A 70,246-nucleotide genomic window follows, 5' to 3' on the forward strand; every position below is an offset into this window, starting at 1 on the left:
GGACTTTTATTGTTATTTGGATAATTAATTTTTAGATGCAATATATGATTTTTTTCTATCCTAAAACATAATAAAAAGAGATAAATTTATATTTTTTTCATGATTTAAAAATTATTAAAAAATACTTTTTACTAGTATGGTTGGCCCATCAACCCACTCTGAATTTGCAGAAGAGTGAGACTTATATACTTAACCTTATATACTTAATATATTTATATTCAATTAAATTTTGTTAACATATAAAAAAATAAATCTTAATATATTAACAACATTAATAATAAAAATTTATTATAGAATAAATAATTTATAAAATACTCACATGTTGGATACAAACACGTAGAAGGTTAAGTATAGAAGCTTTTTCCTTTGCAGAATTACAACCCGCGCAGCGCCAACTCGCCCCACCAAACTCGCAATACACAGCGCTTGGCTACACAGCGCTTGGCCTATGTCACCAGCTCTACACGACACCCTCTCTTCTAATTAACCGTCATTTTATGCCACATAACCCTCCTCTGATGGTGGAGACTGATCATCTATCGCAGTTATAGTATAGGGGACCGCCAAGGCAAAGAAACAAACTCGTATTCAAGTTATGCCAAGAAGAGAATGATCGATTCACTTCCAAAGCTAGCTAACACCAAAATAACTCGTGAAATTAATGGAAAGAAAATGAAGATCACGGTGATCGACATCATTGATTGATGGTCTGATGACAAATTAACAAGCTAGCTAGCTGGCGGGCTTGCTTCTCAATGATCCATGCGCCTTGACAGCTGCCGCCCTCACTATGCATTGGTGGTACGCCGCAGCCGCCATTGCTCCCACAAACGGACCGACCCAGAAGATCCACTGCACACCACATCGTATGCCTCGTTATCAGTTATCTCGACATCTAATAACAGTATACGATATTATAATTGACAAGTACTGTATATGTTAGTAAAGCAAAATCATACATGGTCGTCCCAAACTTCGCGGTTGTTGTAAATAACAGCAGCACCGAAGCTCCTAGCTGGGTTTACGCCGGTTCCGGTGACGGGAATGGTGGCCAAATGAACCACGAAAACAGCAAACCCGATTGGCAGCGGAGCCAGAACCTGTATCAAGAATACTCGTTCAGCGATCAAGTATTATGAACAGAGCATGATTATTATGAATTACGTACGGGAACGTGGGAGTCACGGGAAGTTCTTTTGGGGTCAGTGGCGGAGAAGACGGTGTAGACAAGCACAAAGGTGCCGATAATCTCAGCACCCAGGGCAGTGCCCTCGCCGTAGCCCGCGGACACAGAGTTGGCTCCGCCACCGAGCGACTCGCACGAATGCTTCATGATCGCCTTCACTAACCCCACACCGCAAATGGCTCCCAGGCACTGCGCTGCCATGTAAGCTACAGCCCGAATCAGCGATACTTTCCGAGCCAAGAACAATCCGAACGTCACCGCAGGGCTGATGTGCCCACCTGTGAATGCATGTTCACCGAATCAAACCGAAATCCTCGAGAGTTGAATTGTATTATGATTCTTACCGGAGATGCCGGCGGTGCAGTAGACAAGGACGAAGATCATGCCTCCGAAGGCCCAAGCGACGCCAAGAATGCTGACGCCATCGCACGGGGAGGATTGTTTATTGTGACCAATGGCGGTGGCGACGGAGATGTAGAGGAAGAGGAGGGTGGCGACGAACTCGGCAACGAGATCTCTGTAAAAAGACCAGAGCTTGAGCTCGGCGAGGTCAAAGAGAGGAGCAGGAGGAGGGTCTGCGTAGTCTTTGCCATGCTGCTGGGTTCGGCCTTCTTCGGTTACTTGCTCGGACATCTCGATCGTGCTTTCTCTCTCGAGGTGGTGTTTCAGAGTGGTCGAGGCTGGACTACGGTTTATAGTCTTTTTATAAGACGCTCTCTACAGCCTCTACTTTCAACTTCATAAATGTAGAATCGCATATGGTGTGAGATGTAAACACCTTTTTGCAATTTACTACTTTTACTTTAAAATCTATTTGACCATAGATAAAAAAAAATGATAATAATTTTTTTTAAAATATATAAATAATAATTTAATCTTTCAGTTAATTTTTTTAAATCTTTAGAAATTTTTTTAATTATTAATAAATTTATATAAATTATCAAATTATTCTTATTAAAAATAAATGATTCATAACTTTTTTTCTTCCATTCACAATAATGCAACAGTAAATAAAAAATTTAAAATGTAAATTTATAATTTATTATTGTATTGTTACAAATATAAGAAAAAAATTATGAATAATTTGTTTTTAACAAAAATAATTTAATAATTTATATAAATTTATTAATAATAAAAAAAATTTTAAAAGTTTCAAGAAAATTATATCATTTTAAAAGATTAAATTATTATTTATATATTTTAAAAGAATTTTATTACCATCTTTCCTAGACAAAAAGTGAATTTGCAGCAACTTTTTATTGTAATCAAAGATCTGAGTTGTCGTGGAGACAGGCGTAGAGAGTTGAATTTCACTTGACAGAAAATTTACACAAAAAAATTGTAATTATTTATTTTTTTTGAAAAAAATAATCATTACTAAATTAAAATAGTTACAAATATTTACAACACATAAATTTAATGAATAAAAAATTTGCACATTCAGTTATTATTAAAATAAAAGTAATCATTATTTAAACTAAAGTAGTTATTGTATTTATATTTTTGAGATCAAAGCTGTTATCTTTTTATTTTAAAATGGGAATACTTTAGTCATTTTATAAAAATGATGAATGTCAAAAGGTATCAACGGAATTTTTCATTTACATATTTTAGGAAATTTTTCAATTATTTTTTCTTAAAAATAATGTACATTGAAACCCAGTATGAAAGTTTTTCCCTTTTTATTAAGACATGTTATCAGTAAAGGATTATCAATATTTCAACCAAAGAATAAGTATCAATGTATGATATTAAATTTAATAAATTATAATTAAAAAAATAATACAATTCAACTCAAATTTTAATGGAAATGCGTGAGCATGCGAGAGGGTGTTGGGTAGGGCAGCGGCTCGAACTGCTGGTCAGCTGGCAGCTGAGGCGGGAGCCGGCGGCCCATACAATACGTGTACATTTATTTATTCTTTTATTCGGAGCATGGATTGTAATTTGAATGAGATGCAGTAAACGGTAAGCAAAATTAAATAATAAATGGTTTGAAGTTATAATTCAAAATATTTCAATTCATTGACCTCTCTAACTAGAAATTGGAAAGCCGGGGGAATGATTTTCCTGCATCAAGGCAAGCACCACAACTTGTATTGAATTTTGATTGGATTTCGTATTGTTTGTGGAGGTTGGCTCACGAACATAAATATGCTCACTTGTACTTAAGCCGCTCACTTCAAAACAGGTCATTTGAACTTGCTGATAACAAAATGGAGCTAATTGCAATTTTGAAGGCCACAACCAGACGAGGCACTGACTTTTACTTGTGGAACTGCCCACCAACAACCAGATGAAGCAGGGATTCTCTCAGAAAGGTGAAAACACAACGGAAAAGGTGGTCAATCAAAGTCAAAGAGAGCTCAGGTGTCCGCCAACAGCAACAGGAGGAAACTGCACTTAGAATTAAGGGTATTTAAAATTGGTTTAAACTGAACGGACCAAACCAAATCAATCCAAACTGAAATGAACAAATCAAAATCAATCATAGATTAAGTTTGCTTTAATTTTTATGACACATAAACCGATTGATTTGATTTGGTTTCAATTTTGAGATATGAAAACCGAACCAAATTTAATTAAAAATACCATTTATTTATATAATATGTATCTAATTAAATGTATAAGTTCTTTTTTGGATAATAGGTAGTTGATATAATTTAAGTAGATATTATGATATTTAAAATATGGATATTAGATATTATGTTTTGAATATATATATATATATATATATGTATGTATGTATGTATGTATGTATGTATGTATGAAATTATAGGTGTAAGTATTAATATTAAATAACATGATATTTGAAATTTGGATATTTAATCTTGAGATATTTTTGTGTTTGCTACTTGCTATTAGGTGATGAATTTTTTTTTATAAAGATTCAAATAGTAAAACTTGATTCAAATCTTAGACAAACCAAATCAAACCAAACCAAACTGATTTCAATTGAAACTGATTAAGTTTTACTAACGCTGAAAAACCAGTTGATTCAATTCAATTTAATTTTTGTTCAAAACTAAATCAAGTGTGAACACCTTTACTTAGAGCCACCGGTTCTTCAAAAGCCAAAACCCAAACACTGAAAGCAACGTTTGGGAAGTGTCCCTCGAAAAACAGAGAACGTGGCACTGGTCCTTAAAGCGATGAATACTGTAAAAGCTGACGCCCACACGTCACTGATCTCCATTAACAGTCATGCAGCAGTAGCAGTGACACAGTTGGATACAGGACAACGAAAATCCAGAAAAAGAGCGGAAGCCAACATATATCACAAATTAATAATCTTCTCTTCTCATTGCTGTTACAATTTACAAATGCCTCGAAGCAGCGGAGCATCACTATGGCTAAGATTAAAGTATGTTTTACTTTCCCTGTCAGACTTGTCAGGATTGTTTCTCCTATAATCATTTTTTCAAGGTTCAAAACATACGCTTCTAAAAAGAACGCAGCCGCAGTAGAAGTGCTTCCTCCCTCCCTCCCTCCCTCTATTCCGTGTCTGGTTGGGGATGAAGAAGAGTAGAGGACTGATTTTAATGAGTTTAATTTTAAAAAAAAAATGATGACAAAAATTAATTAAAAATGTCCTTTTTCTTTTTAAAATTGAACTTATTAAGATCTCTCGTCCCCTCCATCCTCTATTCCCTCCAACCAAACAGATCAATCTCGTTGCATGAAGCTAAACGCCCGGAGTGAAAGCGTCTCCATGGTTAGATAGAATCAGAATCAGAATGAGATCATGTCAAGTGCGGACAAAGCGAGTCACTATCCAGTGGATCTGTGAGGTAGAAAAGTATTAACTTGACTGTGATAAGGTAGATAAATGGCAATCAACTTTGCAGTGTAAAGCATCAAGCATCCATCACTTGCCAAGTTATTTTCAGTCGTGGACCAGTAAAATCCTTCAACGGCGATGACAGCCAAGTTTGAGGATACAATTACAAATATACTCAACGAATGCTTTCCTATCCACTCCAACGCACGTGTCAAACGTCTGTAACCATGGACATCTACCTGCAAATACACTTGATTACCAATTATCAAACACTAATACGTATAGCGGGAATGGTTTAGGAAACACAAGAAAGGGAAATCCAGACAAATGTCAGCCTCACAAAGTTGTTGACAAACATTTTATCTAGAACTCTATGCTCAAACAAAAGGAATGCGTCGGTTATTTGCCTTTAATCTCTCTGAACTCATTAGGATCCCTGTAGAATTAAACAATAAGTCAGAGTTGTAAGCTTAGGTGCCTGTCTGGATTGGCCATGATACTCAATTACTTGTACGGAAACGGGGTTTCGGTGAAAAATATCCAAACACCTCCATTTTGCATAATTGATTATGTAACTCCAGACCATGCCTAGATCATTAGAAGAAAAAACGACAGGCCACCATCAGAAGATGTGTCGTTTGGAAACACAATGCCTAGTAGTATTACACTGTAGCTGAAACTTGTTTATCTGGAATGAAATGTCATGAGTCCACACCATGAAGCCTCACAAAGTGAAATTTATAAGTACGAGACTCTCCCATCCAATTAATTAATCTTTTAAGATGAGTTCTCCTTTTAAACTTATACTGATGACGTAAAAGTTGAGGCTACTGATTAGTCCAGGATGTAAAATATCAGAGAATTCATATCATCCTATCATTTGAGAACTCACCAAAAGATATAAAGCACTGAATGTGATTCCAGAAACTGCTGAAGTCGCCAGCATATAACTTACTGTGTACAATGATTTATTTAGAGGGATGCCTGAAAAGGAAGTCAAATAATTAATACAACATTTTCAGTGGCAACACTGAATATAGAGAAACTGATTGGCCAAAAGCCCAAACAAAATGAAGTTGTCTACCAACTGATAAAAGTGCCCACCTATTAGAGCCATAAGCAATCCAAGTGCCAAAAATGAAACCGAAAACCACATCCAGATCTTTAGGCGCCCTCTGTGGTCCTACAGTTCAAGCATGCAGAAAAGTAAAAGGTTAGATCCACCAAACAGTAACGACAGGGACACTGGGACTGTAGTGGGACAGGAATATTTCAAGTTACAATGTGCTGTTAAGAAAGCAGAGTTCGATGCCAAAACAAGGTCCAAATGCAAATAGATTATAAGAGCATAGAGTCTACGATAAGTTTTAAATTAATGAAAGCTTCATTAGAACTGCAAACATCTTTTATAAGCCAGTGAAGTTCAGTAAATTTAAACGTGATCTCACCTGTAGATATGCAAGAACATGACCATATTGAAGTCCAATAATACAAGATACTGCAGCCGTTAAGGAGCTGTGAGCAAGAAAATAATAAGGTGGCTTTCAAAAAATCAATATAAACATAGCAACATAATGGGCACAAAAAACGCACGTAGTCCTGTCGTATTGTGCCATTATGGCATTAAGTTAAACAAGTTTATCAAAGGCAAACTTTCCACGCAGAATCAATGAAGGATCTAAACATCAGTAGAAATTAGTAGATTCAATCAATATCAATAATCTACTCAATACTCCTAGAAAAGGCACTTCTCAAAATTTTCAATCAATCATAAGCAGTACGATACTAGGGAAGAAAAAAAATCCAAAAAAAATATCATATGATCATGTCATTATTTAAAATAGACAAGGCATATATCTTAACTTAAGTCAATTGGGTAAAACAGTTCCAAAAAATAAGGACCTCTAGGAGAATTTGGATCGCAAATGCATACATATAGGTCCTCTTCTCAATAGCAAATAACTAATATCGAAATTTTTTACTGAAAGAAATCATAAGCAACAACAGGAAGACTCAGCTTCAAGGGGAATTCTGGAAACTTCAATCTTAAGCAGTTATAAGGCTTTGTTTGAGCATGTATTGGGTTTATTTTTACTTCTCACGGAATTCAGAAGTGTATAAAAATAATTTCATTGGATCATCAACCGAAAAATGAGAGCACATCGATCAGCAAAAGCAGCACAATATAAGATCAGCATGACTTTCAGAATTTTAACAGGACAAAAAAATAAATATGCATGAAGTTCAATGCAGATATCCAAGGGGAAAACCAAAAGAATAGAATGGCCACCTTAAAATGCCTTCAGGATCAAAAGGAGCAAGACACCATGAGTGTGAACTGTCTGAAACTTGGTCACTAGCAGACATCTTACATTCCTGGAAGTTTAATAATCAACAAGGCATTAACGTGTTTGCATAGGGCTGTAGATAACCGCACGAAGAAGTAGAATCAGCTGCTAAAACCTTGAGATTTCTGTAAACAGGCTTTCTATACAGATGGTCAAGACCAAGAATGTAGCGGTCAATCATTCCAGCAGAATTACAGGCAGGTCCGAGATCCCCTCTCACAGAACAATTTACCTGTTATTAAAATTGAGAACAGTGCAGGCAATACTATAACTAAATGTATTTTGAATTAAAAAGACAGAATAGTTCACAATCTACTGTATATGGGTTGATGAACAAGCTTTCCTCCTCCTCCTCCTCCTCCTTTTTTTCCCCTTAAACATATAATGAGCATTGCACAACTATCTTCAGAGTTAAATTTGATGATAACTCAGTTAAGAAAAGTAACACTGATGTGGTCATCAACATTTGGTCATTCCTAGGAAGTAGCGTGAATTAAACTGTAAATGCATTTCCTTCATATAATTTAGACTGGCCCTATGAACAGCTTTTCTAACAATGTGATCCCCTGAGCTTGCAGCTAGGAAGCATGCAGGTCAAGTCCAAGATAAAATGCACAAAAGGCACACCTAAGTTGAGATAACAGGAAAGAAAAGGGAAGAAAGCTAGGTGCTGAGCTTACTCTCAAAGCGTAAGTGTCGCTGTCATTCATTGGGATTCGGTGCAGAGAAGAGGTCAAAACCGATACTTCAAATTGCCAATCTGGAACATATAGACCATAAAGTAATCCTGAGTAAATTGCCAACAGTAATGCCACCATAAACCTACATAAAAGAAACCATTAAGAATATCAAATGACAGAGGAACAAAAATCCACACAACAAGAATTTGAGCAACATTTATTTATTGTGTTAATTGATAAGCCTTATAGTTTATAAACAGTTAACAATATTTACAATGAGGTAATGTTATGAAATGTATCTCCAAGTTATGGCAACTAGCATGCGCGCGTGCTTTATTTTTAGTGATCATCAAGCTGCAAGTTGTCTTATCAATCCCAATCAACGATGATTCTGGTTTCGAGAGAATCTTAAATAATGTAGCCAATGCTTTTGGATTCCAATGTCCAAGAGGATAAGCAAGCAGACACAGAGGACCCTCAAACCTATAACACAGAAACAAACAGAAAGGGCATGAGAACTATACCAATGCCTGTAATAGCTCCTGAAGAAACCTATTTCTTTCCATCTTCTACCTGGAAGCCAAATCTCACATAGAGCTGCGACAATGTATCCAAAAGATATCCTCTGGATTGATCGATCGTAACATCAAATTTGTTAGTCCAATATAGCTATCATGCATCAATGAAATACAGGCATCTATAAATACGTCTTGCATTTATCATGTAATCAATCTAGTATTGAAAATAATGAAGAAATTCTCTACGATTGAATTTAAGGACTTAAGACCTGTAAAATCCCCATCCACCGTATTTTTTCCACGTCAACACCATAAGTCAAGGAAGTTATTCCGTGAAAATAACCACCTGAAACGAATAAGTGATCTGAATTAAATACTGGAGAAGAACGAGGCATCTGATAGTGATTTATACAGTAACGAAAATGGGTGAAATCGGCTTTAGTTCATCACCTTTACATATACAAGGAAAGAAGTAGATTGACTGACATAAGATATTCGTTTTTTGTCCCAATCTCATATGAATTTAATACGAATCATATATACGCGCGCGCGCGCGCTCAATGACACGCTTGGGTTCATCTTTGTGTATGGAAACCAAGGGATGACAACTTTCTCTCATTATGAATAGCGAAGGGCTGACAAAAGTATTACCTTGAAGAAGGACGCCAAGAAAAAAGAGTTTCACGGCTCTTAGTACAGCTTTCCATGTCGCTTCTCCTTTATGCGGCCCCCTCTGATGTTATAAAAAGAAAAAGGCAAAAAACAAAAATCACTTGTTTCATTCACTGTACATCCAATTAATGTTTTCCGAAATCCGTCGGCAAACAATAATAATAATGTTTTTCGAAATAAGCAGATGTCAGAAATAAATGCGAATGCAGAATTTAAAAGACTGGTATTGATACCTTGTAAACAAGCGCGAGAGAAACTCCAGCAATAAAGAGAAAGAAAGGCATGACAAAATCCGCCAAGTGAATACCATTCCAGGGGCAATGAGCGATGATGGGGAAGACTGAGCCACCATAATCGACCAGCACCATTAGCTGAAAAACAAAAGAAGCGAGCCAACGAGAAGTGAAAATGAAACGAATATATCAGCGAGAAGCTCATTCAAATTTCAATCTTGCTTTCATGCTTTTCATATTTTGTATTTCGTGGAGAAGCCAGACAAAGAACAGAGGGGATAGGCGTTGACCAAATACATACGAAAACAGAGAGGCCACGGAAGATGTCAAGGGAAGCGACTCTAGCAGCTCTGCGAGGAACAAATAACTGAGGCGGCTCAGAAGATTCTCCGGGCAGGCGGTGTGGGTCGTCCATACTGGGAACCAGGCTACAGGAATAGTGAAGCTCCGGCAACCTTCATCCGTCAAAAAAAAAAAAAAACAAATTAGGTGCCTAAGCATTCATTCAGGTAAAAACAAAAGGCTCCAAAAGTCGCTGTAATCTTTGTTTAAAAAAAAAAAAAAAATCGGATGGAGAAGTTCGAGAAAGAGCAGAAAAGGAAGCAAGAAGAAAACGCTGGGGTAACTGGTAAGCGTACAGTCAACTATGGATTGAGGGTCTGTGAGGTGAGGTTGGAGGTATGTTCTTTGCTCCTACCAAAATGCCAAATGGCCTGCAAGGAAGCAACACTACCGATCTTTCGCTCCTTCGGGGGGTCTACTTCTCCCATTTATTTGACATTGCTGTTGCCTTTTTTTTTCCCCCAAATTGAATCGTTTAAATAATAAAATGGTAAGGCTAGCTGGTTGGCTGCCTTGAATCGGTGACGGACAAGATAGAAACCAATTGGAGTAGAGATATTATGCTGTGGGCAAGAAAAAGATTCCTTGTTGCTGGACCCTTTGCTTATTTGACGTTTGAGCCAATCGCGTTTGTGTATCTTGTCGCTTACGAATCAATTTTGTTGGACAGTTTGACATGCTACCCATACCATCCGCTTAAGAGCTAAGCTACGACCTTTGGCTTCAAATTAAATTTGAACTCGATGCTCAACATCACGTAGGTCCCCCGCCTTTGTGAAAGGCTGCTGTACTTCTACGAGTTTTTCTTTTTATTTTTTCTTAATTTTTTCAAAGTTTTTATATAGTAAACAAACAAAACAGAATGTGAGGGTAGGACTTACCATGAAAAAATTGGTGTTGGATAAATCTGCCATAAAATTTTAGGAGAATGAGAGATAGATTCCAGAATATTTAATTAATAACACTGAAATGCTCGACAATTTTTTCTAAAAACATAAGTTAATAAGTTAAAAATATTGATCTAGATAATTATAAATTCAGGAATTTCACTTACAAATAAATATTTAAGTATTAAATGTAACGTTTATATTATAATAAGAATTTTTGTTTGTAACTATTTGATTGATATTTATAATTCACCTTGTAAAAAATTTTATCAAGAATTTTTTCATTAATTTAATCATTTGGGAATTAACTGTCATTCTCCCTAAATTTTTTGTGGGTTTAATGAAAAAATAGATGGGCGGGATATACAATGAATTTATCAATTTAATTTACACAAATTGTAAAAACAGAAAGTATGAACTCATCTAAATATAGAAAATATTTTTAAAACATTTACTTTCAATTAAAAATTTAAAATTTTTTAAAATATTTTTAAAATGTACAAAAATATTTTTAAAAAAATTATTTTCAATTAAATTTGAAAATACTTAAATTTAAAATATTCATATATTAAAAGAAGGCAAGCATTCAACTCATCGTAAGATTTTTATTGTTTAAAATTTTAATTTATCTGGAATAATACATAGATTATAAATCCGAGACAGATCCACGTATGATTTTTTGAAAGTATCATGTATTTACTGTGACATTCTTCCGAATCCGAAGTCTGTGATTGTGATCTTTGGCCAAAAAAAAGATAAAAGAAGTTTGTGATTGTAATCAAGATTCTAGTGTGGTAGAAGAGAAGTCTTATCTTTTGTCACCGGAAAGCATGTTTTGGAATACCGCAAACATAATAAAAAAAAAAAAAGTTAGAGAGCAAGTTTACATATAAAGTAATTGGTCAGGGACACTCAATGTCATAAAGTAAAAAAATAATATAAATACTCATAACATTATATGAGTAAGTGCAGAAATGATTAAAACATTAACTTTACCCTAATGTCATTAGTTTTCAATGTTGAATGCTGATTGTGAATGCCACATATTAGTTTTTGCTAACTTGAATTAAAACAAGGGCAGACATACCCACGAAGTGGTCATCCAAGGGCATTCAGTAGTCTAAAATGAGAAAAAGAGCAAAAATACTCATAATGTTACAAAACATCAAATTAAATCATTCCCTTCTTTGTAGCAGTAGCAAAAATCACTTGAGAATTTTAAACCTATCATGAATAAAATTATTTAAGGTTCTAACAATATTCTTAAGATAGGGTGGCGTATGAGGTGTGCTTAGTCTCCATCTTCAATTGTGTATAACATATCTCACTATGTTGAATCTCAAGTTTTGCAGACAAAAAAAATGACTGGAGAGGAAGGGAGGGAGGGAATGGGATGCATGATGATAGAAATAAACTACGTGGCATGTGTTGAAAATTATGTCTTACAACCAATCATTGTACTATGAGCATTTTTATTTAATGAAATTCTTTTTTGTTATCATATTAATTACATATTCATTATGAGAATTGTATCAGTGGATGAACTACAATAATTATCCTAAATGTCCCTGATTGGTCATCTATAAGGGATCATAGATGAAACAAGATTAGTGTAACTTTGCTTAAGTATAGAAATATAAATCAAAGTCATAAACACTTGAAAGGGTACGAGCTGTTAGATTGACCCGCTATGAGAAAGCTGCATAATACAAGTTATAAGCTTATCTCATATATAACCATATCACTAAATTCTTTGACCTAAGATAACCATAAATTCCTACACGATGACGAAATTTGACCTGGTCAAAAGTCACCTCTAACTGGGTGATCATAAAGGCTCTAATTGAGTTCAGTGACATTCACAAAGAGGAATATGAGTGGTCAAGATGAAATTTATCTCTCACATTAATTGAGAGATATTACTGGGCCCATCGATGAGTAAGATTGAAAAAATATATGGCCATACTATAATTGAAATGATTTTTTCATTATTATAGTCAATCCACTCAGAGATCGAGAAAGTAATGGTCAGGTAAAGGAAAATAATAATTTCATGTCTCACATTTAACCAAAATGTCATGTGAAAAAGGGATGTGATACAATTATATGATAGGTTACATCAAATTATTGATCCTTATATGAATTAGGTAGTCGTAATGTCTTACTAGAGACCACTTATGACTTGTGGGCTAGTAGTATATAAGCCTTTAGGATCGCATATAAGAACAACTAAACTTGAGTTATAATGTTTAAGTTCATTGAATCTAGAATGTGTTTAGATTTAATGAATATAATGCTTTATATAGGGTAAACGAATTGTGTGCGTGCGCACATTTAAATATTTATCTGATAAATATTTGTATATATATGCGTATGTGTATATAAAATATAAAATTCAAAATATAATATGTGTGTGTGTTTTCGAAATATATATATATATATATATATATTTGTATATATAATATAATATAATATTATATTATTGTATTAGTCTTAAATATATGATAAATTAAATTCAATGACTAACATGATATAAAAAGATATCATATCAATTTTATAACTTGAATTTATAAAATAAATTCAAATTAGATATGATATTATAGATTTAATTTATGAAATAAATTAAATTAAATTTCATTAGCTATAAAAACCCTAATTTATATAATATAGATAAGAGACAAGTTTTCACAAAGAGACTCTCTTGACGACAAAATTTTGAGAGTTATAAAAATACCCTAAAAAACAAAAGAAACATTTGATTGATGAACAGAAGTTAAAAGCACTAGCACGTTTTTCATGTTGAAAAGCAGTTCGTGTGGATACCGGTCGAAGGAATCGATATGTGTTGTTAGCTCCTGAGGTCTAAACACTGGAAGGAAGCTCAAAAGTTTGACTTCTAAAAGGTATTTTTTTTATCCACCTTAACTTAAACCAATTTGATCAGTTCACGATCACGTTTAAGATTTAAATCTTTGATTTTTCACTGCGCCTCTCGATCCAATAGCATGGTTTTTAGCAGGATTGATCATTATTACACTTACTAAGGTAACATTATGATTGCTCATATGGTGATCGATCAATATCAGCGACAAAATGATCAACTTCTACTTAAGTGTCAGCTAAACGGTCAACATTTAAGGGATTTAATGAAGTAATCACTTTTGCACCAACTTTAGTAATGTTATGGGTATTTTTTTTCTTTTTTTCTTACTTTAGGTTACTTTAACTAACTACTTCATGAGTATTTTTGCTACTTTTTTAATTCATCTTGTCAAAGCCTGACACATGACATGCACAGTCAATATTTAACACAGAAAACTAATGACTTTAAGGTAAAGTTAATGCTTTGGTCACTTCTGCACTCAATCATGTAATGTTGTGAATATTTATGCCTTTTTTTCTTACTTTATGATATCAGATGCCTCTGGTCGACTATTTTATTTATAGATCCTTTAATCCTTAAAAAAAAAATTCTTAAGAAGACTAGTTTCCAAAAAAAAAAAAAAAACCGTGCTACATTGATTTACTCATTTAGAAATTTAAGAACTATATTTTTTTGGCAAAAATATATTCTTTTGACCCTTTTTTGATATAAAACTTCATATTTTTTGTTGGAATTAAAAAATTTCAAATGGTTCGCATAAAGCTTCTTATTCTTTTATAGCATGGAACTTCATGTCATATCAATATCACACGCACACAAGCGAGAAAATAGTGAATTATCCCACATTTAATCTCCTTGAATCGTTATTCGGCCCAGCCACTTCCCGCCTGAGAAAAATCATAATAATTTCGTAAACGAATGCAATCCATGTTTAACTTTAATTAACAACAACAACAACAACAATAATAATTAATCATTCAATCTTTAAAATTCACTTATTTATAACCCAATCAACAAATTTTAATTAACTTATAATTTAATATTTAAATTTTAAACCTTACAAATTAATTCGTATAGTTTAATCAATTAAAATATTTTTTTATAATTTTAAAAATAAAAGTATAAAAATATAAAATTATGTTAAAATTTAAAATTAATATTTTAAATTATTAAACTCTTTTAATATTTATAAAAATTATAAAATTTTAAAATAATTTTAATATTTATAATTTTATTTTTTAAAATATTAAAATTAATATTTAAATGATTAAAATTATATAAATTAAATTATAAAAATTAAAATTTAAGAATTGAGTTGGATTAAATTAAAATTATAAAAATTGAATTAATTTTTTACCAATAATAATAATAATCGTTGTCGCGGTCGTCCTCCTCGTCGTCATCATAGTTTTAACCATCTGGACGGAAAATTCATCGGTTTTCCAATAGCCATATGTTCTCTTTCTCGTTTCATTTCTGTGCCTCTACCTTCTTCTGCAGATAGAAGCCATCGTCGTCTTCTCCAACTCTCAAGTTGAGTCTAAAGCCTTTAACTCTTCTCATGCGAACCTCTTGGTTAGACGGGTCAATTCCATTTCTTGTAAACACGAAAGCCCTCCCTCATTGTCGACTAGCACCCCCTCTTCTGCTTCATCCCAGCTACACAATAATTTACAGTCTCCTTCCTCCTCCCTGCTGGCTCTTCAGACAGTTCGACGTCCAAATCCCCTATTCTCTATCGGATTAGAATAGGGTTTATCAAAAACGGAAGGTATTTACTTCATGATGTTATTGTCATGGAAGGCTGAATTTCCTTTAATGGGTGTTTATGCAATGATCGCTTAAGTCTTGTGCGCATATATGGTCAGTCCATTGCTTTAGTTGTTTATGATTTATTGTTCTTCTGTTATCTCTGTTCGTTGCATTGCTGTTCGAGACGATTGATGGTTAAAGGAGATATTAAAATTGATTATAGAAGTTTATCCTGTTAGAATCTATTGCCTTTATGGAGCCATTTGTTCTCAAAGAGCGTGACTTTGGGCTACCTATGCTGTAAGATGACATCATTTTGGATTGTATGAGGTTTAACATTACGAACGTGTCAATAGAAAATTCCATTATATGATTTCAATCAATTTCTGAATCTGAACACTGAATTTTACCCTTCAGGTGTCTTGTTTCCTGTGACTTATATACATCAGCTTCTTTTATTGTTTATTGTTTGGGTCTACTCTACTCTGGACCAATGCATGTGTTAGGCTTGTAGCTGATTTTATACTATAAATTTTAACAGTCTTTCCAGTTTTGACATTGCTAAACTTTGATCAAAAATCACCTTACTGACGCCGCTAGATAATGATTATGGACAGATGTTGAATCATGCATAATTGAATTGGAAACATAGGTATATATCAAGCTTTGCTGGAATGTAGCTTTTTTGAATTGAATGGGTTTAACGTTTCGGTCTCGATCTTTCACTTCGGTGAAATTCATAACCTGTGACCATGAGGTTTGTATTGTATAGACTCTTCATACTTCGGTAACTATAACGTATCACGTAACAGTATGGTAAACCAATAGAAATTTACTGGAGTGATTGTGCTCCAGTCAAACCCCTTGCAACACACCCAAATGATATGCTGTTTACTATTAGATGTTTAGACTTGACAGGGCTTATTAAAAGTTGGTCTTTTACACTTTCTATCGCAGGCAATGACAGCTCAGACATTTGTAGTACTCTCTGCTCTTGTCATGATCTTACTTCAACCAGCTTTTCCACCATCAGCTTTGGCAACATTTCAAGCTACATCAAAGGCTGGTGGTCCTGCTGCTGCTGCGGTTGGTAGGAAACTAAGCCAAACTGAGCTGCTAAGTAGTAATTGGACCGGTTTCTTCACTTGTTGCTTGCACACGTTATCAAGGCCTGACCACCTTGCGGCTTTGGCTCCATTATTCATTGGTCGCAGCCGAATGGAGAGTGCTGCTATTGGAGCCCTGTGGGGTCGTGGCCATGATGCTGGTCAAGTCATATTTGGCTTAATATTTTTCCTTCTAAAAGATCGACCTCACATTGAGGTTATCCGAACCTGGGGGCACCCGGGTGGTTGGCCTCACCCTCCTTCTAATCGGTGCTATGGGAATTGGGGAAGCTTCAGAAGTGCCAATGCCATGCGTTGCTTTCGAAAATGGTGAATGTGATGTGATGTGAGTGCATATGAAGCACTTCAGAATCCAGCGGCAGGAAAGAAGATCGGGTTTGCTACAGTGATAGTTCATGGTCTGCAGCCAGATGCATTGATGATGGTATTGCCAGCCCTTGCTCTGTCTTCTCGCTTGGCAGGTGCTGCATTTCTTGTCATGTTCTTGCTCAGGACAATAGTTGCAATGGGAAGCTATACAGTTTTCTTAGGTTCATGTAGTGAGGCTCTGAAAGATTAAGTACCTAGAATAACTGAGAAGCTCACTTGGGTTTCTTCCCTTGTTGCAATAGCCTCGGATTTTCCATCCCCGTTAGCCAGTCTTTGGGGCATAGCTTTTATTAATGCCTCTTTTAAGACAAGTCTCTCTATTTTTGAAGCATATTAATGGACAGAAGAGAAAGCAGGGGCCTGAGAGATATTGGATTGTTTAGAGCAGGTCTATTGTTGTTCCCGCAGCATCTGAGATTGATCGCTGTCATTGTTTCTTGACTCGGGTGTGTATAACTTCATCTATGTATTCAAGGAACACTTCTGCATATGTGTCTTACGTTCTTCTTACTTGCACATACTTTTCTCGTTTTCTTCTATTTTCTGTCCTGCTATGTGCTCTGAGAAGAATCACGGCCCAACCTCAGGCCCTAGATAGCACAATACGGATGCTTAAAAATTTCCTAGCTTAATCGGAAGTGGGAAATGGTGAAGGAGAAGTTTGTGAATCAAATGGATAGAATTAGTGAAAGAAAAAAATGGGTAAATTTTGTTTTATAATTATGCAGCAAGTGTACGGAGATGGATAGCCAGGAATCAGTGTTTAACCACTTCTGCAAGTGCTGTTCTCTGTCGGATTCTTTCAACAAAAATCTCCTAATAACTCCTTAATTATGATTGGAACATTTTGCCCCTTGCGTCATGGTGCCCAAGAATCTATTCTCCATGAAACCTTTATAGAATAGGCAGGGTCATTTGTTTTCCGAAGCTGCAGATCTCCACTATAATGCTTCTTTGACCAATGCTCAATCATTGACACCAACAACTTTTCAATTCAATCAAATCTCGTTTTTGCCTGTTGGGAAATACGGACAGCTAGCAACCATCTCATTGTTCTGAAAGAATAGTTACTTGAGCCAGTTGGCAAATGAAGTTGTCACTTTTATTGTGGTGGCAAGATTAGGTGAATTTTATGTTACCCCATCGGTGAAAAATTTGCCAAAAAAGATTTTCTGGGTCCTTGAGATCACGTTGGAAATACCCCTTCAATAACAGCAAAACCCAGTTCGAGGTCGAAAATAATTGAAATAAGAGACAATTGTCTTATCTCATGTCACTGATTCGAATCGTTTTACTTTTGAATTAAGGGTTATTTTTGTATACAAAAAATCACAAAGGTCCTACAATTCAACTATAGATCAACTTTGTCCTTCAATGTTAAGAATTTCCTCTATCATCATTGTGATATTAAATACTTAATATTCATTGATCATCAGTGGGATTCATTATTTCTTAATATTTTTTTATTGTATTAAGGGTTATTTTTAACTTCTATTTAAAGGGTTATTTTTGCTTTGTAACTCAAATATTTTATAATAAAAATATTAAAAATATATACTATGAGGTCTACTAACGGTCAACTAAATGTGAAAAAATAACAGGGTGGTAAGAAAGAAAATCTTTAAAATTGAGGGACAAAATTAATTCATAATTGAGTTTAGAACATTTTGTGTATAGTTTAGGAATAAAAATGATTTTTAACTTTTTATTTTTTCCCCCAATTCAGTTGGAGTTAAAATTGTTAGATTTAACCAGACAAATCATTGCTCGTCAACTCAAATATTTGAAGGGTCATTTTTGCCCTTCAACTCAAATATTTTATAATAAAAAATTAAAAAATATAATGTGAAACTCACTAATAGCCAACTAAAAGTAAGAAAATGGCAGGATAATAAGGAAGAAAATTTTTAGAGTTGAAGAATAAAATTAACACGTAATTAAATTTAAGAATATTTATAAATTTTCATATATAATTTAAAGATAAAAATGACTTTTAGTTCTTTATTTTTTCCCCCAGTTCAATTGGAGTTAAAAGGAGACAAATCATTTTCATTCCGATAATCCTGCAGACTGGAATTTATTGGGCAAAAGTGATTTTTTTTTTCACAAGCATATCTCATGCCAAAAAAAAAACTATGAGATACATTTTGAAATCGAAGACGCAAACAAGACGGGGACCCCCCCCCCCCCGGCGAGGGCTTATTATGCCTTGCTTATCTTCATCCATTGATATATCAAGTTACTATTTATTTTCAACTTAGCAAGATGGGAGGAAAGTAAAATGGAAAAAGGCGATAAAGTTTCCGGGAATAAAAGATGTTCTATTGTTGTGCATGGTAAAATTCTCTCAGATCAGGGGGCCCTTGAGCATATATTGCTAGTGCGTCTAAATACTCGAAGCCACGAAATCCTTATGAAGTAAAATCTCTGAAAACAACCGAACAAAAGGAAATTTATGATCAAATGATTCATCCATATGATTCTCTGTTCTTTTCGGTGGTTGCCATCATGCCATGTACATGTATTTACTTTTCCCGGAAAATAAGCCTAGAAAATCAAAGCCTCTATGCTGGCCCTCTTTGGCATCGTGCAGACAGGGCAAGCCTGGAGAAAAGGCTCGCAAGCTTTGCACGAAGAAAGGTGTCTGCAAGGAAGGAACAAAAAGCTCGACACCCCACACTTACAACTTTTGCAAGCAGTCATCTCTCCCACTGTCTCTTCTTCTTCTCCTTCCATCAGCTGGTAATCTCCTCCGCTCTCGTCCCAGCAGGATTGTGCGTCATGTGCCAATACATTGTTGAAACTAGAGTGAGCTTTTTCTTTCATCTTCTCCAGAGAGTTATTCAGGGATAATATCAAGGCTTCGCTCTCCACAGCAGCTCTCCGCCATGCCTGATTCTCTGCTTCTAGTCTGTCTAAAAGACATTCTAACTCCATCCTTTTCTTTGCCGCGCTAGCAATTTCTTCATCTTTTTGACCCATCGAATCTCGCACGTTCAATTCCACGGTGCTCAATATCGTCGCCACTTGTCGCTTCCTCTGCTCTTGCAATTTCATGCTCAGGTTCTCACCCTGTTACAACGACCAAGTGAAGGGAATATTATGAATATAAAAGATTGAGCGGAAGAAGTTGGAGGCAGGAATAGCACCGACCTGCAATGTGATATAATGATCAAGCTGGTGATCGAGGAGAAACATGTTGGGGTGGATCTGCATGTAATTGTAACAGTGTTGTGGTTGTATTTGGGGAGGGGGAGGGAAGGCAGCGGCATGGGATGTAAGGAAGTCCTGTGAAGTTTGTGGGAACCCAACGTAAATGGCCATGCGGAAGAGCAGGAGCATTGCCAGATCTCAAGTCCCAAGCCTACGAAAGAGAGAAGGCTGGGGGGGTGCCGAGTGGAATAAAATAAGAGATAGTGACTACTGACAAGTGTGAACGAGAAAAGGGCAAGTCAGACGCGAGTGCGTGTTGTTTAATTTGTCGTCTCTGTGACCAGGGAAGGAAGACGTAGCAGACGCGTTTGTTTTGAAGACTGTCCAAGACGGAATATCTTTTAATTGTCAGTTCCTTCATTCCAATTATCGAAATCCATGCTTCCTATTAATTCCCATTTGATTATTCATTATCATCCCTGAGCTGCTAGTTAATTACTTGCATGTTGGAGCTCGTCTCTGCATAATCCAAAATATTATCCTTCTCTTTTATAATAATTAAAGTGTTCTAAAGACCCGCGTGATTGCTGTCATTTCCGCAATTAAATATGCTCAAAAAATCATCATCATCATCATTTGCCACCAACAATACTTCGTTGATACTAAAAAGCAGACTGCAGCAAAAATACTCAGATTATACTTATCAGTGGCATTCATACTTAACAAATGAGAACGTAGTAACCAAGTATCTTAGTAGTAAATTAATATCAATCAATAATCAATTGATATCAAAATTGCAATGCAGTCTTTTAGTTCTTACTAATATTAATTTGTAAAATTAAAAGACTAAATTGTCCCTCAAATTAAAAAGAAAAAAAAAGAAGAAGAAGAAATCCCAATTGATGGATCCCTTCCAACAATGATGCCATCAATGACATTTTCATTCAAGAAATAATTGGTTTAAGTGACTGAAGAAGAATGTAATCCCATAATTTTTAACCACCTAAAAAGCTTGATGGCCATAAGGCAACTAAGCCTTTTAATTATATATAACAATATATGTATATAAGTAGTAAGCTAAATTTCTAACCATTTTCATATTATAACATATGTTTTGTTAATTTTTGAACAAAACTTGTTATTTTACAAATGTTATTTTATGAACTTGACATTAATAATTACAAATTGAAAACTTTAAAACTTCATACATTTTACTTGTTAAAAGTTTAAATATATTGTTGTTAATCATGAAGGATTAAGACATACAATTAAGATCATCCAATCAATTTTTTTAATTTGTTAAAATCATAATAGATTATTGTTAATTTCAAACGAATTGTTGTGAAAATCTAAATGTACATTTATTGATGAAAGACTAACACATATAATTAAGCTCATCTTCTTCCTTTTTATAGCTTGTTAAAACACGAATGGATTATAGTTAATTTAAAATGAGTTGTTATCAAAACCTGAATGGATAACTTAATATTGATAATTAAAAACACATGTCCATTCATTTTTTATATAATATGAGTATAGTTATATGAGTTAGTTTTCATCAATTAATGTTCATTTGGATTTTAACAAGAATTTATTATAAATTAACAATAGTCCATTCGAGATTTAACAAGTTAGAAAAGTAACAATCCATTAGACCTTTGCTTTTAATTATCAACTACAAGTATCTATTCACATTTTGATAACAATTCATTTAAAATTAACAACAGTTTATTCAAATTTTAATAAGCTAAAAAAACAGATAAGATGTGCTTAATTTTATGTGTTAGTCATTTATCAATAAGTGTACATTTAAGTTTTCACAGCAGTTTATTCAAAATTAATAATAATCTATTCTAGTTTTAACAAGTTAAAAAAAGGATGGGCTTAATTGTATGTGTTAGTTTTTTATTAACAAATATCTATTCAAGTTTTGACAATAACTTATTCATAATTAACAACAATACATTTGAACTTTTAATAAGTAAAATATGTAAAGTTTTAAAACTCAGAATTTGTAAATATCTATGTCAAATTAACAAGTAACATTTATAAAATAATAAGTTTCGTTTAAAAATTAATAGCACACTGTTATATCATAACATGAAAGTAGTTAGAAGTTTGATTTACAACTTATATATATATATATATATATATATTTCTTGCTATTTATAATTAAAGTGTTTGGTGACTCAGTGGCAATCAAGTTTTTTAGCTGATAAGGGTCATGGGATCAAATCCTCCTTTGGTCACTTAAACCAATTATTTATTGAATAAAAATGTTACCGGTGTTGGAGCTCTGGTGATCGACTGCTAGGGGTTCCAACGACCTCACTACTGGCAAGGGTCCGACAGCGGGGTTTCTTTTGTTTTTAAATTTGAGGGACGGATTGGTCTTTTAACCTCACAACTCATTTAAAGACCAAGGGATTGTATTATAATTTTGAAGTAGAATTAACTGATATTAATTTACTACTAAAGTCCTTAGTTGCTATTTTTTCTTAAAAAAAAAAAAACCTCGGATCACATCCTAGCATTAAGGTGGATCATGATCTGAAAGAAATTTTTAAAATAATTTGAAGTTCTTGGTGGGTTGGTAAGACGGTGAAATCAATGTGTGGTGTTATATCTATGTATGATGCATTTAATCTTGATGTGAACTATTCTACGAAGCATGAAAATTTATTAATTTCCACGTAAAAATCTTGTATACTTAATTTTATATATTTAATTATTAATTTATAATTAAATCCAAATAGATGGTTTTTTTTTTTGGCCCATAGTACTTATTTTATAACTTCCTTTTTGTTTAAAACAAGAGTCGAAAGTTAGTGATGGCATCCATACTTGGCCGGGCCTCATTAGTAAAGCTGCGTGGTTAAAATGTTTGAATAAGAAATTGGTAGAAAATGCGATGAAGGGTGTGAGGGAGAAAGAGTGGGAGTGGTGGGATCAGTGTGAGGGGAATCAAACATGGGGCCAAATTTGATGGATCATGACTAAGGATTGAAATACACTATTGGTTTATTATAATTATTAAGAGGCATTGCTGCATTACCGTAGACTAGCTAGTACGAGCAGTTGAAAGCGTGTGCAGGACTTGCGGTGCGTCAATGGCCCAAACAACACGTAATACTTTTGTCTTTTTGACCTGTTTCATTACCTCCCAAGTGGCAGCCCACCTGCCCACCTACCACTTTTTTTTAAAAAAACCTTTTTTGCATATCACCATTACCCCATCGCCTTTATTATTAATTAACATTTGTCAATTTTATTCCTATTACAAATTACCTTAAAAAATTTTTGATTCCAATTTAATATTTCTACATGACTCCTCAAATGTCATGTTTCTCCCTTTCATGGGGTAAAGCTAGAATATTTTTAAATTTTTAAATTTTAAGACATGTTAAATGAATTCACTAGCCTTCCTTATTTTTTTCAGTGAACTTGATTAATGAAGATGAACTTGTGGGGTGGGGGGGGGTTAAGCAAGACCAAATTATCAGAACCGAACAGCTTACTAGAATTTCAGGTGACGAAAATTCAACACGTCTAAATCTAAATCTAGACAGGATCTTCTAAATATACAAAAAGTTGCTGACTCCTAAACCCGACATCTCATGTTAGCTTCTTTTGAACATTTTGGCAAGGTGACACGCCACGCACGCACTTGTCTATCTAAGCCACATGATCCCGCAAATCCTGTGAATCCCCAATCACTGCCCTAAATCCAACCAAACCTTCAGACTCGATTTCGCTGTAAATGTTATACGCGATTACCTTTGCCTTCTCATCACGGGGGCGCCGACCGGCAGCCATACATTATACTCCCTCCGTTTTTATTGGTGTTTAAAAAAATTATATATATCACACACTTTAAAAAAATCAATTAATTATATTAATTATGTCTAAAAATAAAAAAAAATTATACTACAATACTATTTGTGATGAACAATAAATATCAGGCGTGTGAGAGACACTGAGTTTCAATTGATAACAAAAGGATACTGAGCTATTTAACACAGTTTACTTAAATATAAAAAGATATAAAATTTTAGTATAACAAATGTTTGATTATTATTGAAATGTAAAAAGATTACAAACCTAAAACTGAAAACTAAAAAGGACTAATGAATGTAAAATTGTGAATTTTTGATTGAGTGTTGACTATTTTCTTGTATTTTCTTCTTCTATTTATACTGTCAGAGTGGCGGTAGCCTTTTCCTTGAAACCTGCCACGATTGTGTCTTCATGCCAACGATCTAATATTTACAATTAATAAAATTTTGGCATGTTTACTTATTATGATCTTTATTAAGTCTCGGGTTCGGCTTCTTTCGTTTATATTGGGCCTGATGCTTTAATTTCTTAGTCTAACTAGACCTATAAACTATTTGATCTATTTTTCATATTTAGTCCAAACAAATATCCTTCACTAATCATGTTAATCAAGCCTTCATTAATTATTTTTTATGATTATGAATGATAAAATTATAAAAAATAATTTAAAAAGTTTATAAGAAATGTTTATTAAAAAATATAATTTTATTTATATTAAAAAATAAATTAAAAGTGATTGTTTTTTTATAAATATATATAAAAGAAGTATATGGCTTATCATCGATTCGCGGCACGGCCATTTATTCATACCTCAAGGCTTAACTAAAGCATGGTATGGCATCTGCGCAAAGTTCAAGGCACGTGGTCACACTATGACCACCGCCCCCCGACGCGTATGCATGCATGCCTGACCCTCCCACTCTCCAACAAGTTTTGTGGCCTTTGCGCGTATTTCCACAACAACGTAATATGAGCTTCAATTAATTTGCTTGTTTCTTTCCTTAACCCATTTCCCATTGCTATAAATTAGCGTGCCTCGGATAGCGAGTTATAGTAATAGTTGATAAGTACAAGGTCTCATCAAACCCAAATTAATGATCAAGTTTACGGCCGATGGGACAAATTAAGGATGGAATTTTGTCAACATATCCACGTTCCTGTGCTTACGCGCAGGCCACGTGTTCAGTTAGAGGTGAAAAATGAATACGGTTGAATGTGGTGTGTACTGTGTCGTGTATATATAAAAAGCCCAGGTGTCCGGTCAGAATTGAATTATGAGATGGTGTTTGGACGTTAAGCTAGACACCAACACACACGCAAATAGCGTGAAAGCGGCCATATGTGCTTGCACCTATATCCTCTTGGCAGCTCCTTTGTTACTTTGGACGGAAGCACACGGTGTGGAGAATTATTGAGGGCCTCTTCTGCAACCTTGACTCCATGTCTGCACGTCGCTTCTTATTCTGTACTATTCTTTTTTCTTTTCTCTTTTTACCACCAGTGTCGTTCAGTGCTTAGTGTAGTAATTAAGCAGAACTCGGATATATATATATATATATATACATGAACCTCCAAGCTAGTCATGAGGACGTACGCTCTCTCTTATACATGTACAGCTTCTTCCAACCCATGTCCTGTTTCTTCATAATTTCTCCATCTCATCGTTAATGCCTCTCTTCTAAGGTGGTCCAATTGTGCATTATTGGTTTTCTATTAATCATCCGAGCCTATATATACAAACGTTCGAGTGTTTATAGGCAAACATCTCGCATATGGATTAATAATCATTAATATAATCAAGAAGAAAAGAAAAGGGACGAGTATATATGCGCACCTGTCTCGTGTTCTCTCAATGAATGGTGATTGCTGAAATGCTTTTTTGTTTGGCGCCAAAGAACATTCGTTTCGGAGCAAAAGTTAAATTAGGTAATTAAAATAGTTTTTTGTTGCCAACGAAGGAGGTTGCTAATTAAGCTGAAAAGGCGTATAAAAGTATAAAGCAGAAACCAGAGGGGGCTGGGATAGAAGGGATCAGGTCCCCTCGTGACTAATTACTTTGGACTAGAAATGATATGAAATATGAATTCTAATGTAACTCATAGTCTCGGACCAGATTGGCATATTATTTCCAGTCCACAGATACACTTGTATTCATATTAATCATTGAAAATCAATATATATCCATGTTTATGTTGGGAAAGTAATTCTTCTTCGCTGTTATATTCAGGGCCCGTTTGGTAGGATTGAACTCAGCCCAAAGAAGTGGAAGTATAAAGTTCAACATTAACACATTTCAGGGTAGCGGTCTGACCCCTTAAACATAATTACAGGGTTCGATTTTTGAAAGTATATATAAAAAAACATTACTTGAAAAAAAATAATTCCTTAAATATCGTCAGATTTTTTAGTAGATTAACTTTACGGCTGCTGACAATAAGGCTGCCTTTGGCCAAAACAAAAAACAGATTAACACATTCGATATCCTGAATTGGCTCCCTTGGGAAACTATCACTTCCACCAGATAATTTGATGGGCTCGGCTTCCACAACTAAACCTAAGGAGTTGGCCTCCACTTTCGAGGAAGTCTATAGTGTGACCATGTTGCCCCCATCACCCTCTCTCCTTAAAACAACCGATAGTTATATCATTTACAATTTGGGTAATATTCCTTTCATTTTTTTATAAGTCACTTTTATTAATTTCATCAATATTAATATAAAAAAATTAAAAAAATAAAAATATATAAAATTTTACATATACCCTTATATAATAAATAAAATAAATTATATTATGTTACTTTTTTTTTATAAAAATAATTTTAAAAATGACTTATAAAGTCATATCATTGACTAATTAGCTATACAATGGCATTTTGATTTGATGTTTCGACAGTGAATCAGAACAAGTGCCCTTAGCAAGGCCTATACCGATTAGGCGTCTCTTCCTTTCTTTTCCTCTCTTTTCCTTCACTTTCTCCATCTTCATTATTTAAATTTTTTTATTAAATAATTTTTTTAAATGAAAAAATTAATAAATGGTAGAGATGAAAAAGTAAAGGAAAATGGAGGAAAAGAAAGTGGAGAGACTCCACTTCCTATACATATCGTTGACGTTGAGAGCTTTTTTTTTTTTTTTTTTCGGAGAATGCAGGTGAAATCCCAGTACTGTTACTTACATTTTGAGAATGGATGGATTGAATCGGACGGTGGAGAGCGAAGGATGCGAGTGGAAGGTGGAGGTGGCCTCACCGTCATCGGCTTGGCCCGAGATTAAATTGGGCTTCCAGTGACGCCTAAGGGTTTTAGGAGGTGGCCAGACATGATTCGGGACCTTTAAGAGGGGCTTTCTTTGCACCCGCATTGGCGAGAGGGTCTGTTATCGGTTTTGGAGGGAAAAAGGCAGAAATGGCGGAAGACTACGAGCAGGACGCAGCTCAGGTGGAAGAGGAGTTTGCCGTTTGGAAGAAGAACACCCCCATCCTGTACGATCTCGTGGTTTCCCACCCGCTCCAGTGGCCCTCTCTTACTGTCCACTGGGTCCCTTCCTCCCCTCAACCCCACCCGCACTCTTCGTTCAACCTCCACAAGCTTCTCCTCGGTACTCACACTTCCGAAGGTGTCCCCAACTTTCTCATGATCGCCGAGGCTTCGCTCCCCGTCAACGCTTCCCATGCCGTCGTTAATGTCGATTCCGATAATCCTGCTACCCCTAGGGTATATTCTTGTTTTTGCTCGGTTATTGGCTTATTCCTGAACTGGTTTTTGCGCACTAAATGTTCGATAAAATTCGACAGTTTGACTCTTTGTTAGGTTTTGCTTTTCTTGTTTCATTCTTTTGTAGATAGAAATCGCTCAAAGAATTGCCGTTGACGGGGAGGTGAATCGTGCTCGGTGCATGCCGCAAAACCCGAATGTTATTGGCGCCAAAACTAGTAGCTCCGAGGTTTATGTGTTCGATTCTGCCAAACAGCTCGGGAAGCAGCAAGCACTTGGTTGTGACCCTGATTTGAGATTGAGGGGTCATGACAAAGAGGGATATGGTTTGTCTTGGAGCCCCTTTAAGCAAGGGTACCTTTTAAGTGGTTCCCATGACCGTAAGATTTGCTTGTGGGATATATCAGCTTCCCTTCAAGAGAACGTGCTCGACGCAATCCACATTTATGAGGTAATGCCGAAACTTCTTGTTTATTCCTTGATATGGAACACTGATCATCTTGCCATATTGGCTGATATTTGATTATGAATTTGGACTCGTGAATGTTACTTCAGGCCCATGAAACTGCGGTTGAAGATGTATCATGGCATATGAAGAATGAGAATTTATTTGGGTCTGTAGGAGATGACTGTAAGTTGATTATTTGGGACTTGCGAACAAACCAACCCCAGCAATCAGTTAAAGCACATGAAAAGGAGGTAATGCAGTCAATGTATCATTGTTATTGAGTCCCTAATTCACTGAGCATGTAAATTGGTTTGAAGTGTAAATCTTAGTCTGAAGAAATTAGAAATCATGCATAATGTGTCTAGCATTTTTGTTGGTATGTGCGCTTAGAACTTTTATTGCTCGCTTTATTCGGCTGTGTAGCCTTGAGTCTTGTACCTTAGCTATTCAGACATGTTTAGGGGAAAAGTATTGTCAATTGCTTCTTCATTTAAACAATGCCATCCGTTGCACTGGGTAACTTTGAGCTGGGATTATGCAGTGCGTGAGGTGTTTAGGAATTAAACTGGATAATTCAAAGCATGGGAAATTTGTTAGTTTCTAATTCTTGCTGCCGGAGAAGTTTGCTAATTCTCGTCATATGATGAACGATATATATTATACTTGTGATTAATTAACATATCACTCAAACTCTGTTATGGAATAAATAAGGTTCTCATTGTATTCGGCTACCTCCCTCTAGATTCATGATTACAAATACAGACTGTAAGAGGCAGAAAGAGAGAGACCACAAAATAGCTGACTTCCATATGATTTGTTTCTGATGATTATCTTCTCCACTTTTTGTTCTGATTCAGGTAAACTTTCTCTCATTCAATCCATTTAATGAATGGATTTTCGCAACAGCATCTTCGGACACAACTGTTGGTCTCTTTGATACTCGGAAGCTGACAGTGCCACTTCACGTCCTAAGCAGTCACACGTATGTCCTTTGCCTACCAAGTTTTGTTTTGTTTTATAATCTTCTAGGATCATTTTCCTACCAAGTCCCTGTTCTTGATAATATAAGACATAGACATAGGTTCCCTGTTTTGTCTAAGAACAAGGCAGCCGACTGGCTTGCCAGGACAAGTTTAGCAGTTGTGGAATGTGCCTTAGAGGTACGGATCTGGTTATCTACCCAAAAAGCAAAAAACAAAAAACTTTTTGCTATTGTTGATTTTGATAAGTTGGCTTGCAGAACCGGGGTTGGTTAACCGTTGCCATTTCCCAGAATTTCTTTTATGTCTGCAGTTTTATTTTATGGATGGAATCTGGTATTTGGACGGCCAAAAAATAAAAAGAATAAAAGATAAAGACAAGATGTATAGTAAAGTGAACCCCCATGCAGCTCTTCCTAGACCTGATATGCCTTTTGTTTGTTTAAATGTATGGCGTGCTATTTAATTAATATATGTATAAATTTTTTTTTTTTAAATGTGTATGATACAGTTCAAAAGTGGATGTCAATTTGGTTAGAGGTTTGTTCTTGGTACTAAATTTGGTTTAGTTATCCTTCCTCTGGCTTAAGTTATCAGGTCTTTCGTGATCCTTATTATTTTTTCTGCCTCATTTATCGAACATCTTTCATGTAAGTGGCAATGACGATGAAAATGACTACAAAGTAGACACTAATTGGTTTCTGGCCAAAAAAACTCGGGATGATACACATTTGTTCTGCTAATGGGTTTTGAATTTGTGGTTTTTGCAATTTAACATGCTTCTGTTATAAATACATGATTCTTTTACACCTGTATACGAGGCTAACCTTGGAGGACCCAATACTCCTAATATGCTGATTGGTGCGAATGGAGGCACAATAAAATATTCAAGGTGGTATCATGGCTTAGATGGCCAGCTCCCCTCTAATGCGCAGGGCTTGTCAACTTCTCATTATTTTTGGGGTCTTTAGACCTGTGACTGTAATTGGTCCATGTCAACGTTGTGTAATGGGTCGAAACTGATCTCCTTGGATGCTTTTTTATTACATGGTTCCTGGGTCATAGCGGAGGAAAAACCCAGCTTTATCCGCACTGAGCACTGATCTAGTTTACTATTTAATGCGTACAGAGATGAGGTATTTCAGGTAGAATGGGATCCCAATCACGAGACCGTGTTAGCATCTTCTAGTGCTGATAGAAGGCTAATGGTGTGGGACCTTAACAGGTATTTAAAAGGATAACCAGACTCTTCCGGATTGTATTGTTTCTTTGCATCCGTCACGTTCATGTTGCATTGCTTTATGTCGGAGATGTGTAGACAAAGAATAGGAAAACTGGGTAAACAGAAGAATCGAAATTACCCTTGTAATTTTTCATGACAACAGAGTTGGGGACGAGCAGTTAGAAGGGGATGGGGACGACGGGCCTCCTGAGCTTCTCTTCTCTCACGGGGGTCACAAAGGGAAAATATCAGACTTTTCATGGAACAAAAATCAGCCATGGGTGATCTCTAGTGTCGCGGAAGACAACTCTTTCCAGGTTTGGCAAATGGCCGAGAGCATTTACCATGACGGTGACGATGATGACATGTGGACTGCTGATAATGAGAACTAGGCATAGGCACAGTTTAAAGGCAATGCTTTGTATTATCGTTTTTATTTCTATTCAATCTGCACTGTTTTCTGTTGATTGTACGCAGCTGGAACGATGATGGTATTAGGCAGAATTATCTTGGTCATTGTGTGCATTCTCATCATGGCCTTAAATGAATGGATTAAGATCCTCTCAACTGAGGGATGTTAATTTTTAATCACTAGATTGTGGACTAATGGTAAAAAAGTTTATTATTAAAAGTCCTCTGTTTAGGGTTCAGCATATGGATTCAGGGATCATTAATGTAAAATATTAGTTCACATGGAATAATACTTTGATTTAATGCGACAACTTGGAAAGAAGATAAGATAATTACAGGTAGTTAAATGAGAGTACTTAAAAAAAGTTAAGTATTGCATTTCTGAAACGACTGTTGTAAAATAAAATACAAAGCCATTTATTTTATTAACAAGCTTCCATTCTTCTAATTAAAATTAAGGGTAAGGTCATGCTTTCTAGAGCTCCAGGTTCCTTTCCAAGCAGATAAATCTATCATGAGTTGATGGAAGAGAAGTATACATCAGTTATGTTACAAGCGGCACTAGTTAATTTATATAGACAAGGTGCCTTATCAAATACATAATCAGAATTGAAAGAAACGAAATAAAAATTAAAGGTTTGTTATTCATTTCATGCTCACATAACATTCACTAACAGGCTACAGAGTCGTTCGTTTTCCAATCAATCCAAAAAGACAGATGTGTACTTTCTTCCATATTCAATCCCCCGCTGAGATGTCAAGCTTGATTTTAGAAAAGATAATTCAAACAAGCTGAACTTATTTTGGCCAAGCTTGACTTAATTTATTGAATTGAACTTAAAATACTTGAACATAAAAAAACTTGTATAATTAAACTCAACCTTAACACCTCATACTTTTAGGTTACATCAAATATTTAAATTAGTAAATATTATTTTATTTTTATTTTTTTTAGTTAATTTCAATTTTATTTCAAAAAATTGATATCTTCAATTTTTATCTTATTTTAACAATACTTTTATTAACAAATAAAAAATTCAGGTATTTAAGCTAAGTTCATTCAAAATTAAGTTTGCCCCTGATTTTTTCAGGCTTAGTCGGGCCAGAACACAAATTTTAAACTCTTAAGCCCAACCCTGAGAGTTTTTTGGTTGGCCGAAATTAGCCCCCTCCGTGTGATTCCAAAAGCAGGCTCCGGATTCTCAAACAAAGAAACTAAATAACTAATGCAGGGCCTGCCTTCACTTGCGGACATAGCAAATGTCCATTTGCAAATCTATCCATTAGAAGACAACAGCCTCTTCATCACACAAATCAGGCACCCTCGCACAGTAAAACGCTGAAGGTAGAGAGAGGAGTAAATTTATGTTACTATCAAAGTTGAAAAGGAACAACATGATAGCATCTACGCATGCCACCTTTCTTGTTTCACTTAAAAATCAGATTTCTGATTAAACAAAAGGAAGTTTGTGTCTTGCCCGTTCTCAGCAAATAATACGGAAAGATGAAAAACACCATCTTACCCATATTGCCAGACTGCCAGAGCTTATAAAGTGTGCAACGTCACTAAAACACCCTCACAAAACGTTAAGCATAAATCATAACCATCCAGTCATGAACAGAAGACATGTAAAGATTTGAGAAGAAACTTAATTTCATAAAAGAACACAAAGTCTGTCTCTGTCATAAGCTCTGCTGGCTACAGATCCACTGCTGTTTCTGCCTAACAAATCATCAATGTAGGATTCGGTATAATTGAACAACATCAATCTACGCATACCCAGCAAAGCTAGATCTTCCCTCTCACAATAGCCATCCCAGGCCGATAACCCCAGAGGTGGCCAAAAAGAAAGGAAAGAATTTTTCAAGGGAAAAAAATGAAGATCAGATCCACAGATTGACCTGATGGATGGCTGATGCCGCAACTGTAAATGAGTAATTGGCAGAGGTTATGTACTGTGAAGCCGATGAGAACTACCATCAAATTGGCTCTTCAACCAGCTCTTGCGGCACGAGTTCCCCCTAATAAATGAAGAAAGATATGATCATTAGCAAAGAATACTGAGCAAGAATTTGCAATCAGACGCATCAGATTACTGCTAAAGGATTTGACATGCCAATTCGCAAAAACTACCAGCAAAACATTGAAAAAGGTACTCAACGAAGTTAGGAAGAAAGATGCTCGTTCACATCTCCCCTCTCTTGTATTAAAGGTTGTCCAGCAAGATCTGATTGCAGTCACCAATCTTAAGTGCACTGGACCCATGCAAACTATTAGTTGTCCTATTGATCAATTTAAATCTTAACGGGGATGACCTAACTCATAATTTGGCTTCACAGACTAACTTGTGCATTTAACATCTTTTTGTCATAAAATGTTAGAAGAGCTTCTTATAGGATTATAGTGATCGTTCTAAAATCCGCCTTTGTTGCAGAAATTCAAGATTACCTCACCTGAAATCCAGCAACCTGATGGAACCCTCTGCTCTAATAAGCTTCAAACAAGTGAAAACCAGAAAATACAATACAAATGGACTGAAAAATATTATCGCTGCTGAATAATAAAATCGGATTACAAGAGAAAATCATGATTCAAGCGAAACTCACCTCTATCATACACCCAAGCACTGAAACTACAACCACATGATAGTTAAAAAGTACACGGAACATTACAAAATACACCTTCATAGAAAAGAAGCACAAACATAAGTCAGTCATACACCACTAGAATAGAAAGAGAAATTGGTGAAGAAAGAATGATCTCCCCCCACCCCAACCCGGCATTCAAGAGGCCAGCTCTCCTCACTGCTCTTAATTTTCTGAAGACTTCACACCCTTCCCTCCAGGAAAAGGAAAGATTTAAAGACCCAAAAAGTTGCAAAAGGCTGAACATGCTAATCCCTATTCATACTCCACTTTTCCCCCTATGGCCAGGAACCTTTGGGTAATTCTCTTACCCACTGGAAGATAATTCTATAGTCCATTGGAGTTGCTCTTCCTACACCATTTCCCTTACCATAGATTATGCTATAGGCCCTAGTAAATCATATATAAATCTGTTCTAATTCTTCAGCTCTATTACAACCACTCTTCAGCACCATAGCACAACAGTTATTACGAATTTTAGCAATAACATGATACTCCCTCCATTTTCGAATATAGGAGAATTTTAACTAACTCACAATTTAAGAAAATTAGTTAATCATAATAATGATATCTGAAATTGATATGTTTGGACTAAAATGGCATTGTAATTAATGTTTACCTTTTCCCTCTAATTTTATGATACCATCCATTTATGAGGGACAATTTGGGGAGAACGTAATTAATGCCTTTTGAAATGGTAGTTTTGCTTCTAATAAAAAAGTAAAAAACAGAAAAATAGGACTCCAATAGGACCAACTAAATTTCCATAGCCCTGTATCATATTATCCAAGCCAAAAGCAAGCGGTAAATCACCCTCACATCAAATCATGCATCTCAAGTGCTCTCTCTCTCTCTCTCTCTCTCTCTCACACACACACACACACACACACAGAGCAAGCAAATTCAATTTAGAATGAAAGAGTTAACAGGCTTCACCTTTGCCCTTATTTTCTGTAGAAGAATTGACCTTAGGCACTGTCTGTCCAGCTCCACAACCAGGAATATCCTTACGCCCTATATTATGGCTTGCTAGGCACTGGAGACTCTCAAATTCACAACCATTAAACCCTTCACCATTTAGCGGTGAGCCTTCTGTAGTCTCTTCTTCTGCTCCAGGACGAAGGCAATAGACCAAATCATTACACTGCATGTTACAGGGATTCAACACATAAGAACCAGGCAAGCTTGGATTTGGTGGGTTTGAATTAGCTGATTTCTGATATGGAAATGAACCAATCTCCCCTTCAATCCTCCCCCGAATGTCCACAAGCAAGCACTTTAGCCTTGCAATTTCAGCCTCTAAAGCAGCCTGGCCTTGCAACTTCTTCATTAAATGCTGATTCAAGGCCCTCAACTTCACAACCTCATCCTCTAGAGATGCAGTCCGGGCTTTCTTTTTCTCACGATATTTGCGAACTGCTTCACGATTACCAAGAGGACGTTTCTTTGATTTCTTTTCCACTGACTCTGCAGTGTCATCAGTGCCAGCCTTGTCCTCAGCAGGAGCGGGGACAATTTTGGTGTGAACATGATAACAAGTATGGGTGTGTGAAAAATCAGGGCCAGGAGGATTGCAAGTGTGGGTGTGAGTACAAGCATGCGTATCCTTGAGAAGTTCTTCGAAGAAACTATCCATTGAGCAACTGCTTGGAAGTTCGCCCACGTTTGGGCTCGAGAACACTTCACCGTCGTCCATTGGGCGAGAGGAAACTCCAATTAAACGCAGAGATGGTACTGGTTAGAAAAGAGGGAGATATTTATAATAACGAACTTGATCGATAATTCCTTCATAAAATCAATACCATTCAACTGAAGAGAAAAGGGAAACTTCATGAAAGATACAAATTAGCCAAGAAAACAAAAGAAATTGATCACACATCGGAAAATGTTTTTAAAGCAATTAAATAAAAAATCAATAACAACTTTGTAGCCTTATCAAAATTACACCACGAGCATTTTACAGTTTGGTCGCAACCCGGATTGCATTTCACGGTGGCCACAACCAACTTGTTCAACAACCAACAATCAAGTAAGAAATGAAATATTTGCTTAGCGCGAATCGGAGAAACAGAGAACACAAAAAACGACACAATCAATAACACAAAAAACGACACAATCAATACCAAAAAGCAGCTTTATTGATTCAATCACGGCCCAAACTGAAAAAAAAGAGGTATCGCGAAAACCTAAGAAGATGAGCAGGTTACAAGGAGGCACATGAGACGAAGGGGAAGTTTGCAGTGAAAACATGAAACCCTAAATTTAAAAAAAAAAAAAACATTACAGAAAGAAAAAATAGACGGACCAGGGCGAGGCGATAGATTCAGAGATTCTACACGATTGCTTCCAAAAATAAAGTCACGACCGAGAGTCACTGGCTTGGCAATATACAGGTACTCAGAGAAGTCGCTTGTATGTTACAGTCATGGCCAATCAAAATCGTGTATCACTATGAATTTCAATATCAGTATCGTCATCATCAGCATTTCCATAAAAGGAGAATACAGGGGAAAAAAAATTATTTACAGAGAAAAATTAAAAATAAATTTTAGTTAAAAATAAATTTATTTTTATTTTAATAATAATTTATTTTATATTAGTTCTTGTTTAAAAATAATTATTTTTTTAACTCCTTGAATGTAATTCTCACTTCTATAAAAGTTGCCGGAAAAAATTTACAAGTCCAAATTAATTAACCCCTGCCCATTCAAGTCAATAAAAAGCCCTTACCTCTGGTGAATTTCTTTTTTTGTTTAAAAAATAAAAACAATCCGAATGCCGGGAAAAAAAATTACAAGTCTAAATTAATTTGCCCCAGTGGTAAATCATTTTGTTTATAAAACATTCAGAATATTTTTTTTTATAGTGAACAAAATTTTAAATCATTTTAGTTATTAATGAAGCAAAACTTATAAACATTTATACCAACAAACTTATAAATCATATAAAATTAATTAAATTTTATTAGTTAGAAAAAATGTTAATAAAAAGTTATAATTTTTAAATAATTTTTATCATTTATAGAATCAAACTTATAAATACTTATGTTAAACTTATAAATTATATAAAATTAATTATAGAGAGATATTAAGGTAGTTTTACATAAAAATTTAATCTAAAAAGAGTCCAGTAAAATTTTACTCTCATTATTATATTTTGTAAAATTAAATTGTCATTTTTTATTTAAGAAAAAATCATCAATAATTCTTTCTATAAATTATTCGCGGAGAGATTTGACATATACATACGACAGAAAACAGACTCAACCGGGATCATTTTTCAACAATTTCAATGCTTTGAGGAACAAGCATACATGCATAGGCCCCAAAGAAGCCGAATAAAATAAAACAAATATCGAATATGATAGGATTCACTTTTTAGTTTTTATGCTTGAATAAAGGCTTTGACTTTACGACCTTTAAAATAAAAAATATCGGATCGGATGATTGGAGAAAGACGCTCACAAAAGTAGCTAATGGCTGCTTAGCTTTTCTTTACCCCCACAAATCGACATCATGAATGAAAATGGACATTTCCTTTCATTTGTATTTAATTAAATAAAACTGATATTTCCTTCATTTAAAAATATAATAAATTTTATAAAAATTAAATATTAAAAAATATGACTTATTTTTAAACTTTTGAGGTATATTTATTTTTTTAAAGTACCCTACTGATAAATAATTTTATATTTATTATAAAATATTTAATAAAAATAAATATAAAAAGATAAAGTTAGTTTGAAAGTAAGTAACTATTTTATTGAGAAATGAGATTCAATTAAAAATATTTTACATTTGTAAAAGAGTATAAGAATAAAAAAAATATTAAATGATTATAATACATTTAATAAAACATTTGTTGTTAATTTTTATGGATGAGATTTTTAAATTAAGTATAAAAATTTAACTGCTTTTGAACTGTTTGAAATAGTAGAACATTTTTACATGTTGCTCTTGCATGAAAAAACATGAGCTCAAGATTTCTCGCCTCACTAATAAGAAAATTACTTTTGAAAAGCTGCAGTGTGTTTTTGGGACTTCAAAAGATCATTTCAAAATGATTGAGACTTCAATCAAACATTTTGGTATTTGAGACATAAGTGCAATTTTAATAAAAATAATATTCCTGTTGAGGGCCAATGCCTTGTGCATAATAATATCAATGCTACCTTTATAAATGGGAAATCGCGAGCTAGATCCTGCTTGTCATCTTAAGCTATTGGCCTGCTGTTGTAATTGTAATTACAAAAATATGTATTCATGTGGAGACTGTATGATGAGCATTCTCGTCAAGCAAAAAAATTATTCCAAAGGATGCAGATACCGCCAATGGCACCAGGTAATCAATCCCCATTTCTTCAATTGTGGTAATCAGCATTCCCATGACAAAGGAATAAAATGGAATTCAGCCGAACCAAACATAAGAATCCCAAAATTTGATTCCCGTCCTTGCATCTACTGTACAGATAGCTCTCAACCAAACAGGGAAAAGCAAAAAAAAAATAAAAAAAGAGGTGAGCAAAGAAAATAATCACGCAGACCGTGGTGATTGGTATCCCAAATCCCGTTGAGGATGATAAACATTTGGTTGTAGGAAATTTCTGCACATATGCAGAAGCAAGCAACAATCGTTCCAATGTGTCAATCACTTAATCTTCTATGCCCACTGATCTGCGCCGTTTCGCCATCACCTGCCATCCTGCAGAAGTCTTTGTTCTCAAATCAAACAGTAAAGTTTCCTCAATATTAAATCACGATTCTTGACAACAGAATCAGCTGGATTGTGCTCAGACCAGAAGTCTCAGACATCCTCATCTGAACTGACAAAGTCTAATTCAATCATCTTTCCACTACCCCTTGTGGTTTTATCACCCGATGCTTGCTCTTCAGCTTTTATTCTTTTGGCATCTATATGTCTGTCTCTTGTTGCAGGGGATCTCTCGTTTCCTGAAGACGATTTCCTGAAGCAACAGGTAAGATATAAGTGAGACTAGCACACTTCTCCACAGACCATGTATACCACTTACTATATATGAGACAAATAAGATCAACTTAAATACTTATTTGCAACTCACCTCTTATCAAGGCACTTTTTTTGCTCATTCGGCGTCACTTGTCTTCTCTTTACTGCCCTAGAGTCCGTCTTGCCTGCAATTGGAAGTGAAAAGTAGCTAAGAACGCAATAGATTCAAGCTACATATGGTCGCCCACAAAAGCACAAGACCATTAATGACCACCTGTGACCTCAGAAAGAAACCTTATCCCTTGTGAATGCTTATTTGTTGTCACTTTGTCTGCATTGCTGGTATAGGGATGCAAATTAATCCATGGCACCAAAAGTCAGAAGCATTGAAAATCAAAATCTATGAGTTACCAGCGATATAGCAAACAGGTAATTAGTTGCATTAAGTATAACAAACCTCAATGCCTTTTTAAGAGCATCCACAGACAGCAATTTCATGGGCTGAGGTTTCGTTGGGTTTGTTTTGCCAATAGCAGGATCAACTAAGTAAATTCCTTCTGACTTGAGATAATCCCTTGGCCTAAATGCTGTTTTTAAGTTCCTGTTAATAGAACACATTTGTGAAAGATGATCAAGGGAAATCATTCAAGAAACTTGAGTATTTCACAAACAAAAAGACGATGAAAGGTAAATAGTCATCACCCACCCTCCCTTCAGTTCAGTTCGCATTGTGGAGTACTCTTTTGATGATTTCTTCAAGATAACAACAGATAGGAGGTAGTTTGGTAAATGCACAACCTTTTTGCAAGCGAATATTGACAAGAAACATTGAAGGACTTGATGCTGCTTACCGATTTATGATATTTACAATATATCCCTTGACGTCTGAAATAACAAAGATCAACAATCAATCTTTGCAATTTTGAAAGATCAGTGTAAAACAGCCAAAAAGATGGCACGAATAAAAATGAGAAAAAGAAAACCTTGATTTATTAGGACGGGGGAAAAGAAGAATGTCACTGTCAGGAGGACAACAAAAGCCAAAGACATTCAGATAAAATGAAGGACAATATATGAGATGCCATTAACACTTGAGTTAGGCCTTTCCTCGAAGATTGGGGAAATGTTTTTTATTTTTTATTTTTTGTGGTTTTCTAGGATTAGATCTTTTAGCACATGAAAAAGGTTTGTTAGGCTAGTTTTCTGGGTGGCTTATTTCTTATCTCATGCGTAACCAAAGCAATGCCTGACTTCTTCGTTAAATAGACCTCACTAAATCAAAGAACATTGTATCCATAACATCAACTGAAGTATTGATTTGCTTACATATTTATAACCAGCGTACAAGGCATCCCATCCTTTCGTTTTCCCTTGCAAACTCCATAATCAACAGAAGTTCCTATTTTTAAAATTTGACTTGGGGAATATGCACTCAATGAAAAAGCATTGCCCTACAAAACAAATAAAATAACCAAGTACGTTTGGCAAACCGGTATAAAGGCCACCTCACTGATTCATTATAATTTAATTAATACCATAGCATCCTTGCGTACTGCGCAGTTAAACAATGCAAAGACCGTCCCCGCATGTTCTTGCGAGTTCCTCTTATAAGCGTCACCGAACAAGAAGAGAGAAATATTACTTTCATCCAAACACCCTATTTTCCATATGCAGAAGCTCTTCCCTGTTGAACTTGTCTTTGGGCTCCCTTTCTCTGTCAGCACTCCAACCGTCGCCCAACATCCAGAAATAGTATCCCCTATCAGCAAATTCCTGAATCCGAAGTCATTCTAGGTTTTCAGGCCGAGGCCAAGAATATTTGCGCCCCAAAACTATATTGACAGGCTTTTATCTTGAAGACCACTTTCATAGTAGGACACAAAGTAAAGAAGATTACTTGATTACTGGTAGCCGAACGAAACGAATGTCTGAAAAGCGTTCCCTGAGCTCTGAAGAGGTTACCAATTGGTTCCTGTATGTGAAAAAATTTAGTAGCTCGTGTCATGTCCGCTTACCGTAGCTGCTTATAATGCCTAAATCATTTATAAACGAAATGGAATCTATTGTGAAGCTACAATCACAGGCACTCCCGGATAGATCAAGAACCTAAGAGCATACTGTACGTCATAGATTCGATGTATCCGATGTGGATTAACAGCTAAAATCTGGCATCAATTAACCTTATTCGCAGACCAGAAAATTTCTCGACCTCAGTATGATTTGATTTCTTGTACACCGGCCCATTCAAATTCTCAGGTTTCTTATTTGCTTTGGTTTCGTCTTCAAGACAATCCTGAACAGCATTTATAAATACTGACATGTCAGCCGTCTCCCTTTGCCTAGGCGAGCCATCGTCGGATAAGTAACCTGCCATTTGAAAAAATATATGAGGACCCGCGATTGGAAAATTCGAATCCGATTATTTTTCTGGGAGGTGCGGGGGGATCCAAGTCATTATTTGAAGGAGTAGTTCGTCGGATGAATGTAAAGAATGGGAATTCGACGGCGTACCCGGTGAATGGGGTGAAGGAGAAGTGGGAGGAGTTTCCAAAACTCTGTCTTGAAGGGAAAGGAGGAGATCGAGATCGAGGTCGTCTTGGTGCTTTGACATGGCTCCTGAAAATCGAAATCCGGGGGGGTCTTAAGGAAGATGAGGGCTTCTCGGTGGTATGGAAGTGTGAATTTCGGAACTCATCAATTCGAACTTCAAGATATGGGGGGAAAGATGAAAATTTTGGAGGGAACAAAAATGAAAGAAAATGGGGTTAAAAGAAAATGAAATCGCTTAATTAATTAAGTATATGTATTGCCGTGTATATGCATGTAAATTTATATATAATAAATTCCAACAAATCCTACTCTTCATGTTTTTTAATAGTATAGTTCATTTCTTTAAATTTAAAAAAACAATTTATTATAGTTATTGTGTATTAATTTTTTAATTCACCACAGATTAAATATTATAGTACTCTCTAAACTTTTGAACTAGATGGCCTTTCAACAAATAATTCTCCCGACTTTCAAACTTTGGCAATGAAACCTGAAAATTATTTTGATAACTTTTCAATTGTCAACTGGCTAATGCATTATTTAATCATATTTTTAACGTGAATATTGTATCTCCATAAGTTTTATTTTGTGCATATAACTGTCTAAATTTTAGATTATATGCAAGAAAATAAAACACTCCCTTTAAACATTATATCATGTTGCAAAATGATGATCCAATTAACCACAACGATTTTAGAAATGTAAATTTAAAATTTCGTAAGAATTTGTTGTCGGATTTTAAAAATTATATCTTCATATAATTTTTGTTGAGACAGGGCTGCTTTGTCAAATTTGAAAGGGTGGTCTACTGGATTGTGAATAAATTTTCAAGTCTGGACCCAAAAGACGCAAAAGCCCACTCCTCCCCTCCCCACCTATAGGGAAAATGAACAACCGTTGAAAAAAAAAATATATATATATATATATATATTTGAAATTTGAATTTATTAAATTACATCATTAAATAGCAAAGCTGGACCAATGGATCGGAACACTCATCATTTATCAAATAAATAAGCTTGATATGGGCGTTACATTTTGTCAGTCAGTATTAATCTCTGGCTAGCCATAAATAAAAATAAAAATCAACACGTTTGAAGCTGTTATTTTCAAAAACATTGATAATGTTGAGGCGCTCGGGGGATGTGAGTTTACGTTCAAATGGACAGACTAAAACTCTATAACGCTGCACGTCACGATGAATTGAAGCTAGGTCATGACAATATAGTTCTGTAATCCAATACATGTTAGCTGTTAGTTCAAAAAATGGGCATTCTTTTGCTAAACTGGTTCGAATAAATAAAACATATCAGTCCATTAAAATATTAAAAGGCCTTTCATTTCCTATTTATACAGCACATAATACAAAATCCTAATAAATCATATCATTTTAGGATCCGTATACAACATGCAACCCGTCTGCCTTAACAAGACACCGACTTGCTTGCTTTAAAATCATTGGAACCAACTGATACTAACGTTAGAGAAACACAAAAGAAGTAAATATGGGAGACACTTGACTCAATTCTCATTTACTGTCTCTGTTGTCCGATTCTCGCGCAGACATTAAGTACCCCTCCAAACACAAAGTTTGTTGCCTGTTTCACTTAAAAATAGAACCTCGCAGGGAATGAAAGGCCGAGTTACGATGCAACAAAACCCAAAAAAAAAAAAAAAACATAATTACGAACAAATATTCTAAAAAAGGAAAACCCCGATATTTCATCTGAACCCTTGGCCTTATCAAATTCACCTCTATTTTTGTCCCTTTGACACAATTCTCTTGCGACCTTTATGAGAGTTCTCCAATGGATAGACAGACATCTTATTCGCTCATATATTAATCGCTCAAAGCAAGAAGTCAAGTTCTTTTTGGAGCAAAGGAATATAAGAATCCATGTGTGTGAATGGCGTCTGCGAGCATAATAATCCTTTTACTAGCGTTGTTTGCCATCGTTGTCTCATTGTCGTATGCTGATGGTGGAGAGAAGGTCGCGGTCAGCTATGACGGAAGGTCGTTGTTGTTAAATGGAAAGCGAGAGCTTCTATTCTCGGGTTCCGTCCATTACCCTCGCAGCCCGCCGGAGGTTTGCTTTAATTTCTTCTCTTTCTCTTGCCATGCTGAACTTCTCGCTCCTCCACCCAAACAACGGATACGAAATAATGGTTTGTTCAGATGTGGCCAGACCTTCTTGACAAGGCAAGACATGGCGGTTTGAACGTGATCGAAACCTACGTCTTTTGGAACGCTCATGAGCCCGTAAGAGGCCAGGTAATGCAACATTTTACATCTGTTGTTTGGATTATGTTACTCCTCCTAGAATCTCATGTGTTGTTATCATGGGATTACTGTCGTGTTTTTAATTGGTCGTCAACTTTCAGTTTAATTAACATGGTTTGCTTCATCGTGCAGAGGAACTTTGAGGGAAACTATGACATAGTGAAGTTCCTCAGGCTCATTCAGGAGAAAGGCATGTATGCATGCCTTAGAATTGGGCCTTTCATTCAGGCCGAGTGGAATCATGGGTATGAAATTGACTTCTTAACTTCTCGTAACATTTACGTAATATCGATCATTATTGTTCCATTTGCATGTGCTAATGTCATTCTATGTACATATATATAAGATGCTACTAACTAATGTCTACGATGGTAAAATATAAATAAAGAGGACTTCCGTACTGGTTGAGAGAGGTTCCCGATATCATATTCCGCAGTGACAATGAACCTTTCAAGGTAATCAATTATACATGGCTATGTTCTCCATAGAGCTTACAATTATACTGGTTTTGATGAAAAAACTGCTGATGTCATTAAAGACTGAAAAGCTCGTAATTTTATATATGCAGAAATACATGCAAGAGTATGTGTTATTTATTATAGACAAGCTGAAAACCGAGAAGCTCTTCGCTCCTCAAGGAGGGCCCATCATCTTGGGACAGGTTCCGATCTGATCGTTCCTATTATATATCTTTCTCAAGTCTTTTTTGCAAAGGGCGCTGCACGTACGGCAGATTCTATTTATTTGAAGAAAACCTTGGATGCTTTTTAATTAGTTTATTTATTGCAGATTGAGAATGAGTACAACCATATCCAAAGAGCATTCAGGGAGAAGGGAGATAGTTACGTTCAGTGGGCTGCGAAACTGGCAATAGGATTGGATCTTGGCATTCCATGGGTCATGTGCAAGCAAACGGATGCACCCGATCCAGTGGTGAGTTCACTGAAATCTTTGTCCTGGCATTATTTAAAAAAAAAAAAATACAATTCCCCAGAGAAGCTTACCTTTGAGCTTTCCGCAGATCAATGCATGCAATGGAAGACATTGTGGTGATACCTTCCCAGGCCCAAACAAACCATACAAGCCTTTCATTTGGACTGAAAATTGGACGGCTCAGTGAGTTTCTCCCCGAATACATATTCATTGTATCTTCATACATCACGATCGTTCCACTTAAATAAACACGTTTGGTGGTGAATTTGTAAATTACAGGTACAGAGTGTTTGGAGATCCTCCATCCCAAAGATCTGCAGAAGATATTGCCTACTCAGTCGCCCGCTTCTTTGCTAAGAATGGAGCTATGGTCAACTATTACATGGTATTGAACTTGCCCTCTACGAAAAAACTCGCGTGTAAATCTAACTGATGCGAGGCTATTGGCTCTTCTTTTCTTTTTCTGTTTCTTTCTTTTTTTCTTTTTTTACCAAAACAAGATTTGAAACATGTACCCTGTTTGTAGTACTACGGTGGAACAAATTACGGAAGAACAACCTCCGCCTTCACAACTACTCGGTACTACGACGAAGCTCCTCTGGATGAATACGGTCTGCAGAAAGAACCCAAATGGAGCCACCTTCGGGATGTGCATAGGGCTGTAAACCTGTGTAAGAAGGCTCTTTTGCAAGGCACACCTACCACGCAAAAGGTGAACGAATTCCACGAGGTAAGCATTCATTAGTCCGAAACATAGATTTAGATCATTTCTCAGAATTGAGGTCATCACGTACTGATTAAAGATGATGTATTGAATATGAATGGATGCAGATTATAGTCTATGAGAGGCCAGGAAGCGACATGTGTGCTGCTTTCATAACTAACAATCATTCCGAGAACGCCGGTACCATAAACTTCAAGGGTCAAGAATATTATCTACCCTCGCGTTCCATCAGCATCCTCCCGGACTGCAAGACTGTAGTATACAACACTCAAACGGTAACTCGTTAATCACTTTTACTGACAAGAAGCAAAATTCTATCAATGTGGCCGAGGTCAATTGCTCCTAACTTCTGTCCACATAACCCAGATTGTTTCGCAACATAATTCGAGGAACTTTAAGAGATCAGAGGCCGCAAACAAGCTTGATTGGGAGGTGTTTTCCGAAAGCCTTCCGACAACCAAGGAAGTGCCGATCGATTCTGATGAACCTAAAGAGCTTTACAGCTTGCTAAAAGACGTCAGCGACTATGCTTGGTACACAACGAGGTTAGTCCTTTCAGTGTTTCTCATTCTATCAATCATAACGTAATTATTTTCCTCTCGATCCCTAAAATATTATTGCAGAATCGAGCTGGGTCCTGAAGACTTGCCGAGGAAGGCTAGCATACTCCCCGTTCTACGGGTGGTTAGTAATGGCCACGGAATGCTCGCGTATGCGAATGGCGTATTCGTCGGTAAGCAAGCCGTAAAAATTTCATTTAATATTATTGCCTGTCATCCCACGTGAGAGACTCATACTAGGTGTTAATGTTCTGATTTAATGGTTCTGAAGGATCTGCCCACGGTAGCCACGAAGAGAAAGGTTTTGGATTGCAAGTTTCCGTAAACCTTACAGTTGGACTTAATCAAATAACATTCTTGTGTTACACAGTAGGCTTACCCGTAAGTGGCTCTTCACTTCCTGATTTGAATCTCTTCCATTTGTTTCTGGTAAGAACACTGCAACAACTTTCATAAATATAAAACAGGACAGCGGTGCATACATGGAGCACAGGTTCGCCGGTCCTACTCGAGTCACCGTCCTCGGTCTCAACACCGGAACAATTGATCTCACCGACAACGGTTGGGGTCATCAGGTACATTCTACCGCTTCTCATTTCTCAATCACAAAAGAATTCTAAGAGAGTAAAGATGACGTCATTGAGTTCGAACAGGTTTCTCTCCAAGGCGAAAAGCAGAGTATTTTCACCGAAGAGGGTGCGAAGAAGTTCCAGTGGAAGAAGGCCAATGGAGAGGGACCCACCATCTCCTGGTACAAGGTAATCAATGAAGAAACAAACATCTCCGTTCCATTCTTAAAAAACACGGCAAACGTCCGACCGAGCTGATTTGTATTCAATTAATGTACAGACAAGATTTGAGACCCCGGAGGGAAGGGATCCTATTGCGATCAGGATGACTGGTATGGGAAAGGGACAGATATGGATAAACGGCAAGAGCATAGGTCGTCACTGGATGTCATATCTCTCTCCTCTGGGACAACCCAGTCAGTCGGAGTACCACATCCCGAGAGCTTTCTTGAACGAAAAAGACAATCTTCTCGTCATATTTGAGGAGGAGAAATCAAACCCTGAAAAGGTGGAGATCGTGATTGTGGATAGAGACACTATTTGCAGTTACATCACGGACGTACACCCACCCAATGTGAAGCAGTTCGCCAGCAAGAAGATGAAATTTCACGCAGTAGTGGACGAGGTGAAGACCGAAGCAAGCTTAAAGTGCCCTGACTTCAAGAAGGTAACGGCCGTGGAATTCGCGAGCTTCGGTGACCCCGTAGGTGCTTGTGGAGCCTATGACACAGGAACATGCAATTCGGCTGCAGCGAAGCAAGTTGTGGAGCAGCACTGCATGGGCAAAGATTCTTGCACCGTTCCCATGGACCCTTCATTGTTCCCCATCTCCGGCAAACCTTGCCCGCAAGACAGGCCCTTGGCTCTCGCTATCCAATTGAGGTGTTCCCACTAGATTCCCAGTACTTTTTCGGCTACACTATGGAGGGTGATCGCGCTTCCTTCCTGAGTTTCAACGCCGGAGTAGACTGCCCTGCTTCGGATTTATTTTTTCTTTCTTTCCCTTGAGGGCACGATGGATTAGATTCTACCGAACACGGATATTTACTGTGTTTTTATGCTTTTAGATTAATAACTTGAGATGAGATCATTTCGTCATTCAATAAAACTTTTTATCTATTTTTAAAAAACAAAATGCAGCCTCCCATTGTGAATCTCTGTTCTCGATCAGCTTCTGATTTATAATATGGTTAATATAATGCTGTGGTCCCATTCCCAAAAAAGGGTGCAGTTTGAGTTTCACTCTTCATGCTGACAATCCAATGAGCAATTAACGAGAGAACAATATGTCAGTCTTTCAAGTTCTGCGGTTCTTTTTGAACCAGCATCGTTTTTATATGAGAGCAAGTGGGGGGGTTTTACAGCGGCCGCCGAGGCCCTTCGGATTCTCGTAACTCATAAGAACGTCAAGACTTTTGTTATCAGTGTGATATAAACAATAAACAAAATTACTTAAATAGTGGATCATGCAAAGTGTTTATTCGAGAGTTAAAGGATATTTTTATTCTTAAACTATAGATGAAAAATTACAAACACTTTTAAACTTGGTTATGAGTTAGTTTTATTTTTTAATTTTAAAAATTCATTTTCTTGTCACCCTATCGTTTTCTCATGATTAGTTGATCATTGATAGGCTCCACATTATATTTTTTTAATATTTTTATTATAAAATATTTGAGTTAAAGGGTAAAAATGACATTTAAACTGATAAAAAAAATTTTAAAATAATGGGACCCATTAATGACTAATAGACGTTAAGTGTTTTTAATATCAAAGTGTTGACAGAAGGAATTTTTAAATTTAAAAGACAGAATTAATTTATAGTTGAGTTTAAAGATATTTGAGACCTTTTATGTACAGCTCAGGAATAAAAATGACATTTAACCATTTATTCAAATACTATATAAAAATTATTAAGATGAAAAATGAATTTACATTTGTAAAAAACTCTCTTATACAAAGAACAATGTTATAATTAGACATTTAATTTTTCTTATGAAAAGTGAAATTGTTCACTTAATGAACAAGTTTAAACTTTTTTTTATTGATAAGATATAATATTTATCAGGAAGATGTAATCCACTCATGTGAGGATCTCCTTACATATTCTCCCTTTCCTATTCTTATTACATGATGACTACTTATCCATCCAACCTTAAAAAAAATGTAAGAGGAATAAGAGTCTTAAAATTTTAATCAATTTCATTACATGTTAATCTTATTATTACTATCACTCCTTCCTATCTCTCCCAATTTTATTCATTCTAAATCTTACTACATCTCATCTCTATCATCATTCATTTTCAACACAGTCACTCCTATTCAATTTGAACCGCTCATATCTTTATTTGATAACTCATGTTTTTGTTTGTTGTTCTCCAACTCATCCTTATCATGTAAGAACAATTTACAAAAGTAATGACACTATCAAATGAAGCATATATTGTATTGTTGTTGTATATACTCTTTTCTTAAAATTCAAGTGTTTCATTCAATTAAAGAAATTGATTGTCAGGGGTGGCATATACTTCATTTGATGATTCACCTTCACTCGTATTTTTTCTTACTTTTACTAACTATGACTATTTGATCGTTGCTCCCTTTGCAACATATCTAAAGCTAATAATTCAAATTAAATCCGACAAACTAGCTCAAATTCATCTTAAAAAAAATTAAGAATTGAGCTTAACTATATAAGTTTTTTTAAGAGAAAATAATACTTTAAGCCCGGCTCAAATCGAGCCTGACTTGCTTAAATTATTAAATTTAAATATATGTATGTGTTTTAACTGCTTCTTGGTCTTTCAGGAATTATAAATTCTTTCTATCGCCCCAACTTTAATATAAAATATAAATTTTATATAGACCTGTGATATTCATGAATTATAATGTTATGATTCAATAGTTGTTCTTGAAATGCATGAAGTATTTGCAACTCGAGGATCACGGATCAGAATGTTCAATTAATAGCTAGAGAAATCTATTAAGTTATGCGAGCCTTGCATGCTCCACGATGGTCTCGGACGGCTTCCTCGCAATGACGACTGTTCAGTAGTATATTATTTGCATGTTGCAATGAAAACTTGGTGATTAAGAAAACATTCATGATATTCCTACGATACCGAACAATTAAAAAGCATTGTCAGTTGTCCTTTGACAAACAGCAACGTGTAATTAAAGTGGGGCCAATATATATATATATATACGTGTGCTATTTAGTTTAGTGTACTTGATGAGGAGGGGTTGATGTTTTGTGCTTTTTTTTTTTTAACATGAAATTGATCAAGTGTATCAATGCTACATTACTAGATAGCTATAAAAATCAGTTAATTTAAAAAAATCATCAAGATTATACAGGGAGGCCGTGTAAAAATGCAAGGATGAGGATATAGTGGCAATCAAGTTGAAGGCGGTGGGGACGGCACATGGCGTTGTGGGGTGGGAGGGATCTATATCGATGGGGCTCAGCCAAGACAGCATCACTCACAGCCACATCTCTTGCCCCCTTGAGAAATTACTCTTCCCCCCTCTCGAATTTGTCACCACTCCGTTTAGCTGCCGTTATACTCACCGCGGGAAATAAATAATTTCTACACGCTAACGCTTATACATTTTCAATGGTAGTATTGATTTTAATACCAAGTCCTGGCAACTCCTCTACTTTAAATGTGTGTACTTTTTCTTAGCAAAACAAGCCAATTTTATTAATCACCAACAAAAAAGTTACACACACTGATTCCAAGAGCAAAGACAGAGAGCCAATATAAAGCCTATCATACAACACAAAGGAAGTAAAGACAGAAAGCAACGAACCTAAGATACAACCTATAGAAGTAACGAACAGCAGACAAGAAAACTCGATCGCTTCCCTTCTTCTCATCTGCTTCAATGTTCTTCCCACCAAGTATTGCAACAGAACAGAGAACAGAGGATGGTAGCTTGTATTGCTGGAATACTTTTAAAATGAAGATATATTTTTAAAAAAAGTTATTTTTTTAAAAAAAGCCACATCCTTATAAAATTAAGAAGTTATGTCCTCATAAATTAATGAATATTTTTATGAAAAGTTATGGAGGGAGTTATAGCTAGTTAGGAATGTCATGTCTCTCTAAATTCTAAACTATCTGTGGAGGGTTATAAAACTAAAAGATGTCACTCAGTGTAAGGAAATGTATTTAAAAAGAAAAACCCTACATATTAAGAGAACATTTCTTTTTATAAAATAAATTATTATAAATAATCCTTAGTTCATATAAATTATTAAACTATGTATGTTCATGAACCAACATAAGAATTTTGATGAATTTAATATAAGATTGTTCATGAACAATATAAAGGTCATAAACAAACATTAATTATATTTTTTAAGGAGAGTTTTTACTACTTAAAAACATATAATTTCAAGATATCACTTCAATATCTATTGCTTCAACTAAACTTGTAATTTGGCACGATTTTGTTTGTTCAATAGCCATGTTTATAAAATGTGGCAAAACTCCCTGCCAACAGTTGGAAAAAAATGTGATTATATTAATTGTGGAAAGGATCTAACCACGGTATAACAAAAAAAACGTGATTGAAAACCACTGTTTTTACAAAAACTGTGGCTTTTGTTTGTATCTGACAACTTGTTAGGCTTCAGCAATAACCCAAAGCCACATTTTTGTTAAAAAAAAAAAAAGCATGGCTATTGGCTTATATTTAAAAAAAAATTAACAATTTTTTTCTGGCAATCTAAATATTTCAAAAACGTTTTCATTAATTTAAATATTACATATTATTATATTAAAGCGACGCATTTTTTTTTTAAAAGCATGGCTACTGGCTTACATTAATAAATAAAATTTAGCAAATTTTTTCACTAATTTAAATATTTCAAAAGTTTTTCAGCTATTTAAATATTACAAATTATTATATTATTTTTATTTTTAGCAATATTTTAAAAAATATATTTCACGCAATTTAATTTTAAAAATATGTTTATAATTAAATTTTATTTATTCCATCATCAGATTATCAATATAAATTATTTAGATTATTAGTACATATACATTCAAATGATTAACCCGTTGCTGGTTGATGTAAAAGTGTATATTTTTGTTTCTACTTATAAATTTATGATTTAAAATATTTTTAGTTAATATTTTGCATTTCATATTAATATCAAACATTTCTGAACTGTAAAAGAGAAATAAAATTAAAATTAAAAAATTTAAATCAAACGAAGAAACTGTAAGCTAGGAAAAATATTGATATAAAATTATGATAACTTGTGAAGTTGCTGAAAAAAATTAACACGATATTTAATAAAAAAAATGAGAACACACAGGTAAAATAAGAAACCCAGATATAATAAGAAATGAGATGAAGAAGAAAAGGAATCAAATTTTAAAAAACTATTTGCAATAGAAGAAATGACGCTAGAGAAGAGATCAGAAGAAATGACACGGAGAAAAAATGAGAAGATGAGCAAATAAATGAAGGCAAAGACCTTCCACTTATATATAAAAATTGAGATTATAGCCATGTTTGTCAAAAACCGTGGCTTAATCATCCTTGTCTAAAAATGTGGTTGATGCCATTATTTTAAAAAATCAATTTATGTTTTTGGATAAAAATGTGGCTTGGCTCCAGCCATCAGCCACGTTTTTGGACAAAAATGTGGCTAATTTCATTATTTTAATAAAAAATCAAGCCATGTTTTTGTATGAAAATATGGCTTAGCTCTAGGTACGTTTTTGTACGAAAACATGACTTGAATCCAGCCACGTTTTTTTCCCCTAAAAATGTGATTGATGTTATTATTTCAATAAAAAAAAGAAATCTGCTTATTAATTATTGAAAATAACTAGATTTGATTGTTTTACTTTTTATTTTATAACAATAAAATGAAACACTTTTATTAATGACTGGGAATGATTAAACTGTCCTGATAACAAAATTATTACATAATTAACTGTCTTTTGTTATGCAAATTAATTGCTAAATAAAATTTAAGTAAATAAAATTGATGGTATTAATTTTAACCCATTAATTAATTACTAAAAAATTAAATTTTTTGTCCTAATAATTAAATTAAATTGTTTTATTTTATATTGTATAACAGTAAAAATGACATATTTCTATTAATGATTGCAAATAAATTATTCTAACATAATCATTATATAATTAAATATATTTTATTATGAAAATTTATTGTTAAATAAAATTTAAGTGAAGAAAATTTATAGTATTAATTTGAACCAAGAATAATTATATAATAACAATAATGAATATATATTATATCTCTAATAATTTTTTTTTTAAAATAAAATTTAAGTTTAAGTTATTGTAAGTTATGTTATTAATCTTAATACAAATAATTTATATATTATTGATAAGCTATCACATGCAAAAGGAAAATATTATTCACTAGAAAACAACTTAATATGAAATTGTTCATTAAAGTTTTAATAAAGTTAAACATAAAGGAAATGAAAAAAATATTCATCAATCCATTATGAATAATAATTTCAAGTAGAAAATTCATCCAAGAAAAGAGCCCGAAAAATTGTTCAATTCATATTTGTTTTATTGTCTAGACTAGCATTGGAAGATGAATCTTACAAATAAGAACAAATATGTTAGCATTAAAAAATATAGGGTGAAAAGAGTATAAATAAAATAAGTTGAGTGTATTTACTGAATTAAAGTGTTACTTTTTTCATTTCACTTCTATCGACCGCATTAAACTTTCTTCCATTTCCTTTTGCATGACCATAAATTTTTTCTCCCTTTCTCTTTTCCTCTTTTTTTTTAGGGCCATCATTTCTCTTTCTAAAGCCAACTTTTCTTACAATCTCTTGTTTTGCTCCTCCACTTGTGATACTCTTACTCTCATTTGATCAAGCTCATTTTTTATGAAGGGGCTTGATCTACCTTGACTTGAATGAGAATGTCCAAATACCTGTGTTGATGTTGGATCTAATCCCTATCCCCTCACACGTCCATAGTAATTTGGGCCTAAAGCTTGCACTAAAATACCATTACCAACACTTGAATCTAATGAATGCTAATTTTTCATATTCTTTGAGTTTTTTCTAATTAAAAAAAGCGAAATTAGCAAAAAATTAAATTTTTAATTTAATTTTCAATTAAATTTTAAGTAAATAATTATTATCTTACAATGGTTGCAGCTGTTTCTTCATTAGAAGAACTGCCTCTTTATTTAAATGAGTTGCTTCGTAAAGCTTCACAAAGTTCACTTTTTGTCCATCTTCTTTTACCAATAAAAATATCTTTGCTATTGAATAAAAAATATTTAATATAAACAATTAAAAAAATATCATATAACCCCTTCTTTTTGTGAAACTGAGAGTTTTACTCATATGATAAATCTTCAAATGACCCCTACTTACAACATTTTTACATGAAATCATCTATAAGAAATAATTACTATTAACAAATGAATTTTATTTTGAAAAAAAATTATTTAAAAACAAAATTTTACTTCCCATGTTAGGATTTGCACGGTAATCAACAAATGCTGCCCAATCTTCTTTAGAGACACCATTTAGCCCGTCATTCTTTAATTCTTCTATTGATTTAGTACCATCTTGATTGTTTTTGTATAAATCATATTTTGATTCTTTCCACTTTCCTTTCATTGCTTTTAGAATAAAGTTTCTGTGCTTAAAATCATCAACCAAAAAAATGAGCCTACATAAGATATTAATGTAAAATGTATTAATTATAGTTAATGACAGTTATGAAAAGTGACATCATTTTTCTTCTAATTACCTTAACAATATTTTTATAAACATGATCCTTCATTATGTCAGAAACCTTGCACCAATCATGATATCTTAATGGAAAATTATTGTAACTAATTACAAGAATTCTTAGAAAACTTGTCAAGAGCCCACCAACGTCTCCAATTAGTTGATTAAGTTTATGCCACTCTGTAATATCCCAAAAATTAACTTAAGATTAATTAAGTTAATCAAGGATAAATGAATAATTTTATAGAAATATTTAAATATAAATAATTTTAGTTAGAAAATTATTATTGAATTTAATTTAATATAAATCTAAATTTAAATTTTTTTAAGAAAATAGAATTATTGCTATTATTATTGTTAGGAAAGTAAATTAAAAAAAAAAACTGAAAAGGGGGAGGTGAGGAGTGATGGCATATAAAGACAAACAAAAAAAAATAAAGAAAGAAAGAGGCAAAGGAAGAGACGGAAGATTAAGGTGAGAGAGAATAAAATTAAAAGGAGGAGCTTTTACCGTGCGAGGCCCACACGACATTTTTAAACTCTCACCAAATCACTTTTCCCATGCTTCTCTTTTGTCTTCCTCAGAGCACGAAACTTCAATAGAGAGTAAGGGGACGCAGATACTCGGTAGAGATTTTAATAGTTAAGCTTCATAATAAAATATTTTAGATAAAATTTTAAGTATTTTAAGACTAGGTAAGTGTTTTAAATATTTTTTTAATCATTTTTTCATTTAAGCTGCAGATTTTAAAATTTAAAAAAAATCTAGAGTTTGAAAGAGGGATGAATTTTTGATAAGTAAATCTGGTTGTTGAGGTTGTTGGTAGTGTAATAAATATTTTAGAGTATTATTTTGTTGATAAAATTGAAATTTGAGGCATTTAAGTTTATCCCTAAATTCCTATGAGTATATTTTTGGTTAAATTTAAAAATATAAATTGATTTATTGATATTTAGATGATTATTTGAGATAAGAAATAAATTATTATGACTACAGAATAATGATTTTAGGCTTAAAATTAAGTTTGCAATTTTTGGGTATTTTTATGTGCGAATTTTGGAATAAAAAGGGAAATTTTAATATTAGAAAATTATTTGAATGAAATTATTGTAAAGGAGACTATTAAACCAAGTAGATAGGTTCAAATACATGAAATTAAATTTTAAAACTTAAGAGGCTAAGACTAAGGTCTTAAAAAATGAAATGAAATAAAATAAACACTTAGGTGTTAGAGTATGAGTGAAAATTGTATTAATAATATTATTGACATATTAATATATGATCAATTGTAGATTAATTTTCTTTTAACACCATTCAAGTTTTGAAAAGCTTTAGAAGTGTTGTAACTTGAGGGGTAACCTTTGACCTCTCAAAGGTTAAGGTAACCGGAGAAAATCTATTTTATGCATTTGTATGTTACTTAATTAATTATGTTGGTGAAATAAAAAAAATATATATGTATGTATGTATGTATGTCTAAATTTTGAAATGATTTTTTTATAATGCATGTGGCTTTATTGAGACTTTATGACTTGTGACCAAATTAATTATGACTTGATGTGAGTAATGAGATTGATGGTTGATGATTATGTGTACACTCTTGGTTATAAGTTGTGGATTATGCACAGTGATGAATTGCATGAGCATGTTGAGTTTTATATGATGCTAATATGGTTTTATGTAATAATATAAAAATTGATGCAAGAAGCATGATTGAAATATGATGATTCTTGATGTTTGTTGAGCAAGAAAGTTGATGAGCATGTGGGATAATTATGAATTATATATATGAGTTTTTGAAATGCATTTTCTCATGAGCATTATCATATGGCGGGAGTTTGCCTTAGTGAAGGAGTCAGCGGTTATGCAAAATCTATATGATACTTGATTATTAACTAATAATCCTAGGGGTTATAGTCGTTACTTACCCTATAAGGTATTATAGTTTTGTTTCTATTAAGGAACTTAACCCAACTGACCTATCTGGAGTTTTGGGTAAAGCTAGTTTTGGGCATGACACCCCATAGTGTATGATTTGGGGGAAACCATGTTCATAAGTAAGTAAGGTAACCTTGACCCGGTAGCCCCTCACGATATGATTAAGGCCTTGGGTAGTCTCACCACATGGATGATCTATTTCGATTGTTAGCCCATGAATTTCATGTCAAAGGAAATAAGGGGGGATATAAGGAAGAGATTGATCATGCATATTATTATTATTATGCCATTTGAGTGATTGATAGCTATGTTGAGGATATGATTATAATTGTGGAAATGAGAACATATAGTAATTATGCGAATAATGTATATGTGGCTATTTGTGCAAATTTTGTACTTAACCTTATTCTTGAAATTATTTATATGAGTTAAATGTTAATGTGATTAACATGTTATTAATGTGATTGTTTGAATGGTGTAACATCCCAATTTAAATTTTAATAGTTAATTTGGGTTAATAGAAATTTTAAAAAAATAAATATTTAGATGTAAATAAATTAGTAGAAAATGATCATTAAATCTAACTTAGGATATAATTCTAAATTAAATTTTTTTAAAAAAATTAATAAAAAAATTATTATTAATTAATTAAAAAAATATTATTAAATTATTATTATAAAAAAAAGGTATGCAAAAAAAAAAGAAAGAGAGAGAGAGAAGAAGAAAAAGAGAAGTTTGCTTCGTCCGCCGCCTCAATAGTAACAATAGTAAAATAATAATAAAAAAAAGAAGAAGAAAAAAGAAGAGAGAGAAAAGAATAAAAAAATGTGTGGGACCCACTGAATTTTTATAAAAACTCACCTATTCCTTCATTTCTTCATTCATTCCTTCGTGCGTACTGAGGCAGAAAGAACGCGAGTCGCCGGTGCGAAATATCTAAATTTTTAAGGTAAGAGTTTTTAATAGAATATTTAGGGTGTGATTTTAAGCTTTTCAAGACTAAGTAAGTGTTCTAAAATTTTTTTTAGTCATCCTTCTTCTTTGGTTTCTGAGTTTGTAATGGTAGAAAATTTAAGATCTGGAAGAGGGATGAATTTATGTTGAATAAATATGGTTTTTGAGGTTGTCAGTAGTATAATAAATGTTATAGAGTATAAATTTGTTAATGATCTTTGAATTTATGGCTTATGGATCAAATTCTAAACTAGATCTGAAAATATATGTTGATTTATTGAGGTTTAGATGATTATTTAGGATGAGAAATGAATTATTATGGCTATAGGATTATGATTTTAAGCTAGAGACTCAATTTTTAATTTTTGGGTATTTTAAGTACGAATTTATAAAATAAAAAGAAAATTTTGATAATAGAAATTAGTTTAAAAGTTGATTTTTAGATTATTAATGTTTATTGATAATTAAAAGAGGAGTTAAAAATTATACTTAATAGTATTAACTATAGATTTGTATTAAGATTGAGATTAGGAATTATGTTATATTTTTAATTCTATTATTAGAATTATTTTATTAGTTTCAAAAATTGAAACTAATATTTATAAATAATATGTTATTTTGTAGATTGTATTACTGGTGAAGATTGTGGTGAGAGAGAAATTTTAAGGAATAATTTATTGAAAAAGCCACAAGGTAACCATGCTTTTAATTTGTGATTAGTGTTACTTCATATTAATTGAGTGATTATTGAGAAAATTATGAATTTTGTAATATTGTATAATTGTGCAATATTATTATGAATTTGTTTATTTATTGTGGGAGGTGTTGGGAGACTTGCTATTATTGTTGTATTTATGTGCCACGTGGTACGCCCCTATTGGAGCTCAATAGGTGGCTTGTAAGGGCTCGGGCTAATCTACCTTTGGCCGGGTAATTTAGCACCGAGTGAGGGCTACGGCTCGAGGTTAATGGAGGGATATAAGGATGGTTGTTTGTGTGTATTGTAATATTTCATATATTTGTTGGAATTATATTATTTTTAATTCTCACTTAGTAAGCACACACTTAACTGTTTGTATACACTATCATAAATTGGCTTTGGTTACTGGGACTTTTGAGTCTCATTATGTGGTTAACAATTTTCAGGAGAAGAGCCACGAGTGACACGTGGAGGAGTCCCAGAGGCTTAGTGGTATAGATCCACTATCTCTTTTGGGTATTTAATTTATGATTTATAATGTGTTATATTGCCAATATTAGGGCTTTTTTTGTTTATTGTCAATTATATGAATATATAAATGTAATCATGCCTTTCAAACTATTTCTATTTTTGGTACAATTTGGATGACTGTAATTTTAATATTTGGTTTACTTTAGATTGGTTTAAATGTCATGATTATAAGGCCAAATAACTAGCTTGTGTTGAAAATTGACTAAATTGCTTATTTTACTTGTTGGGAGTATAAGGATGGACAAATGTAATTTAGTTTACTTGTTGGGAGTATAAGGATGGACAAATGTGATTTAGCCTAATGACATGTGGGAGGTAAAAATTTATCTGAAATGTTATAGTGTGTGAGTTGAAGCCAATTATAAAATATTTTATATCAAAATTATTGATATAAAAATGTGTTGGGTGTCTATAACCCAACTATGGTTGAGTTAAAATATTTAAAAAAAAATTAATGTGTTATAAATAGTCAACTTGATAAATTTATTGGCCACTTACATTCATGATTAATTATCATGTATTTGTATAACTTAGATGTATCTTGGTTACTAAATGGTTGTACTCACCCTTCTCTTTTAACATATTACAGAAGCTAGCTCATCTCAGAAGAATAGAGGAAAGGAGCATTAGGGCAAGTGATAGTAATCACTTCTGCAGGCCTTTCTCTTTTTATTTTGATATGTGTATTTAGTTTATGATATTGCCAACTAGGATAATATATTCTTGATCCACTTGCATTATGGGTTTTGTATTGGGGGAAATGTATTTTGGGCCCTGGGAAATGTAGCTTGATGCTTGTGCTATATTAACGGGTCAAAATATTTATGCAAGTGAAAATAGTTATTATCTGCTTAATTTGAGAACTTGAATGTTGTTATGGTCTCCCCTTAATATTTTTGACGTCCAAGGGTGAACAGTTGATATTAATTATATGTGAATGAAAAGAGAAAATTCATACATATGATGGGCTAGTGATGAATAGATGATATATAGAGTATGATAATTAGGTAATAGTTATTGTGATAAATGTGATTAAGACCTTGGCCCCCCATTGCCAGTTATGGAAGGGTTTGAGTGGCCAAGTATTATATTATAAATATGTATATATGTATTATGGAGTAAGGCATAGAGAGAAAATAAAGGGGGGAAGCTTTTCTCCCATGTTGATATGTTTCCTTTCTCATGATTTCGCATATGTTTAATTAAAGGACATGAGTTCTTGAAATATTTTAAAGATTTGAGATTCCTATATATTAAATCGCTTGTGAAAATACATGTTAAAAATTTATTTAGGTTAATCTCTTATAGGATAATCCTTTTGGGTTAGTCCTTGATTTACTATAGTTAGTCTGATGATTAAGTCATAATTTAGGACACCCTTTACACACTCCATGTGAATTCTTTCATCATTTTGAAGCAAAAACACATTTTTTACTTTCAAGCATTCAGTGGAAGTTTTTCCACTTTTATCTGAAAAAAGAAAATTATAAAAAAGTAAAAAATGTACATTAAAAAATAAAATATTTACTTTAAATACTTATAAAAGTCACTCGAAATCCTCTTTTTTTATAACCATGTCCATGACAAGTGCACCTTTGCTTTTGCATAGGTTCTTGTTCCCTAGGCTATTCTTGTTGCCTGGATGCCCCCTCTTGTTGCATGGGTGTCAGTTCTTGGCTTCGGTTTAGGTAATCGTTAAGAGCATCACTATTACTCTATCATCAACACCACTATTAGCAAAAGTAAAATCTCAAAATCATTCTAAACTATTCATATATTTTCTTGTGTTGTGAAGTTTAGATATTTAAGATTTATTCATTTTTTGTATAAAAAAATATTTACAACTTATTATATTTAAGCATAAAATTGAAATATATTTTTTCTTATTCAAATAAATATAATCAATGTAAAAATAAAAATCTCAACATTTATAGCTTAAATTTAAGCAGAGTAAAAAAAATTAATTTAAACATAATTTAAAAATTTAAATTACTCAATATATAAAATAAAAATATGAAATAAAAAATTTAAATCTGATAAAATATAACTACGTAAATTCATGTCATATTTCATCTTAGAAGATCAAATATTTAATTAGTAAAATGTATATTAAAAAACAAACTAAAAGCTATACATGATATTTTATATATTCAAACAATTAAATATAACATTAAATAAAAATAAATTACCTCAAGTGTCCAGTAAAATGCAAAATATTTATAGTAAGTTAGAAAATTTATTAAGTGCCTGAAAATATATAAAAATATAAAATAAAAATATAATTTAAAAAAAATATATGCAGAACTAGCATGCACTTGAGAGGGAGAGAAAGCGCGCATGAAGAATGAAAACTAAAATAAAGGGTGGAGATATAAAATAACTCAATGAGCCACGTTTTTTCGAGAAAAACGTGGCTTATTGAGTGGTGCGCCACATGTTTTTCACATTTTTCCAAAAAAAAAATCAATTTTTTGAAAAAATGTAGCTCTATGAGCCACGGTTTTGTCATATGATTTTTGATAACAATTCATTGAGTTACATTTTTTGAAAAAAAATGTGGCTTTCATTCATTTGAAAAAAAATGCTATAGCTATATTTTTTTCCAAAAAAATATGGGATTAACCATGATTTTAAAAAAAATGTGCTTATGTTCTGTGGTTATTGCAATATTTTTTTTTTTGTAGTATATACATATTTCTTACCATCGCTCATTTGGGACATCTAAAGAGATCCATCCATTAAAATTCATTACCTTTATTTTTTAAGTGCATCATAGATAAAGTTAAATTATCACTTTATAAAAGTCATTATTGTATTGGCTTGAGTTTTGATAGTGCATCCCATGCTTAAGGGTTTTCATTGTATTTTGAAGAAAATTCACCATCAATCCAATTTGTACTTGAAAATTGAAATAAGTGGAGGCAAGTTAAGCCTGAAGTAAAATGTTGCCCGTGCTTTAAAGATGACATGTGCAACTTTCTTCTTCATCTCCACTTTTATTCTTTTGAGAGCCATCCCAAATGACCATTAGGCTGAATTTCATGTATTATAAATGGCTCTTGTGAAGGAGTTGATTACAACCTTTGTAAAGTTGAAAAGATTTGAATGAAACAACCTTTTGAGATGACGTTAATTTTGTTCGTGAAAAGGATTGGATGCTTGGATCCAGTGGCTTTGCAAATGATTTCTTTTGGGATTCATTTGGTTCCTCGCAGAGGAAATGAGGTAAGTTTTTTTATTTCTATTTTATGTCTGATTATTTGGTTTCTCATTTATTAAATCATGCACTCATATTTGTGATTAGAAATTCATGTGAAATGATTTGTATAGTTGACCGCAATTTATGCATCCCTTTCATAGCATCATCATGGGCACGGTTATTTTATTCAAAAGAAGCTAATACTTAATTTGCCCCATATATTGTTCGACGGGCATGATGGAGTGTCAATTTCGAGTATATATACTTGTAAAGGTCGTATGACGTGATGCACGAGTTTTGCAAGAAATTGAACAATGTTATGTTAGAATATTGTATTCAGTTAGTTTGCATTAAATCTAAAAGCAGTGTGTTTCACCTATAAAATTCTAGTTTAATTGGGTAATTGAAAAAGATGTCATGATTTGTCTGCATGTAAATAACATGTTAATTTATGGTGCTAATTTGGATGATGTAAAGAAAACCAAAAAAAAAATTATCTAAAAACTTTGACATGAAATATATCAGAGAAGCAGATGTTATACAAGGAATCAATATTATTAGAGATAATAATTGTCTTGGTCTTTCCAACCTCATTATATTGAGAAAATATTAAAGGAATTTGATTGTTTTGATCATTGTCCTGTTTCTGCATTTTATTCTAACATGAAATTAGCACCAAATAAAGGTTGTCTTGTGCGACATCAAGATTATTTAAAAGTAATTGAATGCTTTGAAGTATACCATGACATGTATTGGACTGGATATAGCATATGTTGTGAGAATGTTAAGTAGATACACAAGCAATTCAAATATGAAGAGCATGTTGTAGATAGAGTACTAAAGTATTTGAAAGTGACAATTAACTATAGTTTGACTTATAGTGGTAATTTTTCAATTTTGCAAGGATATGCAAATGCTAGTTGAATAAGTTTCTCAGAGGATCATACTTCCAGCAATGGATAAGTCTACACTTTAGGTAAAAATGTAGTTTCTTAAGGATCCAAGAAACAGAAATGCATTACAAACTCAACTATAATAGGTTTATAGCATTGGCTGCAAGTAGCAAGGAAGCAAATCATAGCTTGGAAACTTGTTACTTGAAATTTTGACATGGCCTTAACAGATGGCACCAATTTCAATCTATTGTAATAATCAATCTACTCTTTCAAGAACTCATAGCCAAGTTTATAATAAAAAGTTGAGACATATTGGATTAAGATATAACTTTGTGAAATATTTAATCATCAATAGTGTAATCTCTATAAATTATATGAGAAAAGAATAAAATCTTGTAAATCTTTTGACACTACCACAAAAAATAGTTTTTACTACATTAATTTATGTCATTTTTTTAAAAAGTGAGGTAAAATAAATGAATGGTAGCATTTTTCTAAATAACTATTAAATAAACTAATATATTTACGTCACTTTTTTACAAATTAACATAGATATTAAAGAATCCGTATCGCTTCTCTAAAAACTGACTTAAATAAAGAAAGCTATGTTGCCTTTTTAAGGGGATGATGTGAAAAGTTTAGATCAACTTTTTTATTTTTTTTAAAAGACTTCAATCAACATCATCACTTTTAAGAATAAGTGATGTGGGAATGCTAATCTACGTCTTTTGCAAGTGAAAAATCTCCCTTATCTAATTAGAGTTAGCTATTAAATCCAAAATAATTAAGAATCTAACCTAAATAAGATTATCAAATTTTATAATTTATGAAAATATGATCCTCAGTTTTTATAAATTATTTTTACTAAAATATTACTTAATAAATTTCAGTTTAGAGTTAAATAATATTTCAAAAGCATGAAATATCTCATAGAAGTAAAACAATTAAAAAATAGTTGAAAAACATCAAAATTTGAAAAATAGAGCAATGCATAGCTTGTGCACATGCACCGTAATTTCTCACTCTCTGTGCACCACGGCTTGTTGCACATTATCAGATAGTATTGTTGCTATCATATGACAATAGATCTAGGAAATTTTCAACTACAGAAAGCTCTTATCTTCTCTCAGGTTGGTACTCTCCTTAGATGTGAGGATGTGTTTGTACTTGTTATTTAGATCTTTACATCCGGTGGCTTCCTAGAACTTACATAGTAAAGTTGCAAAGAAATTTTAGAAAATGATTTTACTATTTGCTCAAGACCAGCTAATCTGATGATTTTAAGGTTTTCTTTAAGAGCTTGAATCCCTATGATTATCATAAAACTCCTTACTTAACTATTGTGAACCTTCATAAGCCATGGCAATTGGAGGACTAACCCCAAAAGGACTATCAAGTTTAATAAAAATTATAAGTGAGAATCCCAATTTTTCATAATATAAAACACTCTCACATACTTTTAACATTTATAAATTAGAGTTTAAAATATATGCGAAAACATGAGATTTAATATAAGTTGATGCATTTGCAAAAAGGTAAAAATCATTTTTTACCCAAAATAGCACATTGGCATATTGCCTCTGTATCATGCGCTGCAGCACATTGTATCAAATTTGATAGTATAGAGCTATCATATGATAACTCCTGGGATGAACTTTTGACACATCTCATTCCTTCATCTAATGTCTAATCAGGATTATCTAGGTATATATAGAGAGCTTTCTCCTAACTTTAACTAATGGCATTAATTTTATTGCCAAATGATTTTTCTATCAAAAGTTAGACACCCTTTTCTAAATTCTCTTCTTTTTCACACAAATACACAACAAGGGTGTTCATTTCTCAAAACAAGTGTCAAAATTCTACATCAACCCCTAGAACACATGCATCGTGTAACATACCATAACTAACCAGACACATGTATATCAACTTGATTTAAAAAAATATAAGGGGAAGCTAATTTTGCATAAATCTTCAAAATAGTCATCAATGTCAACTAATTACACAACACCTTATATGTACTAGTATTTCAACCCTATTTAGTCATACATCCCTATCACAAACAATCTAAAGCACGAAATACATTCAAATCATTAACAAGAGTGCAAGTAGTTAAAGGAATCACATAAGCTCCTAGCTGGTGATAAATGGCAACTTCATATATTTTTATCATTTTAATTTAGACTTTTAAATATTTAATTGAAGCTAATTGAGTTTAATTAAATATTATTTGATTTTAGCCAATCTTTAATTTTTAAATTTTAACTCTCTAAATTTGTGATTTTAAAATATAAATGATATATATGATATTTTTGCACAGTTGTTATTTTATTTTATTTTATTTGTGCAGCTCTTTTAGATTTAAATTGAAAGATATTGATGAAGATTGTTTTGAATAAGAAGAATATGGACATGCTTAGAGATTAAATCAAGAATCAAATTTTAGAAATTTTGTTTATATTTATCTTGGGTATTTTAGTGTAATTTTCAATTAAGATTATTTAGTGTAATTTTATCATTTTATTAAATTATTAGGTTTTATTTGTTTAGAGAGATGACCTACATTGCACTTTACTATAAAATTTAGTTTTATTAATTTTGATGCTATTTGACAGTGTATTAGTTGGCAAATAACCATTCAAAATACAAATAAATGCGATTAAGAAGCCTATTAGTAGGATTTACACAAAATCATAAGCCTCTAATCATTTTTCTCGATCTTGGTCTTATGAACTAGGCCCTGTAATATTGAGAAATAAGATGTGAATATAACCATTCAATAACCAAGGTTAATTTGGCCTATACGATTGTATACCAATTATTATATATGTAAATGAAAATTAATAACTTTACAAATATCATATGCATATATTTCAAGCATAGCTCGACCACAAAATTAACAACTATGAGGCCGGTCATAAATGTATATCATCACATATATTCCAATAATGTACATCTTGGGGTCGCAATAATAACAACCATGCACCCCTAATGGAAAATACACTGGATCACAAGGAAAATACACTGGATCACAATAATAACAATTATGTGATCGAAAATAGAAATGCATGATTAATGCCAACCTTATACTCTTCTGATATCCTCGACATAAAAATAGTAGCTATGTCCCTAACTAGAACTTACCCAACATTTCACTAGTGATGAGCTGTCGGGCTAAGGCTAACCCACTCACTTGTAATCCATGATTTCCCTGAATATTAACAACCATAGGATGTTATATCCTTAATCCAACCTCCTCATGAACCAGTAGAGATTAGTTAAGTTCGAGTCTCTCGAAGAACAAGTAAACGGTCTTTAATCAATCATGGGACAAATGTTACTTCTTGATTTTAACGATCAGTGCTAAGGCAAGCTTCCAATTATAATAGTAAGTCGCTATTACCATATGGTTTTAACACTACTCCTCTCCTTATATGCGAACTTTCACCTAAATGATCATGCCATGTAGACATTGACACTTAGTATGCCATTTTAACAATATTAATCACGTCATATCATGTTCACACAATTTTTCTCCATTATACTCCATATACTAGATATCACATATTCTTGATTTTCATCCTGGCATGTTCTCAATCATTACTATTAATCACATATATATAAACATGCATATCATTCTCAACAATCCAACCCAAGTTTACACATAATTCATCATATTGCCAAAATTTACACTAATAGGTCTTCAAATACTAAACAAGTTTTAAATAATTTAATTTAATGAATAATTAATTAATAAATAACTATACAAACTAGATTCTCTCTTGATTACCTCAAACCTTTAAGAGGTTAAAGGTTTACCTTTCAAACCATAAACTTTTAAAGCTCTCCTCAAGCTTGAATAGTGCCAAGGTGGTTAGTCTACAATCCAACCATAAAGATAATCATTAATACTCTTATTTAAATAATTATCACATTTAAATCAATGTTGCCAACTCACAAATCACAATCTCCAATTCCTCATCATACTAATTAGATTTACAAAATTTCTTTAACCCATATTGTTATTAATGAGCTATTAAACCACCATTAACGGCTTTTCAACTTATCCAACCACCTTCATTAATGTCATTTTCAAATATTTATGGCATTTATGAATCAAAAATCTTTAAAACCATTAATACTAAGTTTAAATAATCTAAACAATTTCAATTAACTCTATTTTGGCTAATAGGTTTGGACCCATAACTCATATGGATTAAAAATAATCATTCCAACTCCAAACCTAACTCCAACATAAAGAAAATAGAAGGAGAATAGAAGTAGAGGGCATGTAGGACTTACTTTTGATGTTAGGAAGCTCCAAAATATCTTTAAGAGTCCTTAAATTCATTCCCTAATAGAGTAGCTTGCATGCTCTTCGTTTCTCCTTTTTTTTTCCCTCTAATTTTAGTCTGTTTTATAGGCCACTTATCGAGAAAATTTGACCATGCACCATGATAGAAGTGGTGTACACTACAACATGTGGCATAAAGCCTCCTCCTTCTAATTTTCTCACTTTTTGATACCCAAGTGGCTTGACCTTACTTTGAACCCAAATTTAAGTATGAAAGCACAACCAAACAAACTCGTTAGATCTCTTCAGCCACACCCTATATTAAATCACTTAATTATCATATTTAAGCTTAATCAATTAAGGTACAAAATTTTTTAGGATATTACAATTGTATAATTGTAGGTCATCTTCTATATGGTTGCATTTGGTGGGAGATTTAGTCAAATATAGTTTCATGAGTGATATTGGAAATCTTACATGCATTGTCAAGGTTTTCAAAACATGAATCTTTTTTCCAATATTTAACTAAACAATGAAAACTTCAACGATTGGTTCATTGACCTTGAATTTGGGGTTAATGAAGGTAATCATTTAAAATTTTCAATTCACGTATGATTTATAATTTCTCAAAGTATCTAAATTTTAAGCAGTTTCAACATGTAAGGGTCATCTTCCTCTTCCTTCACATATTAAAAGGACATTTCTTTTCATAGAAAGTTGCTATAAATAACCTTTGCTTAATATGAATGAGTAAATTATATAAGTTCATGAACTAATACAGGGATGTTCACTAGTTCATGAATTAACATAAGATTGTTTTTAAAGAATATAAGGATTATGAATTAACATAGATTATAACTTTTAAGGAGAGTTTTTGTTACTTAAGATGTATTATTTCAAGACATCACTTTAGTGTATAAATACCCCTTACTATCACTCATTTAGGACATCTAAAGAAATCCATCAATTAAAACTTATTGCCTTTATTCTTTGAATGCACCAGTGACAAAGTTAAATTATCACTTTGTAAAAATTATTATCATCTTGGCTTGAGTCTTGGTAATGAAAATTATACTTAAAGGTTTTTATTGTATTCTAAAGAAAATTCGCCATCAACCTAATTTGCACTCGAATGTTGAAATGGGTGGGGGGCAAGTTAAGCCTAAGGAAAAGTGTTGCTCACGCCTTGAAGATGATGTGCATAACTTTCTTCTTTATTTGCAAAGAGCCATCCCTGCAAACATATATAGCCATCCTTGTGACACCATATGCCTCTCAAAACCAAAGCTATGCTATGTGGTCAGCAGCTTTATCGCCTTTGCGAGAAACCAAAGACAAAAACTAGTTGCAATCAAACTTCTTGATGTCCAAACACATCAATAGCAAAGCCATATAATCCCAATCACAACATTTCATATCAAACTTTTCACCCTTTTATATAGCTCCTGGCAATATATTTCTATCACAAACTTCCCTTCACAAATATCCTTCATTCTCAAAATTTCAAATAGAGTCATGCATTTTGCTATAAAAACCACATCAACATTCACCTTTAAGCCAGTACCCCTGGAGAATCATGCCCTCATCCCTTCCCTAAAAATCAATAGCTACACTTTTATTGATAGCACTAAAGGATCCATCGATATTAATCTTAACCATGCCAACTCGAGGCTTCTGCCAACACATAGCCTTATTACTTATTAGCTCCCCTTACAAACTTCTAAACCTTCCTTTACTTCTCAAGGTTGTTCTAATGTTCACCTTCCAAACCCAAATCCTTAACCAAACAATCTCAACAAAATAAGCCATTGCATACTCATCATTGTCAAACTTACCAAACGGCCACTTCTCCACCAACCTACCAACATTACTCAAACCAAAGCCACTAAATTTCACAACAAAAGGGGAACCGAACAAACAATATTATATTCACCCAATGTGTGAATTTTATTATGCATTTCCCCCAGTTTCTTTCAATAATATAGCTGCAAAATAAAACTTGTTTGTTATATATTTTGGATAAGATGTCTAATCAATTATGTTTGTGGATTTGACCACTCTCAATTTCAATGTGTGCACGCAAATGATCAGTTTTTAAAATTGAGAAAAGTGATACATTTCTATATACACGCACTCACACAGAATTAGTTTCATTGCCCATCAAATAAATAAGCACTTAAAGCTCGTCGCTTTAAGATTGTTTAGATTGAAATTTCATAATCTAAATTTACAATTTTTAAGTATTTTTTTTTTGAAAAAAATGATGCTTGAGAGATTATCTTTATTTAGATTTTGTATCCATTAATTTTTTTTAAAAAATAAAAGTAAGAAATTATAAATCTGGATCATTCAAATTAAAACTGAATAATTTATAAATGATACAGAGGAGCATTAAAACTGGTTTTATATATGTATGTATAGACGCATGATCCAAATCTATACTTCTAAATAACTTCATCCGGATCAATGTTTGACCATTACATGCCAGGGATTGGAAGCCACAGCGAGTTATAATTCAACCACCCATTTATCCATATTCCTTGCTAGTATTGCACAGGATCAGGAGCCTCATCTTTATCCAATAAATAAGAGTAAGCAGTCTCGTGCTCATCGTTTTCATTTTATTATATTTTTATGAAACCAGCAGTCAAATTTCGACTTTTCGACCCTCCGGCTCAGTGATCTTTCGTTCTTTATTTTTTATTTTTATATTAATTTATGAGTCATTATATATAATTTATTAAATTCAACTTTATTTGATATTACATATTTTTTATTTTTTATATCATCTTAAATTCATCTACACCCAGACATCCCAATGCATCCAACACACTAGTCGATCTCAAGATAACAATTAATCCATCCTTTGATGCATCCACTTTCACCATCACTCAATTAAGAGCTTAAAATCCCATTTTATTGTTAGAAATGATGAGAGTTAAATAGATTAAAAAAATTAAATAAATTAAATAATTTTTTCATTTCATGATAAATATAATAAAACTCAATATTATATATTATAAACGTGAAAATTATTATGTTCTTCACAAATTTTATAAATTATGACTATCAATTTCATGAACTGAATTATATTTTCTCCTCATGAATATGGTCATCACTCCTCCACATTTTGATTTTTTTTAACATTTTTTTGTTTTTATTTTTTTGATTCATTTTATTTTATTTATTTTTAATAACCAAGCGGGTGCTCAAGATTTTAATTTTTAGATATTAACATTGCTGCCTGATTTTTTTTTTTTGGGGGTTGGTAAAAAGTCTGCCACATGATTTTACTCCATGGAGTGCCTGCTAATCTCATCATTCCCCTCACGTCTATGTATCTTCTGTTCTAAAATACAAGACTTTTAGAATTTTAGTGCACAAATGAATGAATAGAATTATTAGTAACATATTAAAATACTGATCATATGTTTATAAAAAAAAATACTGATCATATTATCAGATTTTCTCTTAATTTAATGCACTAAAACATTTTCACATTACCTATATAAATAATGATGTAATAAGAAGAAATAAATAAACATTGCATTGAATTTTCAAAAGAACATATATAATAAAACATATTTCTAAAAAAAAAAAACCCTATATTTTGAATGTAGGGAGTATATACTATTTTCAAAAGAAGTATCGTGAAGTTTCCAAAAAGGGGGAAACATAAACATAGTTTAAATTATACTAAATTGAGAATATTTTGTAAAAAAAATTATCTAACACGTCTTACGAGTAATTATCACATCGATGCATGATGCTGAAAGAATAAACTACAATTATATTTTTTGATCCGATACGTAATAATTACATGTTAAAATAATTTGATTGAATGTGTGCTGAAAATATTTTCTTATATTTATATTTAAGATTACAACTCAGCGAATTCTTAAGGAGTCTTGTATTTTCCTTTTGACATGTACACGCCGCGCCAGGTGTGTTTGAATCTAGGCAGACATGGATATAAACAGTAAAAAAAAAAAACAAGAAGGGAAGAACGGAGAATTCGGCGTCCAAAGAAGGAAGGAAAAAAAAAAAACAAAAGGTTTCACTGATACTGGATTTATTTAGGGAGAATTGCAAATTGATACCACACAAAAAAAAATTAATTACTGTAAAATTTATAATTTAATTCAATTATTAATAAATATTTTAATAATTAATTTTTATGTATGAGGTTTCAACGTAATTCT

The 70,246-nt window shown here is 33.3% G+C and overlaps 8 protein-coding genes across 14 annotated transcripts; 3 read left to right on the forward strand and 5 right to left on the reverse strand.

The window, feature by feature from the left end:
* Window positions 1-732: 732 nt before the first annotated feature.
* LOC129287143 (probable aquaporin PIP2-8) lies at window positions 733-1,829 on the reverse strand. The gene is made up of 4 exons (XM_054923301.1): window positions 1,531-1,829; window positions 1,169-1,464; window positions 960-1,100; window positions 733-852 (listed from the first exon to the last, which is right to left on the reverse strand). Exons 1-4 carry the CDS (start codon window positions 1,817-1,819, stop codon window positions 733-735), a joined length of 846 nt encoding a protein of 281 aa, XP_054779276.1. The 5' UTR covers window positions 1,820-1,829.
* Window positions 1,830-4,461: 2,632 nt separating this feature from the next.
* On the reverse strand, window positions 4,462-10,289 carry LOC129287142 (uncharacterized). 5 transcript variants are annotated; one of them, XR_008587605.1, is made up of 14 exons: window positions 10,057-10,288; window positions 9,720-9,873; window positions 9,419-9,556; window positions 9,165-9,246; window positions 8,783-8,859; window positions 8,520-8,620; window positions 7,996-8,137; window positions 7,431-7,547; window positions 7,258-7,343; window positions 6,416-6,482; window positions 6,072-6,150; window positions 5,860-5,951; window positions 5,063-5,202; window positions 4,462-4,970 (listed from the first exon to the last, which is right to left on the reverse strand). XR_008587605.1 is itself a non-coding variant. In XM_054923298.1 (14 exons), the coding sequence occupies exons 2-14, from the start codon at window positions 9,831-9,833 to the stop codon at window positions 4,935-4,937; spliced, it is 1,275 nt and encodes a 424-aa protein (XP_054779273.1). In that variant the 5' UTR covers window positions 9,834-9,873; window positions 10,057-10,281; the 3' UTR covers window positions 4,462-4,934. The 5 variants fall into 5 exon arrangements, 4 of the variants coding, with proteins under 4 accessions (XP_054779273.1, XP_054779271.1, XP_054779274.1 ...); XM_054923298.1 differs by having other exon boundaries at window positions 5,063-5,206; window positions 10,057-10,281; XM_054923296.1 differs by having other exon boundaries at window positions 4,462-5,206.
* Window positions 10,290-14,955: 4,666 nt separating this feature from the next.
* Window positions 14,956-17,267, forward strand: LOC129287144 (chloroplast protein FOR GROWTH AND FERTILITY 2-like). Its single transcript, XM_054923302.1, is given in 4 exon segments — window positions 14,956-15,302; window positions 16,241-16,621; window positions 16,623-16,736; window positions 16,739-17,267. Coding segments are annotated over 3 exon segments (723 nt in total). The 5' UTR covers window positions 14,956-15,302; window positions 16,241-16,243; the 3' UTR covers window positions 16,970-17,267.
* A 1,955-nt stretch (window positions 17,268-19,222) lies between these two features.
* On the reverse strand, window positions 19,223-20,158 carry LOC129287048 (probable BOI-related E3 ubiquitin-protein ligase 3). Its single transcript, XM_054923190.1, has 2 exons — window positions 19,933-20,158; window positions 19,223-19,851 (listed from the first exon to the last, which is right to left on the reverse strand). The coding sequence occupies exons 1-2, from the start codon at window positions 20,119-20,121 to the stop codon at window positions 19,327-19,329; spliced, it is 714 nt and encodes a 237-aa protein (XP_054779165.1). The 5' UTR covers window positions 20,122-20,158; the 3' UTR covers window positions 19,223-19,326.
* A 6,831-nt stretch (window positions 20,159-26,989) lies between these two features.
* LOC129286852 (WD-40 repeat-containing protein MSI2-like) lies at window positions 26,990-30,723 on the forward strand. The gene is made up of 6 exons (XM_054922925.1): window positions 26,990-27,482; window positions 27,610-27,933; window positions 28,038-28,181; window positions 28,788-28,912; window positions 30,040-30,135; window positions 30,296-30,723. The coding sequence occupies exons 1-6, from the start codon at window positions 27,174-27,176 to the stop codon at window positions 30,522-30,524; spliced, it is 1,227 nt and encodes a 408-aa protein (XP_054778900.1). The 5' UTR covers window positions 26,990-27,173; the 3' UTR covers window positions 30,525-30,723.
* A 1,454-nt stretch (window positions 30,724-32,177) lies between these two features.
* On the reverse strand, window positions 32,178-35,651 carry LOC129287110 (basic leucine zipper 23-like). Of its 2 annotated transcripts, none has more exons than XM_054923264.1 (3): window positions 35,495-35,651; window positions 34,126-34,923; window positions 32,178-32,565 (listed from the first exon to the last, which is right to left on the reverse strand). In XM_054923264.1, the coding sequence occupies exons 2-3, from the start codon at window positions 34,883-34,885 to the stop codon at window positions 32,537-32,539; spliced, it is 789 nt and encodes a 262-aa protein (XP_054779239.1). In that variant the 5' UTR covers window positions 34,886-34,923; window positions 35,495-35,651; the 3' UTR covers window positions 32,178-32,536. The 2 variants fall into 2 exon arrangements, with proteins under 2 accessions (XP_054779239.1, XP_054779238.1); XM_054923263.1 differs by lacking the exon at window positions 35,495-35,651 and adding an exon at window positions 35,376-35,486.
* Window positions 35,652-37,612: 1,961 nt separating this feature from the next.
* Window positions 37,613-40,852, reverse strand: LOC129286797 (uncharacterized). 2 transcript variants are annotated; one of them, XM_054922850.1, is made up of 12 exons: window positions 40,666-40,852; window positions 40,335-40,521; window positions 40,052-40,126; window positions 39,690-39,927; window positions 39,481-39,605; window positions 39,006-39,039; window positions 38,861-38,907; window positions 38,612-38,755; window positions 38,429-38,493; window positions 38,267-38,339; window positions 37,985-38,152; window positions 37,613-37,890 (listed from the first exon to the last, which is right to left on the reverse strand). In XM_054922850.1, the coding sequence occupies exons 1-11, from the start codon at window positions 40,763-40,765 to the stop codon at window positions 37,993-37,995; spliced, it is 1,248 nt and encodes a 415-aa protein (XP_054778825.1). In that variant the 5' UTR covers window positions 40,766-40,852; the 3' UTR covers window positions 37,613-37,890; window positions 37,985-37,992. The 2 variants fall into 2 exon arrangements, with proteins under 2 accessions (XP_054778825.1, XP_054778824.1); XM_054922849.1 differs by having other exon boundaries at window positions 37,613-38,152; window positions 40,666-40,850.
* Window positions 40,853-42,515: 1,663 nt separating this feature from the next.
* On the forward strand, window positions 42,516-46,906 carry LOC129286947 (beta-galactosidase 13-like). Its single transcript, XM_054923057.1, has 16 exons — window positions 42,516-42,791; window positions 42,881-42,976; window positions 43,118-43,230; window positions 43,374-43,440; window positions 43,554-43,646; window positions 43,775-43,918; window positions 44,007-44,101; window positions 44,198-44,303; window positions 44,445-44,648; window positions 44,750-44,917; window positions 45,009-45,187; window positions 45,266-45,375; window positions 45,474-45,583; window positions 45,670-45,777; window positions 45,856-45,960; window positions 46,052-46,906. Exons 1-16 carry the CDS (start codon window positions 42,612-42,614, stop codon window positions 46,664-46,666), a joined length of 2,493 nt encoding a protein of 830 aa, XP_054779032.1. The 5' UTR covers window positions 42,516-42,611; the 3' UTR covers window positions 46,667-46,906.
* The last annotated feature ends 23,340 nt before the right edge of the window (window positions 46,907-70,246 follow it).

This window comes from Prosopis cineraria, unplaced genomic scaffold (assembly GCF_029017545.1).
Source record: "Prosopis cineraria cultivar Desert tree isolate PC_DT_omini unplaced genomic scaffold, ASM2901754v1 PC11, whole genome shotgun sequence".
In the NCBI taxonomy this organism is placed as follows: Eukaryota; Viridiplantae; Streptophyta; class Magnoliopsida; order Fabales; family Fabaceae; genus Prosopis; species Prosopis cineraria.

What these genes read in the sequence shown, in the direction of transcription:
- LOC129286947 (XM_054923057.1), top strand. Translation starts at nt 42,612, where the DNA reads ATGGCGTCTGCGAGCATAATAATCCTTTTACTAGCGTTGTTTGCCATC. An exon ending in ATGAGCCCGTAAGAGGCCAG is followed by an intron (nt 42,977 to 43,117) that starts GTAATGCAACAT and finishes TTCATCGTGCAG; the next exon opens with AGGAACTTTGAGGGAAACTA. An exon ending in ACAACGGTTGGGGTCATCAG is followed by an intron (nt 45,778 to 45,855) that starts GTACATTCTACC and finishes GAGTTCGAACAG; the next exon opens with GTTTCTCTCCAAGGCGAAAA.
- LOC129286797 (XM_054922850.1), bottom strand. Translation starts at nt 40,765, where the DNA reads ATGTCAAAGCACCAAGACGACCTCGATCTCGATCTCCTCCTTTCCCTT. An exon ending in TTTTCTGGTCTGCGAATAAG is followed by an intron (nt 40,127 to 40,334) that starts GTTAATTGATGC and finishes TTTCACATACAG; the next exon opens with GAACCAATTGGTAACCTCTT. An exon ending in GTTTCTTTCTGAGGTCACAG is followed by an intron (nt 38,340 to 38,428) that starts GTGGTCATTAAT and finishes TTCCAATTGCAG; the next exon opens with GCAAGACGGACTCTAGGGCA.
- LOC129287110 (XM_054923263.1), bottom strand. Translation starts at nt 35,439, where the DNA reads ATGTTTTCACTGCAAACTTCCCCTTCGTCTCATGTGCCTCCTTGTAAC. An exon ending in TAACCTGCTCATCTTCTTAG is followed by an intron (nt 34,924 to 35,375) that starts GTTTTCGCGATA and finishes TTTTCTAACCAG; the next exon opens with TACCATCTCTGCGTTTAATT. An exon ending in TACAGAAAATAAGGGCAAAG is followed by an intron (nt 32,566 to 34,125) that starts GTGAAGCCTGTT and finishes TTCATTTATTAG; the next exon opens with GGGGAACTCGTGCCGCAAGA.
- LOC129287142 (XM_054923296.1), bottom strand. Translation starts at nt 9,833, where the DNA reads ATGGACGACCCACACCGCCTGCCCGGAGAATCTTCTGAGCCGCCTCAG. An exon ending in TCCGTGGCCTCTCTGTTTTC is followed by an intron (nt 9,557 to 9,719) that starts GTATGTATTTGG and finishes TTTGTTTTTCAG; the next exon opens with CTAATGGTGCTGGTCGATTA. An exon ending in ATGTTCTTGCATATCTACAG is followed by an intron (nt 6,151 to 6,415) that starts GTGAGATCACGT and finishes CTTGAACTGTAG; the next exon opens with GACCACAGAGGGCGCCTAAA.
- LOC129286852 (XM_054922925.1), top strand. Translation starts at nt 27,174, where the DNA reads ATGGCGGAAGACTACGAGCAGGACGCAGCTCAGGTGGAAGAGGAGTTT. An exon ending in ATAATCCTGCTACCCCTAGG is followed by an intron (nt 27,483 to 27,609) that starts GTATATTCTTGT and finishes ATTCTTTTGTAG; the next exon opens with ATAGAAATCGCTCAAAGAAT. An exon ending in CACGTCCTAAGCAGTCACAC is followed by an intron (nt 28,913 to 30,039) that starts GTATGTCCTTTG and finishes TAATGCGTACAG; the next exon opens with AGATGAGGTATTTCAGGTAG.
- LOC129287143 (XM_054923301.1), bottom strand. Translation starts at nt 1,819, where the DNA reads ATGTCCGAGCAAGTAACCGAAGAAGGCCGAACCCAGCAGCATGGCAAA. An exon ending in CTGCACCGCCGGCATCTCCG is followed by an intron (nt 1,465 to 1,530) that starts GTAAGAATCATA and finishes ATGCATTCACAG; the next exon opens with GTGGGCACATCAGCCCTGCG. An exon ending in GCGAAGTTTGGGACGACCAT is followed by an intron (nt 853 to 959) that starts GTATGATTTTGC and finishes TGTGGTGTGCAG; the next exon opens with TGGATCTTCTGGGTCGGTCC.
- LOC129287048 (XM_054923190.1), bottom strand. Translation starts at nt 20,121, where the DNA reads ATGCTCCTGCTCTTCCGCATGGCCATTTACGTTGGGTTCCCACAAACT. An exon ending in ATCATTATATCACATTGCAG is followed by an intron (nt 19,852 to 19,932) that starts GTCGGTGCTATT and finishes TCGTTGTAACAG; the next exon opens with GGTGAGAACCTGAGCATGAA.